Genomic DNA, 59,405 nt, shown 5'->3' on the forward strand with positions numbered 1-59,405 from the left:
AGTTTACAGACTATGTAAAAGTGGGGACTAGGACTGAGACGGCGTTGGTCGAGATGGGACTCAGAACCGAGATGACTGAGATGGTGTTGACCGAGATTGGACTCTGGACCGAGATAGGCGAGATGACATTGGTCGAGACGGGACTCAGGACCGAGATGGCCGAGACGGCATTAGGACCGAGATGACCGAGACGACGTTGGTCGAGACGGGACTCAGGACCAAGATGACCGAGACGGCGTTGATCGAGACGAGACTCAGGATCAAGATGGCTGAAACGGCATTGGGACCGAGATGGTCGAGACGGCATTGGGACCAAGGTGGCCGAGACAATGTTGGCCGAGATAGGACTCGGGATCGAAATGGTCAAAATGACATTGTTTGATATGGGGCTCAGAACCGAGATGGTCAGGACGACATTAGCCAAGATGGGATTTGGGATTGAGATGGTCAAGACTACGTTGCCCAAGATCGCCGAGATGACATTGGTCGAGATGAGACTCAAGATCAAGATGGTGCTGAAACCGAGATAAATTCAAGATCGAGATTGCATTGGAGACAAAGACGAGGTTTGAAATCAAGATAACGTTGAACCCAATGTAAGACCCAAGACTGAGACAGCATCTATCCCGCCCTAGCTAACTCTACTCGGATGAGTTCATGTTGACTCGTATTGTTAGGTCAGCACGAACTTTAACTCTTATTATTTGACTCTTGACTACGTAGAAGAAGAAGTCACGTCACCCCATTGCACTTGCACAGTTTCATGTTTTGAACAAACAAATTAAATTAAGCTTGTTTAAGTTTCTTCGCGGAACAACAAATATACAAAGTAAAGTCCACGACCATGTCACCGGAGTTGAGGACAGCCCTTGGGAATGTAGGCGCCGGCCTCGGTGGGGCATCTAGCGAGGGGGCAGTAGTCGTCGGCGACGCCTCCCCACCAATTGACGGAGTAGATGCTATAGTTCCCGAGGGCGAAGAAGGCGACGACGCCCATGAAGCTCGTGCCGGCGTCGAGGGCGGCGGACAGCACGTAGGCGTAGCGGCCCCACCACTGCTTGTGGTGCTTGAACACCCAGTAGTTGAAGACGAAGCCGACGATGAACCAGCAGTTGAAGTTGATGGCCTTGACCGGGGGAATGAAGCCGGCGGCCGCGAAGATGACGGGGAAGTTGATGAGCCGGATCCATTTCTTCTCCGGGAAGAGGCGGTGGAAGAGGTAGACGACGGCGGGGGCGAGGAGGCCGAGGAGGAAGAAGTAGTTGAGGCCGGAGTAGATGGAGCCGGGGCCGAACATCCGGCGAGGCCCGACCACGCCCCAGATAACCGAGGAGCTGAAGAACACAGCGTCGCCGGGGCACGTCCACGGGGTGTCGTCCGGCAGCAGATCGGTCTCGCAGATGTGGGGGACCTCGGTGAGCAGCCACCACGCCGTGCCGAAGTAGCTCGCGTTGGCGATCACCGCACCCGCCAACTGATCATTCACAAACAAAAATCATCTTAATTTGCTTTCTTTCTCATCTTGATTTAGATTTTTGCCCTTGAATCAATTACCTGGGCGATGAACATGGATCTAGGAGGAATCTTCATGTAGTAACCGAGCTTGAAATCGCAGAGAAAGGTGATGGCTTGGCCCATACTCATGTCGGCGTAGGTTTTGAAGACAACATTGGCCAATGGCTTCCCCGGCAGTATGTAACCAATCACCATCTCTGATATTATGTTGATCCCAGGCATCTGCTCGATCGATCGATCGCGCACAAAATATATCAACGTAACTGATCGATTAGGATCATCGGAATATTCCAAATGGTGACGGCGAATAATATAATTATATACCGTATTGGCTGTGGCGGCGATGATCCCGACGGGCAGGGTGAAGAAGAAGGCCATGGCGATGGCGAGGAGGATGCCCCAGTAAGGCAGCTGCAGGGCGCGGCCGAAGCCCTCGACGGTGTAGATGGAGAGCGCGGTGACGAGGAGGAGGAGGAGGTGGAACCACCACTGAGGCACGGCGGCGTAGTTGGCCTTCATGATCCTCCCGTGCACGTCCAGGAACTTCTCGCTCGCCGTCGACGTCGCCTGCCGCCAGAGCTTCAGCATGTACTGGCCGTCGAAGAGGAGGACGTGGGAGAGGGTGGCGGTGAGCGTGGCGAAGCCGATGCCGTAGGAGATGGCGAAGAAGGTGCTGATGTAGATGTCGCTGTAGTTCTCGTACGCCTCGACGTTGAAGGTGAAGGTCTTGGGGTCGAGGACGCGGTTGAGGTCGTAGGGACGGCCGGAGCCTTCGAAGAGGTGCGACGTGAGGAAGGTGAAGCGGCGGGCGTCGTAGACGTTGGTCCAGTAGCAGAGCGGCCTGACGATGTAGACGAAGATGACGAAGCTGGCGAGGACGTTGAAGAGGACGAAGGTGGGCGCCGCGATGGGGCTGCCGAGCACGGAGGCGGTGGCCCAGTCGAAGGCGATGGAACCGACGCCGAGGCCCCTCAAGCCGGAGCCGATCTGTTGGATGGGGATCGAATCCTTCCAAATGAGGCAGAGGATCGAGATGGAGCTGATGGCCGGGAAGAAGTAGTTGGGGACGACGTAGTAGGAGAAGCTGCAGGCCATGCAAATGAGGAAGAACTGGAGCCGCGTCACGCCGCCCTTCGGCCGCCGTTCTTCCTCGTTCAGCGCTCTGCATTTCGACAGAGAGAGCTCGTTCAATCGATCGATCAATAAACGTATCGATCGAGTTCATATCGAACACACACATACCTGAACAAAGATACTATAACGAGAGTGCCAGGCCACCACATGTAAGGAGAATCCACCAAGTATTTTCTGAACAATCCAGCCCAGCCAAATCCTAACAACTGAAGAAGAAGAAGAAGAACAAGAAGAAGAGGAAGAAATCAAAATTTAATCGAAAATAATTCGTTTTTTATTTATAGATTTGGGTGTAGAATTTTTGTGATTGATTGTTAATTACTTGAGTGGTTTGTGTGAGGAGGACGGCGGCCATGGCGTTGATGCGGCGGTGGTAGAAGGCCTTGACGATGGTGACGATGCTGACGGCGTAATTGCCGCCGGTGCCGGAGCTGGCGATGATGGTGACGAGGACGTGCTCTTTGATGGTGAAAGGGCCGGGGTTGAGGGAGAAGGAGCAGCCGAGGAGGGGGATCCTGACGATCGTCGGAGGGAGGACGCGGGCCATCCAGCGGCCGATGGGCAGCGCCAGGATCTGGACGCAGACGGCGGAGATGGAGAGCTGGTTGGTGCGGTAGCTGAAGAACTGGTTGACGAAGGCGAGGAGGACGCAGCTGACGACGCCGAGGATCCACGTGCGGATCGTCAGGCATGGCTGCGATGGGTCGTCGGTCGTCGGCACCGTCATCCGCACCTGCTCGATCGGGCAGTCGTCTTCTTCTTTGTCTGAGGTCAAATATGTAAAAAAATAGAAATATTGGTCAAATTTATCAATAAAAAAATTAATATTTTAATATACTTTTTAAAATAAAAAAATTATACAAAAAATTTAAGAGATCCAAATTGTTAAACAAATAAGAATTTATTTATATTTATTTAATATATAAATAATTAATAATTATATATATTTATTTATTTGACTTATTAATATTTATAAATAGATATTATAAACTATTGATAAATAATATTTATGAATAAAAAATTTTAAGATGAACAAATAAATTTTTATTAGCAAGTACAATAATCAATCAAATAAATTTAAAATATAAATTTTTTTAAATAATTAAATAAATTTAAAATAAGAATTTGATAATATCTAAATCAATTAAGCTCAAGTTAAGCCAAACAATCATTTTAATTTTGATTATAATTAATCCATATCTCAAAATTAATAGGGAGCTAAGAAAAGAGAAGATTTCAAGAACACAAACCATTGAATTTGGATAGAGGAGATTGGGGCAAACTTGCTGAAGTGGATGGAGGAGGTTCAGGGGCGACTGAAGCCATTGACAATGATGATATTGTGATCGATTAATCGAACAACAATAACGAAAGTTTTATCTCACTAGATGAGATCGATGGATTGAAGGTTAATTAAAATGTAAGAGGAATTAAGATTGAACTTGGAGTGAGATTGAGAGATTTTGCAAGGAGTTGAATTTATAAGGCAGTGTGCCAGTTAAGATTCTCCTAATTAAGATTAATTTCCTATGTAGAGCCATTGAACTTTTGTTACTAATTATGGGTCGAGTCCAACTTATTGTTGTTGTTGTTGTTGTTGTTGTTGTAAGGTTGTAGATTTCGTTCCAACTGTCTTTACTACTCTTCTAGTTAACATTGCTTTCTTTATCTTTCTATGTGGCATGATTTAGGATTTGAACAATGTAGATATTTAGCACTTAATCAAATTTTCTGTAAAATTATTAATTAAATTTTTATATTCAAATTTTGGCATAGGCCATTAAGGCCTATGCCGCCTTGAGCCGACCCTGTTTCAACTTGAGTTGTCGACCTCTTGCCGACCTCCTGACCTATCATCACACCAATTTGGGGTGTAAGAAAGGTAATTCTAAATATTATTTATTTCAATTTTATCCCTGTGTTAACATATTAATTCTTAAATAATTTATTTAACTTTTTTTTTAATTTCTCTAGCTAAGCACAATCTTTTCACTCCTTTTTTACATCAATAAATTTTTATAGAAATATACGTAAAAATAATAATTTATCTTTTGTCGTACCAAAGTAAATAGATTCTATATTTTGCATGTCTACTCATTATTTTTTAATTTTTTTTATTTATTTAAGTCGTAAATATTTATTTTAGTTGGTTTCATAAGGTTATTTTGACAAGAAAAATTTTATATTTATTTAATGAGCTATACATATTTTTTTCATATATAGATTTATTTTAAGAAATAAGGATACTTTTATAATTTTATATATTTAATTTTCATTCTTTTTTCTTTCCACCCAAATAAAGTAACTCACGTTACATTAATAAACCTTCCCTTCATCTCAAACAAGAAGAACGTAAATACTTAGCGTCATCTCGGTCTCAAGTCTCATCTCGACTAATGTCGTCTCAGCCATCTCGATCCTGAGTTTCATCTCGACCAACGTAGTTTTGACAATCTCGGTCTCAAGTTCCATTTCGGACAATGTCGTCTTGACCATCTCGGTCTTGAGTCCCATCTCGACTAATGTCGTCTCAGCCATCTCGGTCCCGAGTCACATATCGACCAATGCCATCTCTGTCCCAATGCTGTCTCAGGCATCTCGGTCCTGAGTCTCATCTCGACTAATACCGTCTCGGCTATTTCGATCTAGAGTCCCATCTCGACCAACACCGTCTCAGTCCTGGACCTTACCTTGTTCTTTTGTAAAAGGTGGAATTTGCTACTCCAATGACTTCACACGGTCAACCTCATGACTATCTGTGAATAGATAAATCAAAAAACTACAATTGGCCACGACAGAAACTTGAATCAGTTTATCTTGTTCTTCTGCAAAAGGTGGAATTTGCTACTCTAACAACTTCACATGGTCGACCCCATGACCATCTGTAAAGAGATAAATTGAAAAATTACAGTTTGCCACGATGGAAACTTGAATCAATTTACTTTGTTTTTTTTTTGTAAAAGGTGGAATTTGCTACTCCAACGACATCACACGATCAGTCCCATGACCATATGTGAAGAGATAAATCGAAAAACTACAGTTAACCACAACGGAAGAGGATATTGTCTCGACTTCGTCGAGATTTAAATCCTTGTCCTCTTCTGCAATTCTGCTCCGTCGTAACTAACTCAGCTATACCCAAAGGTTATAAATCAGTTTATCCTGAACCATTAGTAAAGTTGTCCATGACCAAATTCGCTTATGGTCACGAACAAGACGAAGTTAAGAATTTCATATTAGAGGAATAAAAGATATGTGTTTATATAAAAGGATGATCAAGAGATTGGACCAATGATAGATCAGGAGGTCGACAGATCGGGTCGGATCAGCTCGACTGATCGGAGAATGATGATATTCGTTTTGATTAAGTCCTAGATATCTACATTGTTCAAGTCATGAAGCATGCCACATAGATAAAGAAAGCAATGTTAACCAGAAGAGTAGTAATTAAAGACAGTTGGAGCGAAATCTTTACAACAACAATAACAAGTTGGACTCGACCAATAATTAGTAACAAAAGTTCAATGGCTTTATATAGGAAATTAACCTTAATTAGGAGAATCTTAACTGACACACTGCCTTATAAATTCAACTCCTTGCAAAATCTCTCTCCATCTCACTCCTTCAACTTCAATCTTAATTCCTATTGCATTTTAATTAACCTTCGATCTATCGATCTCATCTAGTTGGATAAAACTTTCGTTATTGTTATTGTTGTTCAATTAATCAATCACAATATCATCATTGTCAATGGCTTCAGTCGCTCCTGAACCTCCTCCATCTACTTCAGCAAGTCTACCCCAACCTCTTCCATCCAAATTCAATGGTTTGTGTTTTTGAAATCTTCTCTTTTCTTTGTTCCTTATTAATTTTGAGATATGGATTAATTATAATCAAAATTAAAATGATTGTTTGAGCTTAATTGATTTAGATATTATTAAATTTTCATTTTAAATTTATTTAATTATTTAAAAATTTTTATATTTTAAATTTATTTGATTGATTATTATACTTATAATAAAAATTTATATATTCATCTTAAAAATTTTTTATTCATAAATATTATTTATCAATAGTTTATAATATCTATTTATGAATATTAATGAGTTAAATAAATAAATAAATAAATATATATATATATATATAATTATTAATTATTTATATATTAAATAAATATAAATAAATTCTTATCTGTTTAACAATTTGGATCTCTTAAATTTTTTGTATAATTTTTTATTTTAAAAAATATATTAAAATATTAATTTATTTATTGATAAATTTGACCAATATTTCTATTTTTTTACATATTTGACCTCAGACAAAGAAGAAGACGACTGCCCGATCGAGCAGGTGCGGATGACGGTGCCGACGACCGACGACCCATCGCAGCCATGCCTGACGATCCGCACGTGGATCCTCGGCGTCGTCAGCTGCGTCCTCCTCGCCTTCGTCAACCAGTTCTTCAGCTACCGCACCAACCAGCTCTCCATCTCCGCCGTCTGCGTCCAGATCCTGGCGCTGCCCATCGGCCGCTGGATGGCCCGCGTCCTCCCTCCGACGATCGTCAGGATCCCCCTCCTCGGCTGCTCCTTCTCCCTCAACCCCGGCCCCTTCACCATCAAAGAGCACGTCCTCGTCACCATCATCGCCAGCTCCGGCACCGGCGGCAATTACGCCGTCAGCATCGTCACCATCGTCAAGGCCTTCTACCACCGCCGCATCAACGCCATGGCCGCCGTCCTCCTCACACAAACCACTCAAGTAATTAACAATCAATCACAAAAACTCTACACCCAAATCTATAAATAAAAAACGAATTATTTTCGATTAAATTTTGATTTCTTCCTCTTTTGATTTCTTCTTCTTCTTCTTCAGTTGTTAGGATTTGGCTGGGCTGGATTGTTCAGAAAATACTTGGTGGATTCTCCTTACATGTGGTGGCCTGGCACTCTCGTTATAGTATCTTTGTTCAGGTATGTGTGTGTTCGATATGAACTCGATCGATACGTTTATTGATCGATCGATTGAACGAGCTCTCTCTGTCGTCGAATGCAGAGCGCTGAACGAGGAAGAACGGCGGCCGAAGGGCGGCGTGACGCGGCTCCAGTTCTTCCTCATTTGCATGGCCTGCAGCTTCTCCTACTACGTCGTCCCCAACTACTTCTTCCCGGCCATCAGCTCCATCTCGATCCTCTGCCTCATTTGGAAGGATTCCATCCCCATCCAACAGATCGGCTCCGGCTTGAGGGGCCTCGGCGTCGGCTCCATCGCCTTCGACTGGGCCACCGCCTCCGTGCTCGGCAGCCCCATCGCGGCGCCCACCTTCGTCCTCTTCAACGTCCTCGCCAGCTTCGTCATCTTCGTCTACATCGTCAGGCCGCTCTGCTACTGGACCAACGTCTACGACGCCCGCCGCTTCACCTTCCTCACGTCGCACCTCTTCGAAGGCTCCGGCCGTCCCTACGACCTCAACCGCGTCCTCGACCCCAAGACCTTCACCTTCAACGTCGAGGCGTACGAGAACTACAGCGACATCTACATCAGCACCTTCTTCGCCATCTCCTACGGCATCGGCTTCGCCACGCTCACCGCCACCCTCTCCCACGTCCTCCTCTTCGACGGCCAGTACATGCTGAAGCTCTGGCGGCAGGCGACGTCGACGGCGAGCGAGAAGTTCCTGGACGTGCACGGGAGGATCATGAAGGCCAACTACGCCGCCGTGCCTCAGTGGTGGTTCCACCTCCTCCTCCTCCTCGTCACCGCGCTCTCCATCTACACCGTCGAGGGCTTCGGCGGCGCCCTGCAGCTGCCTTACTGGGGCATCCTCCTCGCCATCGCCATGGCCTTCTTCTTCACCCTGCCCGTCGGGATCATCGCCGCCACCGCCAATACGGTATATAATTATATTATTCGCTGTTACCATTTGGAATATTCCGATGATCCTAATCGATCAGTTTGATATATTAATTTTGTGCGCGATCGATCGATCGAGCAGATGCCTGGGATCAACATAATATCAGAGATGGTGATTGGTTACATACTGCCGGGGAAGCCATTGGCCAATGTGGTGTTCAAAACCTACGCCGACATGAGTATGGGCCAAGCCATCACCTTTCTCTGCGATTTCAAGCTCGGTTACTACATGAAGATTCCTCCTAGATCCATGTTCATCGCCCAGGGTAATTGATTCAAGGGCAAAAATCTAAATTAAGATGAGAAAGAAAGCAAATTAAGATGATTTTTTTTGTTTGTGAATGATCAGTTGGCGGGTGCGGTGATCGCCAACGCGAGCTACTTCGGTACGGCGTGGTGGCTGCTCACCGAGGTCCCCCACATCTGCGAGACCGATCTGCTGCCGGACGACACCCCGTGGACGTGCCCCGGCGACGCGGTGTTCTTCAGCTCCTCGGTTATCTGGGGCGTGGTGGGGCCTCGCCGGATGTTCGGCCCCGGCTCCATCTACTCCGGCCTCAACTACTTCTTCCTCCTCGGTCTCCTCGCCCCCGCCGTCGTCTACCTCTTCCACCGCCTCTTCCCGGAGAAGAAATGGATCCGGCTCATCAACTTCCCCGTCATCTTCGCGGCCGCCGGCTTCATTCCCCCGGTCAAGGCCATCAACTTCAACTGCTGGTTCATCGTCGGCTTCGTCTTCAACTACTGGGTGTTCAAGCACCACAAGCAGTGGTGGGGCCGCTACGCCTACGTGCTGTCCGCCGCCCTCGACGCCGGCACGAGCTTCATGGGCGTCGTTGCCTTCTTCGCCCTCGGGAACTATAGCATCTACTCCGTCAATTGGTGGGGAGGCGTCGCCGACGACTACTGCCCCCTCGCTAGATGCCCCACCGAGGCCGGCGCCTACATCCCCAAGGGCTGTCCTCAACTCCGGTGACATGGTCGTGTGCTTAACTTTGTATATATGTTGTTCCACAAAGAAACTTAAACAAGCTTAATTTAATTTGTTCGTTCAAACTCTGTCCAAGTGTTCAATGGGTGACGTAGGATAAAGATTAAGAGTCAAATTCACGTTGACCTGATAATACAAGTCCATATAAATCCATCCAAGTAGCGTTAGGGCGAGATAGATGCTGTCTGAGTCACTTACGTAAAAGATAGAATATGTCACTCCAACATTCTTACATGATCGATTCCACGACTATCTGTAAGAAGGTAAATTAAAAAACTACAGTTAATCATGAAGAAGGAGGGTATTGTCTCGACTTCGTTGATATTCAAACCATTGTCTTTTTCTGCAAGTCTGCTCCGTCGTAACCAACTCAGCTATTCCTCGAGGACTGCTGTCTCAGTCTCGAACTTTATCTCGGGTTCAACATTGTCTCGATTCTTAATCTCATTGTAGCCTCCAAAGTAGTCTCAATCTCGAACCTACCTTAGTTTTAGCATCATTTCGGTCTCGAGTCTCATCTCAACTAATGTCGTCTCGGCCATCTCGATCCTGAGTTTCATCTCGGCCAACATAGTTTTGACTATCTCGGTCTCAAGTGTTAGGAACCAGGAGATGGCTAGAGAGGAGGGAGTGAATAGCCTCTCTTCGAATCGATTTTTCTCCTACAATGGATTAATACGCAGTGAAAATAGGAAAAAAACAACTGAAAAACCAGGGAAGGAGCTAACACAGAGATATACGAGGTTCGGGGATAGATGCTGTCTCAGTCTCTTACCCAAAAGATTGGAATCTGTCACTCTAGCAGTCTCACATGATCGATTTCACGACTATCTATGAGAAGATAAATTGAGAAACTACAGTTAATCATGACAAAAGAGGGTATTGTCTCGGCTTTGCTGATATTCGAACCATTGTCCTTTTCTGCAAGTCTGCTCCATCGTAATCAACTCAGCTATTCCCTGAAGCTGCTGTCTCAGTCTCGAACTTTATCTCGAGTTCAACATTGTCTAGATCGATTCTTAATCTCATTTTAGCCTTCAAATTCGTCTCGATCTCGGACCTACCTTAGTTTTATAGTCCTAAAAATATCACAGGCAAATTCGCGAGTCGCGACCATGGACAACTTTGCTAATGGGTAAACTTATTCGAGTTCAAAAGGTTTATACTGCATAGTGAAATTTTAATAAGTTAGAGTTTCCTAAAATAAATATTAAAAAAATATAATGGAAATTTAAAAAAAATGGTTTCAAATTTATTATAGATCAGAGTTAAACCATCGATGGAATTAAAACCATTAACTTAAATTAAAAAAATAAAGGCCAAATATGCATGTCTATTTATAGAAAGCAAAGCCAACGGTCTTAACTGACAGTTGCAGACATTAACGGCCACCTTGATCGGAGCTACCGTTTTCACTGGATTTGAGGGCAGCCGTGGGGGATGTAGGCGCCGGCCTCGGTGGGGCATTTGGCGAGGGGGCAGTAGTCGTCCAAGACGCCGCCCCACCAGTTGACGGCGTAGACGTCGTAGTTTCCGAGGGCGAAGAAGGCGACGACTGCCATGAAGCTCGTGCCGGCGTCGAGGGCCGCCGACAGCACGTAGGCGTAGCGCCCCCACCACTCCTTGTGCCGCTTGAACACCCAGTAGTTGACGACGAATCCGACGAGCGAACCAGGAGTTGTAGTTGACGGCCCTGGCCGGCGGCATCATGCCGGTGGCGCCGAAGATGACCGGGAAGTTGATCAGGCGGATCCATTTCTTCTCCGGGAAGAGGCGGTGGAAGACGTAGACGGGGACGGGGGCGAGGAGCCCGATGAGGAAGAAGTAGTTGAGGCCGGCGTAGACGGAGCCGGGCCCGAACATCCGGCCGGGCCCGACGACGCCCCAGATGATCGAGGCGCTGAAGAAGACGGCGTCGTTGGGGCACGTCCAGGGGGTGTCCGGCGGAAGCTTGTCGGTCTCGCAGATGTTGGGAACAGAGGTGAGCAGCCACCACGCCGTCCCGAAGTAGCAGGCGTTGGCGATCACGGCGCCGGCGAGCTGAGCGACGAACATCGATTTGGGAGGAATCTTCATGTAGTGGCCGAGCTTGAAGTCGCTCAGGAAGGTGATCGCCTGAGTCATGCTTATGTAGCCGTAGGTCTTGAAGACGACGTTCGCCATCGGCTGCCCCGGCAGCATGTAGCCGATCACCATCTCCGTGATGATGTTCAGTCCGGGCGCCGTGTTGGTGGTGGCGACGATGATGCCGATGGGGAGGGTGAAGAAGAGGGCCATGGCGATGGAGAGGAGGATGCCCCAGTAAGGCAGCTGCAGGGCGCCGCCGAAGCCCTCGCAGGCGTAGATGGAGAGGGCGGTGACGGAGACGAGGATGACGTGGAACCACCACTGCGGGACGGCCTCGTAGTTGGCCTTCATCATCCGGCCGTGGACGTCGAGCAGCTTCTCGCTCACCGTCGACCGCGCCTGCCGCCAGAGCTTCAGCATGTACTGGCCGTCGAAGAGGAAGACGTGGGAGAGGGTGGCGGTGAGGGTGGCGAAGCCGATGCCGTAGGAGATGGCGAAGAAGGTGCTCATGTAGATCTTGCTGTAGCTCTCGTACTGGCGGACGTCGAGGGAGAAGGACTCGGCGTCGAGGATGCGGTCGAGGTCGTAGGGGCCGCCGCCGCGCTCGAAGAGGTGGGAGGTGAGGAAGGTGAAGCGGCGGGCGTCGTAGATGTTGGTCCAGTAGCAGAGCGGCATGAGGATGTAGATGAGGATGACGTAGCCGGCGAGGACGTTGAAGAGGACGAAGGGCGGCGCCGCCATGGGGCTGCCGAGCCAGGCGTTGGCGGTGACCCAGTCGACCGCGAAGGCGCCCACGCCGAGACCGCTGACGCCGGAGCCGATCTGCTGGATGGGGATCGACTTCTTCCAGATGAGGCAGAGGATCGAAACAGACCCGATCGCCGGAAACAGGTAGTTGGGGACGATGTAGTAGGCGAAGCTGCACCCCAAGCTGATCAGGAAGAACTGCAGCCTCGACAAGCCGCCCTTCGGCCGCCGCTCTTCTTCATTCAAAGCTCTGCTTCAAACAAGCAAATTAAGGCATCGATTTTTACAGAGAATCTATCAAAAAACGCACCTAAAAAGGGAAACTTGAATGAGATTCGCCGGCCACCACATGAACGGAGAATCCACCAAGTATTTTCTGAACAATCCTGCCCAACCGAATCCCAGCAACTGGAGAGGATCGGAGAAGAAGAAGAAGAAAGATTAAAAATTGTTTTTTTCGTGATTTGAAATAGTAAAAATCGTTACTTGAGTGGTTTGAGTGAGGAGAATTGCGGCGGCGGCGTTGATGCTGCGGTGGTAGAAGGCCTTGACGATGGTGATGATGCCGACGGAGTAATTGCCGCCGGCGCCGGAGCCGGCGATGATGGTGATGAGGACGTGCTCCTTCATGGTGAAGGGGCCGGGGTTGAGGGAGATGGGCAGGTTGAGGAGGGGGATGGTGATGGTCGGCGGGAGGGTTCGCGCCATCCACCGGCCGGCCGGGAGGGCGAGGATCTGGACGCAGACGGAGGAGATGGAGATCCTGTTGGTGCGGTAGTCGAAGAACTGGTTGACGAAGGAGAGGACGACGCAGCCGACGATGCCGAGGATCCACGTGCGGATCGTCAGGCACGGCTGCGACGGGTCGTCGGTCGTCGGCACCGTCAGCCGGACCTCCTCGATCGGGCAGTCATTGTCGTCGTCGTCCTCGTCTGAACAAAATCGACCGTTGGATCAAATAAAAAAAATATTTTTACTATTTTTTTATTTTGAAAAATAGAAGAAAATTACCGAGAGGTTTGGGAGGAGGATCATGATCAAGAACAGCTGAAGCCATGGAGAAATCTCAGTTAATGGAGAATAATTAGAGTGGAATTAAATTTATAAGGTAGTGGGACAGTGAAGATTCAGTAATTTTGTTGCTAATTATTGAGATTAGTGAATCATGAATAATTTTTTGTTAAATGGAAGTTTGGGTGATTAAGGTTAGTAGGGAATAATTATGGGATCGATTAAAGAACAGCTGTGAGAATTAAAAAATGGAGGCTTGATTTGGCATTGAATCGAATACAAATATTTATTTGTTTGGGTTTTTAGAAGGAGAATTATGAAATGGTAATGGAAACAAAATTAATTTTTAATTTGTTTTAATTTTTGAAAAGGAAGGAAAGTAATAGACTTCATTTAAAATGCTTTAAAAAATGAAAGATAATTAATAATAATGAAAGAAAATATTATGAGTGTTTTTAATAAATTTTAAAAATGAAATTTAAGAACAAAAATGAAGATCTGTAAGTTTTGAACAATTAGTATTTGGGCTGAGTAAAATATCGATCAAATTGAATTTAACTAAATCGATTGAAATGATGAGTTAAGTTTTGTTTATTGAAAATTTATTTTTCAAAAAAAAATATATTAATTGGATTAATTTAATTTAAGATATTGATTTAATCGATTAAATAGAATTGAAAATCGTAAGTGACTATCCATTATTAATCGACTGAAATGCTTAACATCGATCGATCAGAAAAATTAATTATTTTAATTTTTAACTAAATTAATCATTTTTTTAAATTTTAATTGAATAAATCCACTTTAATGGAGAATAATTACGGGAATTAAATTTACAAGTCAGTGTACGGCAAGTGAAGATTCTCCTAGTTGAAATTTAATTTGTTAAGATTAGTGATTCATGAATTTTTTTTTTAAAAAAAGCTGATGTTCATGTAATTAAGGTTAGTGGAGAATAATTATGGGATTAATCTAAAAAACAGCCGGTAGTTAACTGTGAGAATTTAAGAATAGAGGCTTATATTTATTTGGGGTTTTAGAAGAAGAATTATGAAAAAGAAATGGAAAGTAAATTTATTTTTAATTTTTTAAAAAAGGTTTTAATTTTTGGAAATGAAGGAAAGTAATAAAGTTCATTCAAAATGATAAGTAATAACTACTGAAAAAAAATATTAGTAGTATTTTTGATAACTTAAAAAAAATCTTTAAAATAAATGATTAAATTGGAAAACAAAGATTAAGATTAGTAAGTTAGCAGAAATCAGTATTATGGCTAAGTAAAATATCGGTCAACCCTAATTAACTAACTGAATTGATCGAAATAGAGAGTTCAAAATTTTATTTTATTTTAAAAAATCAATTAATTTGATTATTTCAATTAAATTTTGAGTTTAGAATTTAAGATATAGATTTAACCAATTAAATTGAACCAATATGTTTTATCAGTCGGACTACGATTGTTATGTGTTAATACTCGATGATGGACTCGACCGTCCATCATCAACAACAGCTTTGTTGCTAATTATTGTTGATTAAGATTAGTGAATCATGAATATATATATATATATAAAAGTAGAAGTTTGGGTAATTAAGATTAGTGAGGAATAATTAGGGGATCAATTAAAGAAGTAATTAACTATGAGAATTTAAGAATGGAAGGATTTGGTTATGAGTGAATAAAAGGTAGGTTTAATCGACCTCAAGGCATGATTATTTGTAAAATATGGGGAGAAGCTATGGTGAGAGAAATTTAATGAAAATAGTTGAATTGATTATTTAATACATTGCACAACATCATTTGGCAAACTAGTCATGGGTTTTCAATTCTCCTGAAGAACATTTCCTCTCTTTTATTCCCAAGATTTCGAGGTTTACCTCACAACAACAGGCGATCACTATATTCCTCCATGAGACCTGCGAATGCAGAGAACATATTTATGATGAGTTATCCTAACAAGATACTTGAAAAATAAGGTGCTAATGTTTATGATAAGTTAAACTTTGATTGTGATAATGGATACGATTTAGTTTGTAGGCAAAAAGAAATGAAAGAAAGAAAGAAATCAGCCTGCAAATTTGATCAATCATTTGTCCCGCAGACCACTAGTTCATGTTGTCTTGAAAGACATGTGTGAGCTCCCGGGAGCATAATTCAGTTGGTGACAATGAGACAGACTTGTTAAAGTGAGCAAGAGTTGAATCTCGACGAAGTCGAGATAATTCCCTCTCCGTAGTGACCAACTGTAGCTTTTCGATTTACCTCCTTACAAATGATCGTGAAACCGACCATATAAGACCGTTGGAGTGGCGGATTCCACTTTTACTGAACTGAAGGGTATATGTGAGATTTACTGCTTCATTCTTGCACACAAAGTAGAGGATAGTGGGTGTGAGACTTATTCCTATTCGAAATGAAACTTTGAACCACATTCCTCAAGACACGTTTCCTCTCCATTCATGTAAAGCTTCCTCTTTTCCTTCTTGTTCCTCCCAATTAGTTCGACCGGCACCACAGGCAAAATAATGGCACACGACGTTCAACTCTTGTTGGGGACACAAACCCAAGCTTAGAACAAATTTTAAGCCTACTTTGTCCCCAGCAAACTTCTTCTCTCGTGTAGGTTGTGCAAGCAACCTTCCCTCCCTCTAGCACACGACTCGATTGGGCCTGTGCCCCCTCCCCCGGACAATTACAACTACAACTACTAAAGGACCATCTCGGCCAGGGAAAAATGTCTTCCCTGAAACACGATTGCTCTGACTTGAGGATTGAGTCAGTCAGGCAAAAGTGAGTTAAAGAGCTATTTAATCTGAATTTTACTTAACATAGATTTGCCTAGATGAAACTTTACTTTTCGGATGAATTCTTCTATTGCTAGGCCTCAAAAATATATATATATTTGAGAGAAGCTGAATCTTACCGAAATTAGAAATGCCTACACAAGCTCTAAGACCAGGGCAGATGCGCCGCCTCCACCATTGCAAACACCAGCAACTCCAACTTTGCCATTTCTGTGTCTCAAAACCTGTTGAGAAAGATAAGCTATTTGAATGCCACACTTCTAGAGACTAGATATATGGACATAAGCTGATGGGAAAACAGACACAACTTAAGCAGCTTAAGGTCAATGATAATATTTTCTGAATCCCAACCCAGTAATTTGGTAGTTTAACTTAGAATATAAAATCAAACAAGCTGCAAACCGTACCCCGAGTAAGGTAACTAGTATACGAGCTCCACTGCAACCTAGAGGGTGTCCCAAGGATACAGCTCCGCCATGCACATTAACTTTCTCCTGCACGAGAAGGTTAACAGAAAGAACGGATAAGTAGCCCAGCAGATTGTTTCTAATCCTTCAATAATACAAGGGTAAATGTACCAAACATAGTAGAAGAGAAGAAATAAAGCTTACGGATGGAAGCGAAAGAAGCTTCTGGTTTGCTAGGGCAACAACCTGTGGAGGGACAAAATTTTTAGCCCTTGCATGATTGAAAAATTGAAGAGGTCCAATTGTAGCAGTAATTTCAAAATCCCAAACTCACAGAGAAAGCTTCATTTATTTCATAGTAGTCAACTTGAGAAGCATCAAATCCAGCATTTGAAATAGCTTTGGGAATTGCAAGTGCTGGTGTCGTCGTAAATAATTCAGGGGCCTAAATGATAAAGACAATGTCATCCATTTGTCACAGGAAAACTGGGAAAGTAAAAGAATACGCTATAAAAGAATCTGCAAATCTGTAATAAAGCGCACATAATTTGAGTTAATGGAAAATAGTCTTCTTTATGCGAAGAAATGAAGATCCTTGTTTCTTGTTTGTTAATACCTGTGCAGAGTCAGCATAACCTCTGATCTTTGCAATCACATGCAATCCTAATTCTAAGGCCTTCTTCCCACTCACAAGCACCAAAGCAGCAGCGCCATCACTGCAAAAAATATATTTGATAAATTTAGATTGAACGTGATATGTTAAAATGTTCCAAGGTTAAACAAAACGAGTTAGACAATGTGTGTATTACAGTGACAATCATACGAAAGAACAGACGAGTGGCATTACTAAAAATGCTTTAAAAAATATAGCAATTAGGTTTAATTTGAACCGAATAAAATGAGAAAATAAATTAAGATGGTGTGAACATATTCCAAGGCTATCAATTGTTTTCGAGGAGTAGAGTCGACTAAAATGGAAGATATAATGAGTGGCGGATGACCAAAGAAAAGTTTACCTAATGCAATAAAAAATGATTTTTAATTGATTTATTTTTGGTGATAGCAACAATCTCAATACAGGGACAAGATCCATATTGCAAGCCAGAACAGGAATAGTTGGGATACCACAGCTTAACCATGATGACAGTAAAGAACCACATAAAAGAACTAGATAATTATAATCAGCAACACAAATTTCTTGTAGTACAATCACCTAGATCATATAGCTGAAGAAAGATGCATATGCCGTCGACCAAAGTTTCAGAAACCAGATTACTCAAAAGCACAGTGAAGATGGGGAACAATAGATTTAGTGTCAAGTGGATTGGATATATTAAAATCATTTACTATTTAGTTAGCTTAAAGAATAATGTTGTTTTATGAGAGTATTCTGAGGAAATCATACATATATAGATATCCAAAAAAAATTTATCATCTTCATGAAAATTTAAATAGAACCTTAAAAAATGAGCAAATATGAACCCTTTAAAAGTACGACATACTTTAGTTTTAAGAGACCATGTAAAGTAAAGCATCACACAAAAAAATACAATGTTTCTTCATGGGTGAGCTCCTGCTACATACAGAGCATTGGTAAAACAGTAGGAGCAAATACTTGTTTAAATTCAAGATGCAAACTAGTCCAATGGTACTACCTAAAACAAAACTTGTTATGCAAATATTAGCTCAAATAATCAAGAAGTTATTTATTTCAATAACAGGACAGAATAGATAATAGATTGTGGAAAATAACATGCCATGTTAAAGTCATCATGATTTAGGATGGTGCTAGCTACACAAATATCTCATCATGAGATCGGTCTTATGAATCAATATGTCAACTGTTATTATGTCCGGAAGGAAGAAATTGCACAACTAAAAAACTACCTTATACTAGATGCATTTCCAGCCGTTACTGTCCCACCGTTCTCCTTAAAACTTGGCCTGAGCTTTCTTAGTTTAACAGGATCAAACTAGCAAAAAGAGAGAGTAGAAAATAGAATTAAATCTGGGCAACAAAAGCATTGAAGAATTTACACATGACAGATCTGACATCCAACTAAAAAGCTTTCCAAGTTGCCAAGCAGAGATAAAGCCAAACGATTAATCTTAGCCCAACTGCTCAAGTAGTAAACCAGAATTGTACTTGAAATTGAAAAAAAAACTCTAATATGCCCTGTCAAGCTTTTCTAAGCGATAATGTAAGGAATTAAATGTATATTCTCTAAACAAGTTGCTTTCAGCACCCGCAGTTCAACAGAAATATTTTGCTCATTTGTGATGTTACTATAATCAATTGCATATAAATTTTGTCAAGCCTTATTTAATAAATCGATGGTCTAGGAGAGCAACTGTGCTTTGAAATTCTAAGCTCTAAGACAATATATGGCGGATATATGTCCAAATAAAGTAACCAAACTAAGAAATACATGTTTTTATACTATTCCAACTCTAATACTTCCTACCGAAGAATAACTACTATATTTCATAAACCAAACATACTATTAATTTTCTTAAATATATAAATTTCCTAGTGCCAAGAGGATGCCTCATTGGAAGCATCCAACTAAACTAACGACTAGATAAATATTATATGTCATGAGTTGCACTAACAAAATTGAAGGGGACTGCAATATGCAAGCAAGCTGGACTCCATAGAGATACTATTTCACTGGAGTTCATTGAATAAAGTAAATGGAGTTGAGTATCATAGCATAAACTCAAAAGCTGTATTGCAATGCAACAGATTGCCCACTTATAAAATTTACTTTTTCAAGGCTTTCATCCTTGTCAATAATCACCGATGGTCTTCCTCTGCCTACACAAACTTCAACCTGCAAAGCATAGGATCAGAGAACTTCAGTGAATTTTTCAAGCAATAGATATCCAGCCTAGTGTACCATATAGAGATAATTCATACTGGAGCAATTTCCCAAGTGAATGCACCAGAGTCACGAGCAGCTATTCCACGTTCATTGCTCTGAATAGCAAAAGCATCCTAAAAGCAAATAATGGAGAAAACAAAGTCAAATTCCTTTGAAATATGAATTCATGCTCAAAGATACAAACCTACTATACAGCAGGAAGTAAACAAACACTACATAAAGTGAATTGAATTGTTCATTTTGCTTCAGTGTCTACTATTTTTGGTAAAATGGTAATATGAGCCAAAATTAGCAGAACATTTTCACTTTGTGTTACAAGAACAATCAACCTTAAGCTGCTGGGATAATAAAGAACTTCTTAGATTGAAAGATAAAAAATGGAAATGGATAGTTCGTACATATGATACTACAAAAACAAAAGCAGTGTATTCTAATTATTTGGGCTTGACATGATTTATGCATAATTTCATTTAAATAATTGACTAAATGATTATTTTTTCAAAGAAACAAAACGATGGATGAGAACATATCTAACATAAAAAATTTGATCCTGATAATTCTTTAAGAACATGACCATTCAAAAATATATAGAAAAAAGGTCAAAGTCAGAAACAATAAATAGACGGTAGGATAACAAGATGGATATTTGGGAGAAACAACAGGAAGCATATCTGTCATTCCTTATCTTGGAGAAACAGATACTAGAATCAAATCCACAATATTGACAATGGAATAGTGTGTCTGCAAGTAAAGATGTGGTACAGTGTTGGACGATAGTTATTGATATTTGGATGAAATTGAAGCACGTAGTGAAGCATGTCCTGTCCCACTAGCCATAGGACCATTATCTTAGTTATTGCCGCTTTGAATTCTGATGTGAGTACTTGTTCCCATTTTATATTACTGCTATGATTGTTTGAATTCCTCCATCACAGCACTTCATAGCAGTGGTCAAGCCTTAACACAAGAGTGCAATTTTTTTTATGAAGTATGATTATGTTTGTGTACAAGCTGCAAGGGAATAACAATCAGCAAAATTTGCATACATTAGTTCCTAACTTTGATTATCATCAGTTAGTACATACAAGCTGCAAGGGTAACCAAATAACAATAAGGAAGGTTTACACACATGACAGTTCAAGCTGCATGGGTTCCTAACTCTGATTATCATCAGTTAGAATATATTATGTGTTCTCTAGAGTTTTATCATTGTAGCTTGTGGAAACTGTGTTTGCAAAGAATCCTATAAAGTTGTCTTGCAACGTAGAAAGTGCAAGAGCAAACTAACTTCGTCAAATCACAAACTTTCTTTTCATATATCAAATGCAAAGTAGAAAGCAAGAACAGAACTATTAATGAAACTAACCAGTTAAAAGGCTTAATTGCATGCAAACTTAACTAGGAATATTGACAAATGTAAAGTACATTATCAGAGCAATTCTAAGTGCTCATTTAGATGCATGATTAGTAATATGCAAAACTTCTGAAATACAGTAGAGTCATCGTGTATATTCACCTGATCTTCTCTTGTTATTGAATAATTATCAGCACATAGTTCAGCACACATTCCCATGGCAAAATCATTATAGACATCCCACAGACCATCTTTAAGCATTCCATCGACGAGTGTGTCATGTCCAAATCGAGATCCTTTTCTGAGAATGGGAAAGAACTGAAGGATTAATGGAACAAATATAATCATTTTGAAGGTAGATTCCATTTGTGACATCAGATTCAATTCACAAAAATAGTTCTACATCTAAAAGAAACTGTCACAGAGCAGAGAATAACTGATATAATATAATATAATAATTGCTTAAATAATTTATAATATTATTATACTACATACCTACTGATTGCAGTTGTCACTATGATGGTATATTTGTGTAATGTAAAATCAATATATGCGTAGAAAAGGATATGTTGTGAGTTAATTGGAGTTGAGAAGAGATATCATTATAGACAAGAGAGACAAACAAGCATATCACTGCCCCCAATCCTAACCTTGCTTCTGCAATATACTTGGGAGCATTTGACATACTTTCCATGCCACCGGCTACAACTACATCATTAACACCCAGCTGGATACTTTGTGCTGCAAGTATTGTAGCTGTAAAGCAGGAAAAAGTTTATGCGATTCCAAAGAGTGACTGAGAAAAGCTGTATCCTCTATATTGATTAATAATACCCTTCATTCCAGATGCACAGACTTTGTTTATGGTGGTGCAAACAACAGAATTTGGTGCTCCAGCACCTAGAGCAGCCTGCCTGGCAGGAGCTTGACCAAGATTTGCACTCAGGACATTGCCAAAAAAGACTTCTTGAACGAGTGAGGGATCTATGTTTGCCCTTTCAAGAGCATCTAAAAAAGCACAAAATAGTTCAAAGTCCAACACAAAGTAGTGCAAAGTCAACAAGTTTGAGAAAGTTAGATATGCTCATACGCTTAATGGCAATAGACCCAAGCTGTGTTGCAGATAGAGATGACAAAGCACCAAGAAATCCACCCATAGGTGTACGTGCAGCACCAACAATACATACATCTGCCAATAACATGGAATTATGTATATATATATGACTTTAAGAAATAAAAACATCAAATTCCCTGCCATATGCACATGTCTGTAATTATGTTCATTCTCAAGGGACTACTTGAAGACAATTGTAGTTAGAATCTTATCAAAGAAAACCAGAACAAAATTCATCATGGAACTTAGTTTGATCTCTTGGACTATATCCAAGTAATGCATGATAATTTAATTGCAGAGGTTCTGAATAACAAAATAGTCTAAGAAGAAGAAACCGAACAATATAAATTGGCAAGTCCTTCTGGTCTCATAATTAGTTTTTTTTATTTAAAAAAGTGCAGAACTTGAGCCATTCTCCTCTGTGTTAAATCCATCTAAATAGTCATAATTTTCAGTCATTTTACCTAAGCAAAAAACTATTGGATAATTTGGCATCTGATCAATAATATTCATATTTTTCAGCTATTTCACCTAAACAAACAACTAGCATGGAAACTGGCATCTGATCAATAATATTCATATTTTTCAGCTATTTCACCTAAACAAACGACTAGCATGGAAATTGACATCTGATCAAACGCCAGAATGTCAAGCGCTCAAGCTGCTAATCATTGTGCGAAAACCACTTATTTGGTTTAGTTCACATCATGTACTTCTGTTACAAACAAATACTCCATCGGCTACACATAAACTATTTGATAAGTACAAAGGGCATAGTCATATCTCATAGTACCGTAACTATATAAATCGGCCGCCTCACTAACATTTTAAGCTTTAGACCGTGATACCTCAACTAAATCTTAACATGGTATTGTAGTCAATTTTTTTAAAAACCTTGCTGAATGTGAAACAAAATATTATGGTACCAGAAAATCTCAGTTCTTCCTTTCGCCTATAACTGATTGGTTTAAGATACGGGCATAAACCACACAAGCTAAATAAATGGGCGAATCAAAGAAACAAATCGATAAGTAAGAGGAGAATAAGGCGAGTTTCTCCAACTACTCAACAAACACAAACAATTATACCTCTTGGGTTTATCTGCTCCGAAGCCATGAGTATTCCCGTGATCAGATCCAAGAAACCCGCAACTAATCAGCCTAACAAAGAGATGAAGCCGCAAACAAACAATGATTTCTCCAATAACAACGGACCTCGTGTGCAAATCATAATACAAAATGCAATTTAAAAATAAATGTAATCATAAACGAATCCTGACACAAAAAATGGGCATAAAGGTCAAACTTCATAGCGACAAAAAAAAACAGGAAAACTAAATGGACCAAATCTACCAATCAGTTGGAGATGTTAAATGAATCTAAACAAAAGAGGCTCTCTTCAAGCGCGACGAGAATACTAAGAATTAGGGCACCCTTCGAGAGACGGAATGAGAGGGCACAAAAAGTAAATCTGCTAATGAAGCGCGTCGGATCGCGTAATTAGAAGACGACGGTAGCGACATCTACAGACAGAATGGAGATCGAGACGCGAGGGAGAAGAGGAGCTCACCTTCCGCGCCACCACCAAGGCCGCTCCGCCGCTTTGGATCGGTGCCTGAGAGAGAGAGAAGAGGAGGGGAGTGACAGAGCGAACTGGAGGAAGGAGCCATGAGAAAGGCGTATTAATAGCAGTTGGAGGCGTGGGAGGAGAGAGAATGCTGGCTATTATGCATTTCGCACCCTGACTGTTTTTGTAAATGCAACATCAGGAAAAAATGACAATAAATAAATAAATAAATATTTATCCATAATTTTTTTTCTTTAAATAATTTATCTTTTAGAGAAAGATATTAAGAGGAAATTATATAAAATATATTTTTAAATTTTTTGAATCAATATATGATTATAATCATTTTGAATTAAATAATTAAGGCGATAATATTTTATTATTAAAAAATAAATTTGTTAAGTAATAGTGAGCTTCATATGTTAAGAAATTATATGTTTATATATTTACTAGAGATATTTGTAAAATTTTATTTTTAAACAAAAAAACTTAATTGAAATTTAATTTCTACTAAAAGGAGAAGAAATAAACAAAAATAAATAATACAAAATACTTATAAAAAATAGATATTTGCTTCTTTATAAATTAGCATGAAGTTTTGATAATTTAATAAATTTATACACATTTCTCTTATCATTGTCACAAATTGAACATATTAAAAATTTAGTATTCTATAGTATATCTTAACTTTGTGCTTTATAAATAATATTTTAATTTGTTAAATTTATAATATCATATATTTTTGGGTAAAAATTAAAAGGGTGCTTTTTGTGTGAACAATCTACCCCCATTTTTTAAAATATCAAAAAAAGAATAATTTTGACTAAATTAAAATATTTTTTAATTAAGTTGATAAAAATTATTTTAATATAATAATTTTACTTTTTAAAAGGGCATTCCATTGTGAAAAATATCAACAACACACTAATACTAATTTTTTATCAAATTTAAAATTTTTAATTAAGTTGATAAAAATATTTTATGTAAATTAATTTTGATTAAAATAAAATATTTTATAATAGTGCTATTTTTAATAAAATAAGAATTTTTTTAGTATTTTTTTAAATGCAGTATTTGACAATAATAAAAATAATTAATACTTTTTTAATTGAGACGTGTGTTGATTGAACATTTTGACTATCTTGAGCAAATAAAAGCTCACGTCTTTTTCTTTGACTCGAATGAAGTTTGAAAGAATGGAGAAAATAGAGAGAAAAATCATTAACTTGTTTACAAATGGAAGAAAATAAAGAGAAAAAAGAAATTCAATGTCATCTAATTGACTCATTCAATGAGAGCTCATCCTAATTCTCTCTTCGAAGTTTCACAATCATGACTTTTTAACATTATATTTGGGATTAATCGAGCAAACACCTATTTTTTTTTAAATATGTGTTTGACTCAATTAATCAGATGATTCGATTAATATTTTAGATTTTTCATCTCATTAAAAATAAATATCATATAATACATTATAGTTGAGATTTAAATCGTAGATAATTAATTAATCATTTGATTGATGCTTAATTTAAAAATCAAATTATATTTGTTTACATTAATTTTAAGATATTTATAGCATCTAGAGGGATTAAGGAATCAAATGAATCATCTATTGTTCCTTCAAAGGCCATGACTAGTGGTGCAAACTAATCAACATGCTCACAAACTTTTCGAATTGATTCAAAAATTATTTAATTGATATTTAAAATATCGAATTCGAGCCAAACTCAGAACATATTTTATCTAATTTCAACTATTCACAAGTCGAATTTGAATTGAACTCTTGTTATTTTTATATAATTTAATAATTTGAATTGAATTTTAATCGTTTTAAATTATAATTTGATTTCATTTGGTTCGAATAATTTAAACTAAAATTGTATTTGAATTTCATTTCGAATCGAGTTCGAATTAAAATTATATATATTTTCAAATTTATATATATATATATTTCAAATTTAAATATTAATATTTTTATATTATTTACAATCTAGTCATTAGACTCACTCTGAGACTGAAGTGATAGATTTAGTTTGTGATTCTTAGTCGGTGTTTACTTTTCCTAACATTCAGATGAAGTATTTGTTTTGTTCTTTTGCTTTGACTAGTTAAACCAAGGGATTTATATTTTCAAGTGCTGATTAGTTAGTCAAATTTGTTTTTTTTGATAAATAATATAGATAGATTAATCCTAAATCTCTTTATCTTCTACGTTCTTTCTCGATCCATGATGGCTTATGCATCAGAGGACCCCACACGAGATGACTCTGGACGAATCTTTTGATGAGCGTTAATCCATGCAATATGTCCTGCCAAGAAGACTAACAAATTAATACATTTTGACCTTGGCACGTATGTCTCAATGTAAGTAATTGTCGTAACAATCTTTCTATTATTTTAATTTTGTTGCGATATTTATTTTATTAGAATACAATCAAAGTTTCATATTAAAAATATATTTAAAAAATCATAAAATTATAAGATGGAGATATCTATATTAATACGAGATCTTTTTGGATAAAGTCCAAAAATAAAACTACGAGAGCTTGAGTTCAAAGTAGATAATATCATATTATTTTGGAGATATATGTGAATTTCATCGGATCTAACAGTGATATTAGAGCAGGTCCCAACGAACCCCTTTCTAGGAGCCCCCAATGATTCCCTAAAGAAATGATTGGAGGGCTTTTAGTAAGAGGTTCGGTTGGGATCGTTAAGGGGACGAGTCTGTTGGGTTGGGATCGGGGTAGATTGTTAGGATACAATCAAATTTTTCACATTAAAAATATATTAAAAAAATCATGAGATTATAAGATGGAGATATCTATATTGATAGGAGGTATTTTGGATAAAGTTCAAAAATAAAATCATCAATATTTGAGTCAAAATTAAATAATATCATATTGTTTTGGATTATTTTTAGAATTAATCAATTTAAAGAGCGGGATACTTAGATTACATTTTTTAAAAAGGTTTAGCCGTGCATTATTAAAGCTTTTGCTAATCTTAATGAAACATTAGTAAGTTTTAAAACTATTTTTAAATCTTGTAAAAAAGAAACGGAAGTGTTTCTTACAACTTTTCGATAATCGGGATCCTAATAATTTGTAAAAAAAATGGTTTTTTTAAAAAGAGGTAAAACAACATTTAACCTTTTTTTAATATTATAATGCTAAATATAGAATAAAATTACTTAAATTTAATCAAGTTATTGTATACGAAATATTATTATATTAAAACATTATTTTTATTAAATTGGTAAAATTTATTTAAAATTTTTGTAACACTTATTTTAGTATAAAAGTGTAGTAATTTTGATTAAATTGAATAAAAAATATTAGGTTAATTTATTTAATATATTGCAATAATTATTGTCACAGTTGGCGTTGGAATAAAAGTATTTTTAAAATAAAAAAAATACCTTTTTAATTTTTTTATCAAATAACAATTAATATTTTTGTTAAATATTTAATGTTCTTTTAGTAGTTTTGAATAAAAGGAACGTTAAGGGGCTTTTTAAATTTTTTTTGCTGAAAAATAATATTATAATATTTGTGAACAATAAAAATTAAGCAACATGTTAAAGCGCCCCCTAAAATGTACCTTTTCTCACTAAAACGCCCTTTCCTTTCCGTGTCTCGCTTCTCCTTCCTCCGATCGATCCACGAAGCCATGGTGACCCTCGTCGTCGCCACCACCGCCGACCCGGCCTCCGTCGGCCCCGCCTCCGCCTTCCTCGCCATGCCTGGATGGAACCCCGGCCCGTCCATCGCGGTACCATCTTTCTCCCGTCGCCATCTCTGTCTTTCTCACACCGTTGTGGTTTGTTTTTCTTGATCCCCGATCGCACGGCGTAAATGCAGGCCGGGATGGAGAGCTTCGCCAACGGGGCTGTGAGGCTGCTGAAGCACGAGAGCAGCATCATCGCCGAGGACGACCTGGATCGGCGGTGGGAGGCGGCCACTGGAGAGACTGTCGACGAGGTCATCTTCCTTAGTCGGCACACCGCGGTGTCCAACCGCCCCGCTCTCACCGTTCACCCCATCGGTACTGAGCTGCTCCGATCAATCCGTCGTAGGAAATTAACTGCTACTTTTTTTTTAAAAAAAAATTATTATATTTGTCTTGAAGGTGTGCCTCACATATGCGAGGGCGAGCATCTTCCGCAGGGAGGGCGCCCCGGTTGGGCGGGGCTGCCGAATCCAAGGATCGGCCCTTGGCTCCGGCTCATGAAGAAGATAGCTGAAGCTAATGGTCTAATCCCCGAATTTGAGGTAAGTTCTACTTCACATAGCTAAATTGTTACTACATCTTAACTCAATTCTGTTATTTTTTTGAAACTGGTATCGAGAAGGGAGAGTTAAGCTAGCTGAAATATATTAACAGCACAAAATTAAGTACGATCTCGAATAAACAAGGAAAAGGGAAGAAAGAAAACTAGGAATGGTACTATCATTGCGTGAACAAATTACAAAGTCACAAATATGATAAAAGGAAAGAGACTTAGGAAATGGGTGAGGTTGAACGAAGTCACACAAATATGTAAAAGAGACTTATGTCAACCAGACAGTTTTATTGTGTGATCAAGGGCACAGTTTGCTTCTTTTTTGCTGTTGGTTTTTGATTATCAGACCGATTGCAGTTTTTAGGTATGAAATATATTGGTGTGGTGTTATAAGACTGGAGCTTCTTGCACCTTGCACAAACACCTGGTTGAATGCCTACAAATTTAAGAGTTGTTATTTAAATTAATAAAGTGCACATATTATCTTATAGGAAATGGTGGATGCTGAAATTTAGTATGATTAAATGAAAGGTAATTTTGCTGTTGAGATGAAGAGTAGACCAGATCGATGTCTAGGTGTTTGACTGATTTGGTGTAATTTTTTTCTCATGTTATCTGGATTCTTTCCTCAAGATGTTTTGTGTTGTTTATTTGTAGATAACATTGGAAGCAACTCATCATGGGCCGGTGGTTAGCACACCAACCATGTTCTTGGAGATTGGTATGTTTTACTCATATTTAATTATTATTATTGTTATCATTATTACTACTATTACTACTACTATTATCTGAAATGATAGCGTACTTGATTACTAAAGAAAGCTAATTCTATTAATATTTAAACCCTAATGCATTTGGAGAGGTTGTCACTGAAAGCGAGTCATATACATTCTATATGAGTAGAGCAATGGATTTATTTAAGAAAAATACGTAATTTCATCAAGGTGTTCCTTAACAATTGACTGTGACAGAGATGTGATTTTATTTATATGGTATTTGTCTTTTCAGTTTTTGACCATGTGTCATCTAGTGGCCATTAGTTATTTGTTTTGTTCCATTCAACAGTCTGTATAGACCCTGTGCGTTAGTGTACTGGCACGTTCAGTGTTCAGGAATCGGGATAAGCTGGAAATGGAATTTAATCACTTTATCTGTTATAACAAATGCAAATATGTGTTAATGAGTTGGTAGAAGGAGACTTTGTAAACATCACATTGATAAAAGTAGCATTATATGTTCCTTGTAACAATTTGTTTTTCTATTAGTTATTTTTTGTCAAATATATAGAGTGATTGAGAAAACTTAAATGTGAGTTATGTTACTCACATTCTAGTTTACTTTCATATAGGGAGTTGTAGTCTATGAGGAGAATTTAGAAACCTTAAACAAGTGGACTACCATTAACTTATATTGAGGCACTTTTGGTCAGTAGTTGGGTCTATTATGTTGATTGGTCATTACTCTTTGGATAGATTGTTCACTTTTTGGTGTCAGAGTAGAGCTAGTCCTAAATTTGTGAGGCTCAGAAGAATAAACTACCAAGGACTTGGCTTAAACAATTCATGTCCTTAGTTGGGCCTATTAAGTTAATGGCTCACTGTTTGGGTTGATTGTTACTGTCAGCTTATCCTGCATCATCACTTGATTATTTTTTGTTTTTGGCATTTGTGTGTTTGTGTCTTTATTGCAGTTCTCAGTCACCTTGTTTTCACCTCCCATGCTATCTATCTTCTAAACCACTTTTTGTGCATTATCAGTACATAATCACATGTATTATCACTACCTACTTGTAGGCACCCACTGCTTCCTTTCAATGCTATCTAATTTCTAGATCACTTTTATAATCACACACATACATAAGTACCCTTTTGGTTTGTGCCTATTCTGCTGTGTTTAGCTTTAGCAGGATATAAATATCCTAGAAAAAGTTAGCCTTTTTTTTCCCAAGGAACCAACTGTTTAAAAATTTACTTATTCGGTCATGGCAATTTCTAAATACATTTATTCATTCTTTTGTTACGAGTGTAGATACATTGAAGGTTTTTTTATAAAAAAAAATTAATTCCTTCTCCTTGCTGCACATCACAATAAAGCACCAGCTGACTTTCTGTTTGCTTGTTTAAATTATCACAGGGAGCACAGAGGAGTACTGGGGGAGGCAAGATGCCGCCCAGGCTATTGCTTTAGTAAGTAAAATTTACTTAAGCCTTCACAAGATCTGCTCAATATTCCCAAAAGAGAGAATAAATCTTAAAACTCTGCTTGATAACTCTCTTTTTAGTTTCTTTAACAAGGATGCTTTTTTCCCCTTTACTTTGCACAGAGTTATTGACTTAATTTAGCATTCTGTCTCTTTTTTTATTGATTTGAATTTAGTTTTAATTGCTTTAGCAATAATTTTGACCTTGTATTTTCAGGTTCTATGGGAAGGACTTGGGCTTCAAGGAAGTGCTTCTATAGGAAACTGGGGCAGGTACCTTGTGTTCATAGTACATGCTACACTTTTGTTAACTATATGCAACCGATATGATCTTCCAATGATGCAGAAACCACAATGGAGAGAAGGTCCTTTTTGGGATAGGAGGTGGTCATTATGTGCCTCGCCATATGGATATTGTTTGGTAGGCAACCATTCTATTCTTGTGAGCCACCTGCTTAACAATGTCATGGTTGTGATTTGCTCAATGAAAGTACAATACTTGATCACAGATCTTTCCAAAGTTCAACCATTCCTTATGTTGAATGAGTACAAATAAGACTTTTTTTTTCTGTTTTATTCCATTACTGTACTAAAGCAGACTTACTGAAACCTTTCTCTGGAGGTTTCACTAATCACATTCATTGTCTTTCAGAAATGTTCAATACTTTAAATAAGTTCCTAGCTAGAAATGCTCACTAATCATATTCCTTTGATGCAAGTTCAGCAATCACATTCATTGTCTAGCAGAAATGTTCTCAATACTCAGTAGTCCTTTTCTTGTCATGTTCAAATCAGAAAAAGAATGCTCCAATTACTTTCATGAGCTTAAGCAATGAAACTTTGATCACGATTTTGGTTATGAGAACTAAATCTTGCAAAATCACTGATCACCTGCACTGAAGATTACATGATTTTTCTATTTGAGCCATTCTTTTGAGTCTCGAATATTGCTAACTGATAGCCATTATTTCCTAAATACAGTTCTTTTGGTGACTTCTCTTTGTAATGGCACTAGAACACTGTTGTTTGCTATGAATTTCAGACTCCATACTAAGAATCAAACTATTCCGATGCATGTTTATTTACAGCACAAGATTTGACTAAATCCTAGGGAAGTTTGGATAGCTGATTCTATGTCTAACTATAGTGTGGCTCACTGATGTCCCAATTATTTGGTGTTGGCTAGACAAACCTTTTCCATCGTCGAGTTTTATGCCTAGTTAAAGGAAGAGCACTTAAATTTTAGGTCTCTTGTTGCTGTTTTATTTGCATACTGCACACTAATGGATCTTTGCATTTTACTGACATACGATACGAAATGAATCAGGAAAGATGGTGTTTGGGTAGGCCACTTGCTATCCGGATATTCTTTACCAATGGAAGATCCTAAGCAGAAAAATGGAGAAAATGGCCAAAACGAAATCGGTGGAGCATGGAAACAGTCAGTTAAAGTTTCATATGAGGCTACAAAGGCAGCTTTTCCTGGAGGAGAAATCATAGCACATCTGGATCAGAAGTAAGTGCCTTTCTTTGATATCTACTATCCTGCTGATTGCTCTCTTTATCCTTTTTCTTTTTCGCTAATGGGAGCTTGTTCTTTATCGGCTCAGCTTTATGCCTTTCGATGGTTAAGTGGTCCGGCCAGGTTTTTGTAAGTTGAGTTCGGTGTGTTCTAGTGTTTGATGATGCTTTGGTTAAGGCTAGTGTTTCTTTTAAAACCCAATGAGATCAGCCGGTTGAGCCAGCTACTCAGGAACTAAATGCCAATCCAATCTGGTTTGCAGCAAAAATCAGGGAGGACAAAACCCTGATGGAAACCTGTAGATTACGAACCCGTGTCGATTAGAATCGGGCCAGGCCCGAGATGGCCCATTCTGTGTCAAGCCGGGTGGCCCAAGTCAGTTGACTCCTCTAGTTTTAGGAAAATAATTGTTGTTGCTTTGCAATGTTTTAGTAATGAGTTCCTTTTGCACCCTTTTTATTGGAAATTTTCATTTATTATCAAGATAGATTCTATCCCACCTCAATTCATTTTTATTTCAAAAATATCTTTATTGTTTGCTAGCTACGGATTCATAGCTACTACATTCTTTTATATTTTTGTCCTTCCTTTTTAATCCTATTGAATTGGATCTAACATCTGAGAACTCCAGGAGTTTCAAAGGCTGGCAGAAGAATGCGATCACAAGCTACTTGACAGAGCAGAATATAAAGATAGGAAAACCGCAGGATTTCTCGACAAAATAACTTCCCAGCCATGTTGTTCTTGCAAAATTTTGCCAATGTTGTGACGATTAGTAACTAATCCCTTTTGTATCATTCATATACATGGTTCAAGATTGTGATTAAGTACGAAAAGTAAGGTAAGATTAAGTTTTGATTAACATTTATTAGAAGACTCCTATTTTGTCATGGACATGCAAATTTGACATTTTGTCAACAATAAAATTTTAAAAGAGCCATTTGTTAGTTTGTGTGTTAATTCTATTTTGATATTCAATTTTCTCATGACAAAAATTTAATTAAGTGATAAGGAGAATATTTTTTTTGAAAAAAATGAGCACTTTTTCATTTCTAGATCATTAATACGATGCATAGTTATTGAAATCACTACTCAATTTCTTCAACAAAAGATGGAACTCGCCATCTGAGTGATTTCATACGGTTGATTTAATTATTTATGAGGAGGTAAATTGAGAAGTTGTAGTTGATTACGATGGAGGGAGATATTATCTCGATTTTATCGAGATTCAATCATTGTTTACTTCAGCAATTCTGTTCCATCGTAATTAATTCAACTATCCCGGGAGCATTGAAATCACCACTCAATGAATCAACTAATGTGATGTCAAACAACTTTCTTAATAATAGTAGAAGTTGCAGTTGATCACGATGGAGGGGGATATTGTCTCAATTTCATCGAGATTCAATCATTGTTTACTTCAACAATTCTGCGCCATCGTAATTAATTTATGTCCCAGGAGCATTGAAATCACCACTCAATGAATCAACTAATGTGATGTCAAACTATTTAAACCTTCCACTTAATAATAGCTTAATCTTCACTTCCACATTTGATTTTCATTCTAAAAATGGTATGTTTTAACCGAGCTTCTTTGATCTGGATTTAGGAAACCCAAAATAGAGCCATCTCTTACCGTCCGATCTCAACAATCGAAAAAGATTCCTTCTATGAACGGTCCAGATGATTCCAAAATAACGAGTATCATATGGAACCGACGCTATATAAAGAAGACCCGACCTCCGATCTTCAAACCCTTGCTTGCTTCTCCTCTCGTCGCCGGTCATTTCTCCTCCTAAACCCTCGATCTGCAGATCTCATCTCTACCACGAACTGATCGATCGCAATGGCGGAGATGTCGAGTCTCTTCGAGATCTTTGCGGAGGGAGACGGTGGCGCCTCTCCGAGGGATCTCGTCCAGAGGCTCCGCTCCGGCTCCGTCAGGCCAGGCGCTCGCGCCTCGTCGTCGCCGCGCTCCGGATCGGCTCAGGTCCGATGCTGGCATCCATTTCTTTTTTTCTTGTTCAGATGGTCTTGTGGTGTCTTTGTTTTCTTTCGTGCGGTGAAAATCACAGTGGATTCGGGGATTTTGAGCAGGTGAGATCGGTGGCGTCGGACATTGTGGCGAGGTCCCCGGAGCGCGGTATCAGTTTCTTGGAGCGATCGAAGTTTGATGGCGACGATTTGAGCTTGGAGGTGCGTGTTGTGTCGAATGTTCTTTCATTTTCTTTGTTAGCATCCTTGGGGCAATTGGTATCTTAAATAGAGAGCTTCCGTTGTTGGATTTAACCTCTATGGCAGCTTTGGTTTGGTTGCTGCTGCTCTTGGTTTTTCTCATAGCTGCGCATCTGTTTTTGATGTAGATAATGTTATCGAGTTCTGATATTTTACCTTATCTAATCAACTTGTTTGGAACCTAAAATTTTATTTTACTATAATTTTTGTTCCTAATATTATATCCCATTCCGCTTATGGCAATCTGAAAGGGAGCTAAAACACTATATCACCAGATGCATGCAGTGTCGAAAGTTGCACTACATCGAAGATCCAACTTGGAACTGTTTCGTGAAAGTCATGGTACGTTCACAGTGCACACATTGTATGCACTTAGAGATGCCTAAAACATTGATTTGAAAGAAATATTACCTTCATCAGCACTTTTTTTACAGGTTGATAACTTTTTGGTGGAATTCATTCATTAGTTTTGTCATTACTCTACAAGGAATAATTATGTTTAAGTCTCAACTCAATTAACATAAACCCCTATAGGCATGTGAATGCATACTGGAGCTTTTTAATTTCATAAATTTTTAACTGCATTTAGCTGTTCTAAATTTCTTGTTAGGACTTTATCCAGTTGTTTCAACTAATTTAAACAGGTCCAGAAGTAATTGATGGATTGATTCAAGTTCTCTGGGCAATTCTGGACTCGATCTGTTGCACCTGCTGTTGCATTACGTAAGAAACTTCTCTTTGCACCTTATGAAGCTGTCCAGACATCCAGCAGATTTGGATTCAGATACATATTGTTTATATTGAAATTTGAACTAATTGTGTGCAGACGACTAGTTATTTTAAGCATGATCCAGGCATCATTCTCATTGTACTGTTATCATCCTTTTCCAGGTTTAGGAAAAAATGAGAAAAAAAGTGTTAAACTTTGCGAGTGTTGGTACCTGGACGATCAGATTGTTAATATAATGCATGAATGATCTCATAGTTTAAAATATATTCACTGATATGCAAGAAAGAGACAGTGCTGTGATTATTTCTCTAGTTTGTTTTGTTTTAGTTTTGTTTGATGTGTCACTATTCTAACCCTTAATTGATGCTTTGTTGACTAATAGTTGTGTTGGTTCTAGTCTTTGCTGAGTAATCTTTTTGCTTTTTCATTAGATTTTGTATATGTACTCTGCTCCTATTTTAACTTCATTTTGGATTTTCTTCACAGCAACTGCATGACGAGGAGTTGAAGTCAACCCAAGAAGACTTGCATTTGATAGTCAACCTTCTCATGTACTGCTGTAAGATAAGAGTAAATAGACAAGCTCTATTAAAATTAGGGGCTTTAGGTTTGCTGCTTGAAACAGCAAGACTCCCCTTTGCTGCTTGAAACTGCAATGATAAGATCTATGAATCAGTAGGTATGTAGCCTTTGCCTTTGCTCATGGTTCGATTTTATAGAACTAGTTCGGTTTTCATGAGGGAAGGAAAAAAAATAGAATAAAATCAGTTAGCACAACATTGTCATCAGCACATTTGTTTTTCTTATTAGTTAAACATCTGCTCCTAAGAGTTAATACAAAGAGAGTGCAAACTTCATGTTGAAGGACATGGATTTTCTCCATTTTGTACCCTTCACACACATAATGTCATAAACATGAAGCAAGAGGGCAACACCCTTTAGATGTGTACATAGTCAAGATTCTAGTGATGAACTTGTATACATTCCTCCTATTTCCTCTTTCTTATCCAGATCACTGAATCCTTTAAGCCATACAACAGCTTGGAAGTCGATCAAATATATGCACAAGGAATTTATTGAACTTGAACTTCTATGTAACCACTTAGCTTTTTATATGGCGAAGCCATCAGCTTTACTATCCATGTTGTGTGGATTGGAAGGATTAGCGCCGTATGCCATTTGCATGATGAGCTCTTCATTCCAAGGGATGTGCATCTGTTGAACCAGAAAAGAAACAGAAGATTCAAATTGCATGAATCTGAAAGGGTTAACTCTGATCATCAAAAACTGCAGAGAACAAGGTTGACATCCTCAACATGTTTGCATTTGCAGCCAGAGGTGAGGATGGGGACAACATATTGATAGACAACTCGCCTTCTTGATGACTAAGGGTTCAGAAAAACATGATTTTTCGATGCATTAAGAGAAGAATCACTCAGAAAACAGAGGTATTCTTAAATTTGATCAGATTTCTTATAGTTCATCTTAGCATTTCCACTTGGGTAGAAGTATAGACTTGATGAGTTGGTGTACCTGCATGGAAGACTCTTTATAACCACTTGTTGTCGATTGAGTATTTATGGCTCTCCTAAATGTGTCTGACTGGCTAGCCATTGCAGAAATTCCTGTGTGTACCAGAGTATGCTGAGATGGATATGCTTGCGGATACATCAACTCCGGTGAGAATCCTGTCGCCGATGAGGAACCACCGTGTGAATGTGGAAGCTGTTTGTGTTATAAAAGTTTTAGAGCCTTCCATAAGTTAGCAAAATAATTCTATGAAATGAAGCCATAGTGTTTTCAAATCACTTTTGCCGAAATGCTATTCATGGAGTAAAAGAAGTTGTTCACATTCACATTTTTAGCAAGAAGCCCTTCTATGCCGAAGTCTAGTTGCGGATTCACAGCTGCAAGCTTCATGGAGAGAAACTTAACAAACGAAACAAGAACAAAGTTCAGTGTATCACACAAGAGAACAAAGTTCATGTGATCGAAAATTCTCGATAGTGCACTTACCTCTACTTGCCTTTGGAGTGATTGAACATAGTTTATGATTTCATCCAGCATAACTGCCTTTCCTGTGACCTACAGATTGTTACAGTTTCATGTCATAGATTTCGAAACAAAGAATCCAGTTTCCATGATTCTTCAACCTACCTTATTGCAACCTGGTACGAGTTCTTGAAGGCACTTCATCCTTTCGCTTATTTTTTCCCTTCTTACCTGCATGGATGCAACTGAACTGTAACTCTTTTCACAGGTAAAGCTTCCAAGAGATTCATCAGAATAACTAGAGCCTTACTCTTTCTGCAAGGCTGTGACTGTTAGTCGCTTGTCCACGCCGTGCTCGAATATGAACATAGCCCTCCTTTGCTACTTCTGAGTTATCTTTCCCATTCTTTCCACTTTGTTTGGAACTGATCTGCTGTACTTTTTGCTCATCCTCAATGTTCTCCTTTGTTGTCTGTGACAGAGATTGTAGGCCTCCTTGCACCTGATCCTCGTCGATATCCTTAAAAAGTAATCAGAAATTTTGAGAGTCAGGATTGACAGAAGCAGAGGATTAGCATAGTAATGATAGTGTGATTAATGTACCAGTGTGGTTTTTCTCCTCTTATGTTCTCCAAGATCACTAGAAGATGAATCTAAAGGCTCCTCAGTTGAACCAGTATTTCCTTCTAGGCCATCTTCAGGAAAATTCACCACCTGTGATTCTCCATTTGAAACGCCGATCTGAGAGTTTCCATCTCCTTGTTTCTTCATTGGGTTTCCATTAAAGGATTCATGATCAACAGGCACCAACACAGCTTTGTTTTCACTCAATTCATTGTTCGACGAAGCCATCGCCGGAGCTGGGCCAAAGAAGTTGATGCCTGTAAAATTACCAGTACTAAAGCATGAGAACCTCGCTGCCCTCTCAATGAAAGTCGAGTCGACAGGGAAGTGAGGCAGGCTGGTGTTGAAAATCCTTGGTCCAGTCGACACTGCTACCGGTTTTCCGACCGGTATGCTGTCGACGGTGGCCGAGCTTTCTCCGAGGCCCAAGTTCAGTGAACTAGCAGCAGTAGAGTGGTTCCAGTGACCAGGGCTGAAAGCCTCCGCCATTGAAGCTGAAAGATAAGGCGATCGACTCATCTGACTCATTGCAGGGGTGTTGAATTGCCATTCACAGCCATCTCCATGGCTATTCAACACAAACTTGTTCTCCTTCATGTCGGTTTTCGAACCTTTACAGCGACTCAACCTTCATCTTCCTCTTCAGATCTGATACAAGTAATTTCGATAATCTCAGCTGTAGAATCACACAAAGGAGAAAAAGAGAGAGAGAAAAAAATAGCCATCAAAATGGTGAAGCTGTTCCCTTTCAGTCCAGAAAAGACTGAGTTCAACTACATTGAAATGAGCATTAGCACAGGGCCAGACAAAACCCTAAGAACAAAGATTCTTCAGAAATCAGCAGTACTACGAAATCAAAGATAAGAATGGCAGCGAATGAAGGTAGGAGGAGGAGAAGAAATAGCAGAGAAAAAGCTCGAGAAACGGACAGAGACGACAAGGTAGTAGAAGAAGAAGAAGAAATCGAGAGGAGCAAGAGGTGGCGAAACAGAACTCAAGGCATCATCACATCAGAGATCGCACCTTTTCCCTCCACACGAATTCACCGAACCAGGAAACCGGAAAGCGATGTTCCCGCGCCTCCAATAGCTCCGCCTCCGTCGAAGATGCAGCCTTTGCGCTCGGAAACTTGGGGGGACGAAGGTGAGCTCGCTCCAATTTGGACCTTTTTCTTCCGACCCTCCTGTCTTCTTCTGTTCTCGAACCCTAATCTCGCGGCTAGGGAGATTCAGGAGCAACAATGGAGGTGGTGACCGTGCGGGAGGAGGAGGAGGAGATGAGGAGAGACGATCGCTGCATTTGCACCTCGACGCCGCTACGGCAGCAGGGACCGAGAGAAGGGGGGTTGAATCATCAACTGAGCACCGGCGAGGGCGAGGGCGAGGGCGAGGGCGACGCGATATCGGAGGGAGTGAAGAAAGGCAGAAGAGCAGCACAGTGCGCCATGGCCACCGTCTCCTTTATTGCCAAGCAAAAGGTGCCCTGTTTTTTTATTGCTTTCTCTGGTTCTTTTAGTAGTTTTTAGGATAATTTTCAAAATGCACCTTCACATTTGACAATTTTTAAAAAATACCTCTTCAATCTTAAAAACAATTTTATAAGATTTTCATTTTAAGCCTTGTCTTGATCTAATCACATGGATAGTCAAAAGGAGGCCATTGTATTGGAAAAGTTATAGTAGAAGTTGTAGGTCCCCCTTTATCCTACTAATTAGATTCGATTACCTACTATAATGGATTCATATATAATATTTGTTTATGTTTTAATGATGTCTGACAATCTAACATGACTTCTTTTGATCATTGTATAAGAAAATTATAGTAAAAGTTGTAGGCCCCTAACAATAATAATAATAATAATAATCAAGGACTTGAGATTACAATCAAAGTCTTATATTAGAAATATATATTTACATTGGTATGAGATGTTTTAAATAAAGTTAAAAAATAAATTGAATGAGGACTTAAGTTGAGTGGACATTAAGGGACCTTCACTAAGACAAATCTTTACTCTTAGTATTTTAAAATCACTTTGAACAAGTCTATTCTTAGCTTTTGTTTTTATGCCAACTTCATATACCAATGGGGTTAGCTTGAAACCCTAGCCGAGATAGCAGTCAACATGAATCACCATCAAAACCGATCAAATTGTCTTCTCTACTCTTAGTTCTCCATCAGTGTCAATCTGAATAGCCCTACTAGCATTGAAATAGTAGAAAGCAACCAAAGTGAATATCAATGATAAAGAGATTTGCAAAATGCAAATGGCACATGGCATATAATGCATGCCCACTATTTTCTAGAGCTTGAAAGCACCATGAGATCGAATTGGAAGAACAAGAAATTGGTTTTAGGATAAGAGAATTGAATGCTAACCTCAATTGGCCTTCCCCAATTCTCCATATACCCCAACAATTTAATTTGTCGACTATACCCTTGAGCCATATGCATGAAATCGAACAAGTTATTTTCATTCTTATATCATTTTCTCCAATATCTCTTTATCTAATTTCAACATGTTAATACAAGTTTAAAACTCTTAGTTTGTAAAAGTTTAAGTTACATCTATGGCCAAACACGGGGATGGAAACCTAATCACTGACAAGATAATGGAAGCGTGTCGTAGCGAGTGGTCATCCACGGGGGTTCCGAATAGAACCAACCATTTGCGACCCCTAACACAATATCCACTTTACTCGTACTACGTAATGTTTGATCCGGAATTCTTTTCATCCAAGCAAAAGTTGTTGGAGCTTGCAAGATGTGCTCAATGTTTGGTTGGTTTCCTTTTGCCTTTTGTGTGAAAGGATCTATCTTTTCAAGGGAAAGTCTGAAGAGGTGCTTCCCTTTAATTGAACATTAAGTGCTTCCATCCCTAAAGTGATGTAGACACTTGCTAACTAAGATGTGGTGTTATGATGTCTTTACAATGGAGAATCTAAGGGAAGAGTTTTGAACTAATGAGGGGGTCATGTTCACATGAGACATGCATTTTTTTTTTTTTAATTTTTGATAATTCAGATAACCAACCCTACATTTGATGTAAAAACATGATTAGGTTCTCATAGCCGATCTCATAATTTAACGAAGGAAAATAAATCAGATAATGAACATCCCTCTAAGTGGGAGGACTTTTTTGATATCCAACCTTACATGAGACATGTTAGGGTTGTGGAGAAGGGATGTAATTAATCATTCCCAATCATGGAGGAGTTTGGTAAGTGTCTAATCAGAGCATTAATGAGACTTTTACACCAACAATTGGTTGTTCTAATAGTAAGCAAGTTGTTCTCGGGGCATAAATGATTGAGTTGATTATTGTAGAGCAGATTTATTAAAGTGGACAAGTATTAAATTTCGACGATGTCAAGACAATATCCTCTTCCGTAGTGGTTAACTGTAGTTTCTCGATTTACCTTCTCACAAATAATCGTGAAACCGATCGTGTGAAGTCATTGGAGTGGCAGATTTCATTTTTTTTTGTTGAAATAGTAAGCAAGTTAGGTTCAAATAGTTTTTGACTAAAGGTTAAGCCTTAAATCTATATAACAACACTATTAAAAAGAGTTTAACTTTGTCACTCCCTCTTTAATGAGGAATACAATCATTAAAGCTAGATTCGAAGGGCATTTTGTCAAAGGTTAAGATTTATCTCACATCTAATATGGTGTCAAAATTCCTTATCATTAATACATAGGAAAAAAAAACTAAGGCTTTGCTTTTAGTTAAGGGTTCAGGGACATTCAATTGTGTCAAAACTCATAAATACTAATAATCTAATTGCATTATTATATTGATAAGGACACAGTAGAAAATCGACCTCGCGATTGAATTGAATGTTTATGAATAAATTTTATATTCACCTTAATAAAAACTCAGTTATGTTCATTCAATACGTAAAATTATAAAATTAAATAAACTTAAACAATTTATTATACTAACAAACAAATTGTTAAGGTGTATATATGGTTCACAAATAACAAACAAATTCGAACATATATGTGTTCGACTCGTTAGTATTCATAAATAAAATTTATTAATAAAATTTGTATTAACATACTATATAAATAAAAATATTTTAAAATAAATAAATAAATTTATATTATCAAATTTAATAATCAACTAAATAAATTTAAAACATAAAAATTTCAAACAATCTTATTTATATTAAATTCTATAATATCTAAACAAACCAAACAAACTCATAAAAAAAAAATTAAACCAAACTTAAATAATCATTTCAATGATTTCATTTTAAATTTAACTCAATTATCTTATCAAACAAATTTGATAAAACTTAACTTGTTTAATGCCCTAATTATTATTGTTGTTAACTATATGTTTAATTAAACTCACATGTTTAATTAAATATTAAGTATCTATTCATGAAAATGAATTAGGAATAAAATAATTATTGCAAACTGAAAAGCACCATAAAAGGTTTCCATATTCCATTCAAAGACCACGTCCGACTTATTGTAAGCCAAAAGCTTTAATTTCTACATCACGAAACTAATTAACAAAACTCTTCACCACCATGAACTATTCACTATTTATTCCTTTTACGTGGAAGGATAACAATTCTTACTAATAAAACTAATTATTCGAAAACACACCTCACAATCGTTTGCCCAAACGAATGATGCTATAGACATCTACTTCGGCCGGCGAAAATGCTGGATCAGTGGCGCCTCTCACTATGACCTTGGCAACTTTGGCGACGTTAACGGGCGGTGTGAAGACGGGACCTACGAGCGGGATCCGACGAAGTGGCTCGGTATACTGAAGAACCTGCGGAGCACATAATCATACATGTCATTTCTAACTTTTAGTCGACGGTGGTTTAGAGTTTAAGGTTTAGGATTTAAAGCTCGTACCAGTTCAAAAGGAGCAAAGATTAGGCCTAATGGAATCTTGATATTCCCATATCGTTTAGTGCCATAGATGTAACCTGGTCTGAGAATTACTCCTGCAAAAAATAAAAAATAAACAATAAAAATAAAAATAAAGTAAAGATTTTTACGGCAATATCGTGGGCATTTGTAGAACATTGCATGAATTCTAATTACAAGTTAAATAGGAAGACTGACCTCCATTGGGGAACTTGGCCGATATTTCTGCTTCAGTGGCTTTCTGCGTCATAAAGATGTTGGAATACAATTAAAATCTCATATTGAAAATACATGAAAAAATTTTGATTATAAGATGAAAGATATTTCATTAATATAAGACCTTTTGAATAAAATCATAAAAACGTAGGACCAAAATGAATAATATCATACCATATGTAGAAATATATATGAATGTCATCGGATCTAATAAAAAAAACCAAAGCTCATAAAATAAAATATATTAATTAACCTTTTTTAAAACTATAATTGTCTAATACACCAACAAGGTATTGAACTTGAACGGATGATCCATCTTTATAATATTATAATCAATCAGTATATCGCCAAACCATTTTATGTAAGTCATTTACATTATATTTTGTAAAATAAATTTAATAATTAAAATGCATTAATAAGTTGATAGACTTTTAGTTTTATTCAGACTGGAAGTTCAGTTGAACCCGTCAGTCCGACTCTCAAATTACTACATGATCGAACTAATCTGCAAGGGAATAAACACTATCATATGAAGGGCATTGATCCATCATGGGAAGATAGATCTCATTGTAGTCTACGGTTCGTCTTCGTGTCGAAGAGAAGTGACCGAAAGAGAAGAGTTCAAGAGAAACAAACCTGTCCATCGTAATATCCTTGTAGAAAGTAATCTATCACACCAAAAGAAGCTGCCGATACATAAGCAAATCTTTGTACACCTGCTCGTAAGAGCCAAGAAAACAGTCAGATCACAAGAAGGAAAATAAAATGTCGTCAAATGTCAAATAGTGTCTGCTAAATTAGGCTAGAACTGAGAATAGAGCAATTTATGTATCGTATCATTTCTTGCTTTTCCTTTAATTACTAGTTCAATAGTGTAGATACATTTGCATAAAAGTTCCAGTATCGTAGGTCGAGATCATATTATCGTAGAGTAAAGAAGAATCAACAAAAAGGCATGATAGGCCAAAATAGTAGTTGTATGCATACTTTTGAAAATTGTTTCGTGCCAATCAGCATGGGTGAAACATGTTGTCCAGCTTGTCAGCCCACACAAGGAATTGCATCGAGAAATCAAAACCAGCAACATGAGCATGCAAGAGAACGATAAATTGACTCCATCTAATGGAATAAGATTTGGTTGTTGTTGTTGAGCAATGAATGAGACATAAGAACTATTCTAGTCTTTAACTCGTTCAATGCAAAGTTGCAAACATTTATAAATGGGTTAGATACCATAAACAAATCAAGTGACATGACCCGCTTAATTAAATCGGTCATAAACCTATAACATGATATAACCCATTTAACAAACTCAAATAAATTTTGAATGAAGATGACATACTATTTTAAATAATTATACACAAACCTAAGATTACATATTCCTAACTTATATAAATGGGTCATTAACAGGTTGACCGACTCCTGAACTTGTTTAGTTTAACCCCCAAAACTACAAAATTGGGTGGCAGTGTGTCATGTACAACTTTTGCCATCCAATAGTTGATACTGTATCCACACTCGACGCTGACACGACTGATACTGAGATTCATACCTAGCTCAGAATGGGATTTTAAACTTATTTCGTGTATAATTGAGCCCAGAACTATAAAGTCAAAAATGTGTTAGATTCCCTTTAATGTGCGATATATATTAGAAAATAGAAATAATAACTGATTATTCTAACAATAAAAGGAAATTCTTATTTTCTCAAGAATAATCATTGTCATTTCAGAGCATTCATACCTGCCTCAACGTCCTGCTATATATCCTAAGAGGATTATTCAGTAGACATTTGGTCCCAAATGTATGACAATTAGGTATCAAAATGCATTATCAGAAACTAATACCAAAAAGCTGAATCCTAAGAATAAAGGCCCAGGAGAAAGATGCAAACCTTGTTCTGAAGCAACTCGTACAGCATTGACATTTGCAGTCCCATTGAGTGTCCGCATATGGGAAGGGGATCCAAAGCCTCCAACACAAGACACCTGTGAAAATTGATCTTCCGGTTACAGTTTACAGGAATCCATCAATTGATGGAGAATAGATATCCAGTTATTTAGAGACAAATTTCTCTACAAACTACTAACATTCGGTTACTTAAATTGAAGATATCTGGTTATTTACAGACGAATACCTCTATTTAACTCAATTTGCGTATTAAAAGAAAAACTACTGACCTTTGCCTACTTTAACTGAAGAAATTATGTTCAAATCTACTATTAAATGCAGCAACAGTACAAAAAAAAAAGACAAAAAATGATCCTCAGAGAGGCCAAAACAAAACTACATTTGGACAATCTGGACAGAGGCATCGGCAATTTAACATTTATTTAGATTTTTATATATCAAGGAAGTCAATAAAACAAAATTTCAAATATTTCTAAAACAATCTTGGAGGAAAATTTGTTTTTATAATACAAAGATTATGAGGTGTAGTGGAAATACCAGCACAGGCACACCCTCATGTCTATCAGTGCACAAAGAAAAGCTTTGGTACTTGGATTCTTCATCCACTTCCTACATACTTGTGTTGGATACCAACACTTGGCGCCGTAACTCTCATTGGACAACCTATATCTCTATTGATCACATACAAAATTTTTAGACATAGCAACGTCAAGCACTTGGATCCACACCCATATTGGATACTTGTTCTTTTGTATGAATGCCATAGGGGAGAAAGAACAGATTATACAGAAATTGCTGAAAGGACCCTTTCTGAAAACATTCAACCGGATGATGCAAACTGCAAGATGTTGGAACAGTCCAGCTTGCTTCTTTTACTTTGAGCAAAAATGTGGAAGTCTAGTATGTAAAATTTATCAACAACGAACACTCTTTCTGAAAGGTGTAAGCAGCTCTACAACATCTATGTAGTATAATCTCACCACAAGTCTTTAGCAAATGCACATGTCCAATAGTATAATCAAGTCTCTAGCTTCTATTTCACTTATTGTGTTCTCATAGATAATTTTTATAAACTAACTTTGATATTGTAGAAATAAATTATTTTAAAATGTGTCAAGCAGCCAAATGCAATTTAATCAGTCAGCGGAACAAAGAATTATACGAGTAATACATACCACAGCAGTTGCATTACTCATAGCATCCTTCAAAGATTCAGGCTCAAGAAGATTCCCTGCCATATAAAAACATAACTATTTGAGAGTTGAACCATATGTGTTTTAAGAGGTTTTATTTTTCTTTCTAACCTCTGTACCACTCAACTTTATCAGCCCAGGATTCACGTATTGAAGGCCTTCCAGACCTGGCTACGAGATCAAATGTCAAAGGCAAGCATAATATTCATTTGTTCTCAGATAATTTTGGAGCAACATAGGACACATCTCAAAAAAAAAAAACATATCTGAGCTAGAAGCAGCTCAAGCTCTCGAATGAGTAAACAAACATTTATCAAAAGTTTGAGGAACACAGCATGCAGAAAGATACTTTAAAGATGTCAAGTAACCTAATAAAACAATTACTTTCTCTATTTTCCTTTTTTATCCTCAGTTCCAGTTTGGCAAGAATTAAGTTTGGAGGAAAAAGGAACGTGCAAACCTTGCCTATCCCTTATTAAGACTTCCAAACAAGGGTTAACCCCTTTTCAACCTCTTCCTCCCTCTCCTCTTCCACCTTGTTCCTCCATTCAAACACACAGTAAGTTTTCATAAGATTCTTAGATGACAGTTAAATAGGGGCAAAATTTGCAAATATATTACTGAATATTAAATCAATGAGTGTTTGGACATCACTTTAGGTCAGAGAATATGAAGCACAAAACAAGAGATAGCTGATCAAATGAACTTTTAATACACTATTCCTAAAAGAAAAAAATGGGCCACCCATTCACTTAGCCATTTTGAAAAAACCTCGACACTCTTCATGCAATGAAAACGATCACATTGTAGAAGAATGACAATGTTTTGCAGTATAGACAAGCTACCCAGAAGCTAAGGCAAACCAAATAATCATAGCATGCATCAAAGAAACCACCTGCTGAGACTAGAAACAGATAATCCTTGTGCCAACGCCTCTTTGCAGACATGCGATCCGACAAAACCATTGCCACCCAGTACAAGTAGCTGTTACAACAAACATAATATCAGGAGGAGAGGAGGAAAAAAAAGGGGGAGGAGGGAAGTTGCAAAAAGCTCGTCTGAGCATGAAATCCATCAACACCTTCGTAGATGATCGCGCACTTTCTGCTTCCTCAGCTTTCAGAGGCTCATCTAACCGATTTGATTCGCTTGACAATGATCTTCCATATCTGGAGAGACCAGCACGACTGTTTTTCACATTCATAAAAAAGAATACTAATAAATAAATCAAATTAAATAAAATCAACTATTATACACAAGAACAATCACGAAGACACTTCCTTAAACCCTTGCATCCTTTCCCAATTTCACACTCCAAATGGAAGACCAAAAATTAGGTCGCGCTTCACCGATAATCGATCGTAAATTGGGCGTAAAGAAACGGGGTGGGGATCGGCGCTTACAGGGAGCGGGAGGCTGAACGCGAGACGACGGAGCTCATTGCCGGAAGCGGAACCCTAGATCTGGCTCTTCTTCTTCTTCTTCTTCTGGGAGTTCAAGAGAGAGTGAGGATCGCACTCCCTTTTATAGACAGGGGATCCTGATCCTTCTAGAAGCGAGCTGGTTGACGAGTCAGCTCCCGTCGTTAACCGGCGGTGAAATGAAAAATAATAATGACGTCATTTTTCATAATTTAGGTTGGATTATTAAATTTCAATAATTATAATTGCTGATCACATGTCTAGCACGTGACGTTGGGTCCGTTGAGCCTTTCTAGGGCGTTCCTTCCCTGTGATCCTGGGCGAGATCTTCCCCACCTCCTCCTTCTCCCGGCGACGCAAGGCGAGCAGCGAGAGTAGCGGAGCTTCCGGTAACTTTCCGGTGCGATCTCTTCTTCCTTGCACCGATTCCACGAGTATTTTGCGGAATCAGCGACGTGCAGCGGCGGTAAGCCCTAGAGCTTCGCTCTCCTTTTTTTTTTTGTTTCTCCGTTACGTACGGACAGTGGTTGTAGCGAGAATCGTTCAGTAGCTAACAACAGCTACGAGTTGGATTATCAGTTTATTGTTGTCATTCTTCGTCTGTGTAGCTTAATTGATGGTGTTTGGCTTCTAATAAGGCTCTATCCTCTAGGTTCATCCTATAGAGGAGAAACCTAACAGAAAAACTCCTTTTTTCTTCACATATAGATAATGACAAAAACACTTCTTCTGATGCTTGGAAACATGTTAGTTTCTTCGATTACACTTTTGTGCTTGTTTATCATGCTATTATGCGATCTATGCTAGTGATTAGTTGTATGTTGCGCCATGTTGCATGCCTTTGGCAATGCATATTGTAAAATACTGAACCCAAATTTCAGCCCATTAGAACCTAAATTGAATAGCCCAAATAGAGCCCATTTAATGGATATTGGTTATTGGGTTTGGATATTGGATCCGGTTAAAACCCGACCCGTTAAGAAACCGATAAAAGCCGAAAGCTTCCCCCATCGCGATCTCATTCCCTGCTTCGTCTCTGTTCGCTCGCCTCCGACGCAACCGCAGCTTGGAGCCTTCGCCGTCGACGCCGAAGGAGTCCAGCCGACGCTGGAGCTTGAGTGAAGGAGAAGCCGGCGACCAGATCTGGAGTTGGGGTCTGATTCCTCGTCGGCAGTGGGCTGATTCGTGAGGCAAAGGCGGATCGGCGGCAGCGAATCGGAAGGGAAGGAGGCCGATTGGTAAGCGTAGTTTGGTTAGATTTCGAGTTTTTGCCTGGTTTGAGCTTACATCCATGGTTTCTTATGGTTCCGGATCCAGATCTTGAGTCGGATCAATTCTTGGGCTTCGATCGTTGAAGAAGAAGAGGCGATCGGCTCGAGGTTGAGGTAAGAGATCGGTAAGATGATTTCTAGGGTTTCTTTAAGCTGTAGTTCGGTAGTTCTGTTGATTCTTCTTCGATCTGGGATCGTTTTCCTCTCTACAGTGGGTTGCTGTGATCCGATCGGGAGTTGAATTGGAGTTGGCCGATTAGTGGGTTAAGCGTCGGCAGCAAGGAAGGATTTAATTCGGATCTAGGGCTTGAATCGGAGTGGATTGAGGTAAGAATCTGGTTGATTCTAATTGGTTTCTTAAATGGAATCATATTATAGTTCCTTGGATGGTTTAGACCCGATCAGCTTGAGGGAAAGGGGAAGAACCTTAGTTGATTTGTGGCAGCAAGGAAGAAGTGAGTTTCGGCTAGGGTACTGTTGGTTGGGAGGTGAGGTTACTGTTTTACTGTTGGAATTGGGTTGAAGTTGATATATAACTAATTGATTAATTAGTTAAGTTGTATTAAAAAGACTCAATTGATTAAGTTTATTATTAAACCTTGGGTTAGGTTTAATGGGGATTAGTTGGATCATAGCTATAGAATTTAATTACTGTAAATTTTATACAGTATCGTTGTAGTCACTGTTGTGTTATTGCTTATTGCAGGACCTTGATTTTATTGGTCCTATTACTTGGAGTATATTTTCTGGGGGTTCTGTTGTCTACGCTTGACTGTTCAGGTGGGTACCCTGTACTTGGTCAATACAGGCGCTTTACAGTGCATGTTATTCCTGTTGTTTCCTTCTACGTTGAAATTGTTGTTGCTTAGCTTATTTATCCATTGACATCTGTTGATACTCTTTGCTTGACATTTCCGGTTGACCTTTATGATGATCTGATATTATGTTGTTGTCACTTGTCATTCATGCTAGTACCGAGTTGATACCTTGTACCTTATTGTTGATATATGCTGGTTGACCTTAGGAGTTCCTACCTATTGTTAGATAACTCTTAACTGTTGAAATCCTGATTGTCGACATCCTTTAGAGATTCCTGTTGAACATGCTAAATGAATGTAGCTATTACATATTAGGATGATCACCATCCATTCATATCATTGTGGTTGTTGTTGTTGGTGGATCTTACCTGCATCATGTTGTGGTGCCACATAGGTAAGAGGTTGCACCACAGTGGGGTGCGACCAGGACTGGCTACATCGCCTCCTGCCACACTGCCCCTCCCTACTTCTCTATAGTGGTGAGTTGTTGGAGCTGGCAGTAGGTCATGTCTGACCCCCAGTTCACTGAGCTCTGGGAGAGTGACTGGGACGACGAGTGCGGACAGTGACGGATATTTTGGTTGCTATGGTTGCTACGGATTTGCATGCACCGTTGGTAGGTTGATAGATATATGTAGTTTACTTACTCATATGTTTTCCGATTGTTGCATTGATATGCCATGATTGTTGCATTGTGTGCCATATCATACATGATACATGTAGATTTCTTATTTAGTTGCACAGTAGGATTATGCCTATTCTATCCAGTTTATATCATGACTTTTACCATGATCCTTGCTGTTCCGGTTATTTGTTGTTATTACCTTCTCAGTCTATACTGGTTGTTTCTTATTTTATTCCTGCTATGTATCTTGACATGCACTTCTTTCTGTACCCACTGAGTATTTAATGCTCACCACCCAGACCCTGGGGTTTTCTGTCTCCCCAGGTAACAGATAGGTACTTGGAGCTTGGAGATTTGGGTCGTCTGCTGCTGTCTCACCTCGGGAGATTTCTGTTAGTTGCATTTGGTCTGTCGTTGTCTCTAGTTATGTTTACTATTTTATGGACTTGTAGTTATGGTTCCGATTTGTTATGATCGTAGTTATGATGGTTCGCATTGTGAGTATTCGTTACTTTGGATTTTCGATGATTTGACTTTATTTACTTTGCATATTCTGGTTATGGTGCATGTGATAGTATTATATGGCCGTGTAGGCCTTATTATTGCATATGTTGTGTGTGTCGTGATGTTGTTGGACGTGTTGTCCTTATTCCAGCCGCCTGTGGCTGAGTATATATGTTTGTATTAGGGGAATTGTCATAGTTACTGGGAAGATGCTACCGAATTTTTCGGACGGCCTTCTCGGGGCGTGACAATTTAGTGGTATCAGAGCTAGGGTTCATTTCTTTGGATTTTCGTTGCATTAGTGGCCTATCTGTTCTCATTTGGCTACCAGGATTCATAAACTCTAGTACTTATCCTGGAGGTCTAGAGTTCGAATCCTGGGGGAGGCAAAAATCCACTGGCCAGGGGTGGAAAGTCCTAGTGAGTAACGGCACGGCCGAGGGTCGTCGATTGACGACATAGGGGTCGCCAAGGGGGCCGCTAGTTGGGCCGCCCAAGGGACCGCCGATTGGGCCGCCAATTGGGCCGCTAGTTGGGCCGCCCAAGGGGCCGAGGGGCCGGGTCGTTACACATATGCCACATTATACAGTGGTTGACACGAGTCTTGTTAGATTTATCACATCAACATATGGATCCTTTCTTTCCTATGGAGAGAATCCTCTTGGAGAGTGACAATTATGACTTCGAATAGCATATCTATGTTTTTAAGTCTAGATCAAAATTATATAAAATTCACTGTTTGTAGCGAGTATCGTTCAGTAGGTAACAAGAGCTACCAGTTGGATTATCAATTTTTTGTTGTCGTTCTCTTCGTCTGTGTAGCCTAATTGATGGTGTTTGGCTTCTAATAAGTCTCTATCCTCTAGGTTCATCCTATGGAGGAGAAACCTAACAGAAAAACTCCTTTTTACATATAGATAATGACAAAAACACTTCTACTGATGCTTGGAAACATGTTAATTTCTTCGATTACACTTTTGTGCTTGTTTATCATGCCATTATGTGATCTATGCTAGTGATTAGTTATATGTTGCGTCATGTTGCATGCCTTTTGTAATGCATATGCCACATGGTACATTGGTTGGCACAAGTCTTGTTGTTAGATTTATCACATTAACAGAGGGATCCTTTCTTGCCTATGGAGAGAATCCTCTTGGAGAGTGACAATTATGACTTTGAATAGCATATCTACATTTTAAAGTCGATAAAAAATTATATAAAATTCACTATTTATGCTCGTTGGACCTTTCATGGATATAATTGAATGTAATGAATTAACATATGAACATAAAAGGGGCCTCTGCAGGAACACTTTCGATGTTTGGCATTTCATTCGGACAGCTATTTCTTGTTATCGGGGCTGCTGCAGTCCTAGTTAGTATGCATCTTTTGCCTTCTCTTTTTAGTCAAGCTTATTTCATTCAGCTGTTATAGTTAAGTTCAATCCTTTCCCTGTCACATAACCAGAACCAAAAGATCTCCCAGTTGTTGCAAAGACAGCAGGGAGATTAGTAGGAAAAGCTGTTGGACATGTCTTGTTGTTTCGTAGCCAGTTGCAACCTTTCATACAGCAATCTGAAGCTACCAAGGTACTATTTTTTTCTTTCTTTTCAATCGGTGTTTTCTGAACTGCTATAAGATGGCAAAGATTAACCAGTATAATGGAATTTCAGCTTCTCCAATGCTATTTTTTGGCTATGTTATCCTATCTGACTTCGTCTGCATTCGTTGTGGTTCACGTTTATATAGGTGCACAAAGAACTCCGAGATGCCATTGCTCAATATGAAGTAATTCGTCATGAAATTAGAAACTTGGGAATTCTGCACCCAGATCCATTTTCGCGTAGGCTGGACATTCCAGAATCACAGCAAAGCGCTAGTATGTTCTTCGACCTCTATCATAAGATCCAGAATTTCCTTTTTCACTTTTTGTTTCTTTGCCCTGCTCCTCTGAGTAATACCGAAGGATGCTTTTCTTAGCTGGTTCTGATGTTGCTGACAAAACCAATGAAGAAAATGCAAAACCCACTACAATCCCTCAGGTTTTTCTTAACTCACTTATGCTATATATTATTTCTGTGCGATTAGACCTGCATATTTTCATGCCATCCTCTTTAGGATCTCAATCGAACAAATTCAGCTTCTTCTAGATTGCACAGCCAAGCAAGCTCATATGCTCAGCTAGTTCAAGATTTAGCCACCAAATCAGAAACTTCTGGCACTCAAGAAGATGCGACAAAACCTAATATTAGTGTGGTTTGTTCCAACCTGCCTCAGAGAATTTGCCAGCAGCATCTATCTCATTTGACTTAACAATTCAATTTACTTATTTCTTCTACTTTCTTTTTACACTTTAGGATTTCGATAAAGAAAATTCAGCTTCTACTCTGCATAGCCAAGCGGTCGCCTATGCCAAGTTAGCTGAAGCTTTAGACAATGAATCGCATCCTGCGACTCATGAGACTGAGGTGAAACCTAATGCTGAGGGTGGTCTTGCCAATGTACTGCCTGTATCTGCTGAAACTTTAGGATTACTTCCCAAGCGTAGCGGTAAAACCTAATCCCTCGCGTGCGGATTGAACTTTACTTTCTTCTTTTTTTTGTTTAAATTGCACTTTGTTTTGAAATCCAAAACTGTTTGATGTGATGACAGAAGAAATAAATGGCTCCGATATTATGCTTGAAGCAATGTTGGAAGAACAGGTCGCACACAAGGCCAAAGACTTCTTCTCACAACCAGAGAATCAACTACCTACTCAGTAAGAGATTTCGGAATCCATAGTATGTTATATTCTGAAATGTAGTTTCCCACTCTATAGCTCTACTTGTTCTAAGGGTTATTCGAGGTCGGCATTGTGAATTTGCGTCTGATTAGTTATCTAATGGGCTTGTTTTTAGGCTTGATTAGGGGGTTTTTGAACTCACATCTTGGATTTAGGGTCTAAGTTCAGTTTGAAATCAAACTAAACTGAATAATTTTACTTAGTATCCAAATCAAAATCAATTTTTTTTTGGGGTTTGGTTTTATCTATTGGATTAGGGTTACAGAAGTTCACCTATGAAATAAATTGAACTAGTTTTGGATTGACATGCACAAAGCTATCCAAAAAAAAAACAAGGACGTTCTTGGCTCGACTATTTAAGAGAAGTGCACAAGGTTATTAACAATGATAAAGGAGCTAAATTAAATCTAAATCTAGATGAATTTTGTAATATTAAATTTTACTTATTTTATTGACTTTACTGAAAAAAAAATTATTGAGTTTTAGCTTTAACCTGTCAAAGTCGGTCAAAGTCGGCCACAAGTTTGGTTGAAAAAAGATGAGGGTCGTGTGTTTTGTTGTCAGTCAGTGTGAACTTTTAGATATATTTAATGAATGGATCCATCAAACTAATTGAGTTTTAGCTTTAACTATCTCAATTAGCAATATAATTATCCTTGTAATAGTTAAATTTAATATATTATAGATAATTTATAATTTATAAAATATTAGAAATGCCCAAGAAAACAAATCATGATAAGACTATCTTTAATGAATTGATGGGCATTGTATATAAAAAAGATAGTCGGTTGCATGAAATTTCTATCAATACAGAGTTCTTGAAAAGAGTTAAATTTCTATCAATACAGGACCATATTAGATCTATTGTATCTAATTTTATCTTGCATTACAAGATTTTGTTTTTGTGATTCGAATAAGATCACACGGTAACAACTTGACCGTTCTTGATGGTTTGTATAATTTCAGAAAATGAAAGGGTAATTATTACAATATTGTGGTTGGAAAACTCCAACAAAATACTCCAAAACTAAAAATGGAATTTAAAAAAAAATAAAAGAAAAAAAAAACATAACAAGAGCAACCCAAGCAACTTCAAGAACAACTATTTGAGAGGAGTTAATTGATAGGAACTGTAATTTAATTAGATAAACAACACAAACACTTCAAGACTGAAATTGAAAATTATAATAGTAATAATAAACCAACAAACAAGACTGAAATTGAAAATTATAATAGTAATAATAAACCAACAAAAAGATAAATCAAGCCACAAGACAAACTGTTTGAGGAAGTTCTCAAGGTTGCTCTAATAATGAATCGATCTGCATTACATGTCCATAACAAAATACTCTTAAATGAAAATTAAAAGATAACTATTATAGATAGGCATTGTATGACTCCAAAACAATAATCTAAATTAAAATTATACAATAATTTAATTACATAAACAACCCCAAACACACCAAAACTAAAAATACAACAAGAACAACCCAACCATAACAATGAGGAATGAGTGCCAATCAACTAGAGCTTTGTTTGCACAAACCACTATTCGGTTAAAGACCGCAGATCATTTTTGTTTGGCCAGGCGAATGATGTTATACACATCAATGATACCTGAAGAGAAAAACCCTGGATCCGTGGCACTTCTCACTACCACCTTTGCGACTTTGGCAACGTTAACTGGAGGAGTGAACAAAGGGCCAATGAGTGGGATCTTGCGAAGCGGCCGTGCGTTTTGGAAAGCCTGTAGAGGGCATAATTATATCATTCCAAGTTTCAATTTGTCACTTTCACTGTGTGGAGATGGAGGGTTTACTGTACCAGCTCGTAAGGTGTCCACATTCGCCCGAACCGTATCTTCAAAGGTCCAATTGGGCGTGTTCCATATATGTAACCTGGTCTGAGTATGACGGCTGCAAAAGCAAGTTTCGATGATTATTTTTGTGACTATGATGTAATTTTGAAGAGAATTAGGAATAAGAAGATTGACCTCCATCAGGGAACCGTTTCTTGAGTTCGGCTTCAGTAGCTTGCTACACGGCAAACAAAACATGGACGATATAAAACACAAAGAAATAGTCTTAAATCCAGTGTTGTTGGTTAACTGTAAGCTTAGATAAGTGAACTATTATTAATAGAAAGGGATGCTTGCTTCTAAATTGTTACTATGTTTCCTACAAGGGGTGAAAAAAGCTGAAAAAACTAACAAGAAAAAGGCTATAAAATATTTTTTTGACAGTTTCGGAAGGAGAGGGAAAAGTTAAAAACTTTATTTGTCCATGATAAAAAAGCATAAATGAAAATTAAATCTGAAATAGTGTTACATTGGTTTGCAATAATCATATCATTTTACATATAAATCAGAATGCATAATATGACAACTAAAGAGGAAAAGAAATCCCACCTGTCCTTCATGATACCCTCGTATAGTGTAGTCGAGTACACCAAAAGAGAGAGATGATATGTATACAAATCGTTTTACATCTGCTCACAAAAAAAAAAACTTGTATGAGAAGAAAAATTAACCGTGAAAAGCATTTAGAATACTGTACTATGTTTTCAGTGCAAATCATAATCTTTCACTCTTATAACTGCTAATTGTAGCTTCCAATTGATTTCCAAGTCTATTGATATGGTATTATGGTGATGATAACATTCTGATCCATGGCCTCAACCGAATCCTATCGGTTGGAGCGAATCGGGAACTTTAATCCCCCTAACCTCCTCTAGATTACATAAGAAAATGTATACAACCATTTATTATCGTTCTTTTCTTCTAGATGAGAAATAAAAAGGGAATGCAAAGATACTGGCTATTGAAAGAACAAGTTCAAGAAAATATGAAGCGAACCATTTTCAGCAGCAACTTGTACAGCATTGATGTTTGCAGTCCCATTAAGTGTGAGCATATGGGCACGAGATCCAAAGCCTCCAACGCAAGACACCTGCAACAATTTATCTCGAAGTTAAGAGGAATCCGGCAACTGATACCATGATACTCAGATGGCATTGATATAGCTCTAACAATGTTGATCTATTAGGTATGACTTTATATTCCAACTTTTGAAGAATGAACGATAGGATCAGTGAACTAGATAATGGAAAAACTTAGTCTGTGTTTAATAACAAAACTTCACCAATATGAATGAAATTTCCCTCTTGAATAATAAATATGAAGCAAATTTTTTATGTTTGTAAAATGAAACTGTGCTCTATATGAAGGGGCGTATGGTCCATCATGTAGAATATTGCTTTCTTCTAGCATTAGAAATCGTAAATTGTTAGTTCTGATGGTGGTGATGTAGTTAAAATAGCATATAAAAGTTCTTTCTAGCTCCAAACTACAATTTAAACAGAGTTATACAAACAACACATACCACTACAGTTGCATCCCTCATAGCATCCTTCAAAGACTCAGGTTCAAGAAGATTTCCTGAAAAATAAAAATATTACTCTCAGAGATCTAAACAGGTTCATTTCAAAAAGGCGGTATTACTCTCTGTATCCCTACCTTTGTACCATTGAACTTCATCAGCCCAAGGTTCGCGTACTGATGACCTTCCAGACCTGAGTGACAAATCAAGTGTCAAAGACATTCTTCTTACAGACAAGATAAGTCTCTAAAGGCTGGAAGTTTGCTAGAATATCAAAATATAATGTATTTAATCTAGAATCACATAAGAACAGGAAAATAAATCAAAAATATTTGTCAGAATAACGCATCTGAGATGAAAGAAATACAAAAATTTACTGGAATTTTCCTTAGTTGCAAATATTTCTGTGGTGATGGTTGTGTTGGATTGTTGTAGACTATAAATAAGGGATTAATTTACTTATTAATAAATTGGATAGTCCATATTCATATCTATTTAATCCAATCTTCTCCTCGAGGTATTGAGCCAGCACAAGGTTGATTCGACATAGAATCAGAGGTCTCCTACTAGAGCATCAGATATTGAAGGCTTAGGTTGATTTAGTCAATTTCTTTGCTCCCACCTCCTTTCCTTCTTTTCTATCACAAACAAAGTGGACATCTTTTTCTCTCTTTACCCCACCTCCTCTCTCTCCTATTTCCCTTCTCTAAATCTCATTACAGCTAAAGTTACAATTGTACTAAAACCACAAATGTAAGATGCCAAGGCTACAAAATGTTTGATGCAAGTGAAGTATGAAGCACCTGCTGAGACTAGCAACAGAAAACCCCTGTGCCAAAGCCTCTTGGCAAACATGTGAACCCACGAATCCACTGCCGCCTAACACAAGTATCTGCAATTAGAAGAACAGAATTAAAGAGAAGAAAAAAAAAGTTTATAAAAGATGGGCAATGGAAAAATTCAGTATGAAATCCAGTGTTACCTTGATCGATGATCGTGGTGCACCTGACTCGCTTGACCCATACCTGAACAAACCAGCAGAAATTTTATTCAGTCATAATAGAAAGACAACATATTGCAGCGTACGAAAAGTTTCTTGTTAAAAGTACCAACTTTTTAGGTCGACTGGCGTAACAAATCAACTACAACTACGTCAGAATTTAGAAGCATTCATGAAGGTTGTCCTGTTCAAGTTATATCCCTCTTCTTCGGTAAAAAAGATGGAATACGTCATCTTAGCGGCCTACACAATCGGCCCCACGACTATTTATGAGGAGGTAAATCTAAAAACTATAGTTGGTCATGATACGCAGGAAAGTATTGTCTAGCTTCGCCAGAATTCGAACCCAACTCAACTATGTCCCAAGAGGCAAGTTATATCCCTCTTCAGTTTATAAGGAGAACGAAATTTCCAATCAAATCACACTCATTGCCTCTATCCTTCCTATTAGATGATTCATCCCTAGTGTTTTCGCTCCATATAAATGCTTAATACCAACAAGATGCTAATTTTGGCAAAAATAAGTTGCTAGACGCTTCTAAGACCATCATGTGGTGCAAATTGGGAAATCTCAAGGCGCCCAAGTCCAACCCCAAATCCTAAGACACTTAGGTAGGGATTTTATATTTGAGCATATTATACCAATATTGTAAGAGATATCACGGATAAATTTGTAGCATAATTTATATACACTCAAAAATTAACCTCCAAAATATCAATCCTATTTTTCGAACCCTGGTCCTTTTAATATTCCTCTACTTATTTTACAATTGCACCACACCTATATGAGTTGTTTAGCTAATGTCTCTCCCGTAGTGGTCAATCTCGGCGAAGAAACTTCTCGATTTATCTCTTTATAAATGATCGTAAAATCGATTGTGTGAGACCACTGAAGTAAGCGGATTCCACCTTTTACTGCAATTTAAACTTCATTCGATTAATCTTAGAAATACGCAGCATTCTCCACAATTCATCTCCCCGTGAAGCATAACTTGCACACTCAGAAGTCTCCACTTGTTCACCTCTAAAATATTGCTTTAGGATTCAAACTCTAATTCTCTTATTGCTCCTTTGAATATTTTACCACACTACACCCGTAGAGGCTGCTACTCTCTTTAACAGCGGCTATTGTGTCTAACCTCATTTGGGATGAGCAATTGCCATATTAAAGGCCAATAGGGAACCCATTCTTTTTTTTTTTTTGAGGAAGAGGAATATCATAGTGTTTAAAGTACAAATGATGAACAAATTATTTAAAGTACAAATGATGAACAAATTATTCTCTCCTCTCTTTCACGTGCTCCCGTGGGCCCAATAATGAGAACTGACCATATACTATGTAAAAAAGCTGAGAAGGATCCCAATTCTATCCAAAATGTCAAGATATTTAGGTTTAGTGTTTAAGATATTACATGAACCCTCATTTAGAGAAGTGTGAACTAAGCCAAAGCTTTATTCTGATTTCATACCCTTTTTAACACAAACAATCAGATCCTCAAGACAAAGCTTACCAGTCTTTTCATTTTATGAGACAAATAAAATTCATTTGGTGGAGAAAAAAAAAGAACAACAATAATTTATGACCAGCAACTTTCATCCAGTTTGAAAAGTCCAACAATCATTTTTAACAAGGAAGAGAGATTTAAGATCGACTTTGATCAAGTTTGTGTAAATCTCGACAGGCAGAACCATAAAAAATCATAAAAGAGATTAGAATGCTGTTCTTCTCTCACAATGGCCTACAGCTACGCCAATCAAGCACCGACAAGAGATCTAGAACTGGCGATCGAGCTTGTATAAAGCTCGACCGCCAATCAAGCACCTACAGCATGCTATGCCAATCATCGATCGTGTCTGCATAAAGCTCGACCACGATCGTAAAAGGAGATCACAATGCTGTTCTTCTCACAGTACGACCTACAGCCTTGCCAATCAACACCAACAACAAATCCAGAACTAGTTTCTACGACCTACAGCTACGCCAATCAAACACCGACAACAGATCTGGAACTAGGGTCGATTCACTCCGTATAAAGCTCGAATATCACCCCCAAAATCATAAAAAGGGATCGGAATGAATTTCTTGTCTGACTACGATCTACAGCTACACGAATCAAGCACTATCGAGAGATCCAAAACCTTGGGGGAAAGATGGTAAGAGAAACGAAACTTACATGGAGCTCATTGTCGCCACTGGCAGCACTCGGATCCGGCTCCTTCCGGTGAGAACTCGGCTCGCGGCGGTGGAGGAGGAGATGAAGAAGCGATCGAATGGCAATGTGAGGAATCAAATCGACCGAA

The 59,405-nt window shown here is 38.4% G+C and overlaps 8 protein-coding genes and 1 pseudogene across 17 annotated transcripts in view; 3 read left to right on the top strand and 6 right to left on the bottom strand.

Moving 5' to 3' along the window:
• Positions 1–847: 847 nt before the first annotated feature.
• On the bottom strand, positions 848–3,409 carry LOC141846916 (oligopeptide transporter 5-like). The gene is made up of 5 exons (XM_074734942.1): positions 2,972–3,409; positions 2,758–2,855; positions 1,840–2,677; positions 1,555–1,737; positions 848–1,474 (listed from the first exon to the last, which is right to left on the bottom strand). The coding sequence occupies exons 1-5, from the start codon at positions 3,374–3,376 to the stop codon at positions 848–850; spliced, it is 2,151 nt and encodes a 716-aa protein (XP_074591043.1). The 5' UTR covers positions 3,377–3,409.
• A 3,563-nt stretch (positions 3,410–6,972) lies between these two features.
• LOC141846885 (oligopeptide transporter 5-like) lies at positions 6,973–9,538 on the top strand. Its single transcript, XM_074734907.1, has 5 exons — positions 6,973–7,410; positions 7,525–7,622; positions 7,705–8,542; positions 8,645–8,823; positions 8,908–9,538. The coding sequence occupies exons 1-5, from the start codon at positions 7,006–7,008 to the stop codon at positions 9,536–9,538; spliced, it is 2,151 nt and encodes a 716-aa protein (XP_074591008.1). The 5' UTR covers positions 6,973–7,005.
• Positions 9,539–10,965: 1,427 nt separating this feature from the next.
• On the bottom strand, positions 10,966–13,285 carry LOC141846884 (oligopeptide transporter 5-like; annotated as a pseudogene).
• Positions 13,286–15,129: 1,844 nt separating this feature from the next.
• On the bottom strand, positions 15,130–23,568 carry LOC141846887 (acetyl-CoA acetyltransferase 2-like). The gene is made up of 15 exons (XM_074734912.1): positions 23,510–23,568; positions 23,029–23,100; positions 21,917–22,015; positions 21,661–21,834; positions 21,477–21,582; positions 20,989–21,127; positions 19,508–19,585; positions 19,356–19,421; positions 18,475–18,560; positions 17,204–17,303; positions 16,922–17,032; positions 16,792–16,833; positions 16,588–16,674; positions 16,300–16,404; positions 15,130–15,292 (listed from the first exon to the last, which is right to left on the bottom strand). Exons 2-14 carry the CDS (start codon positions 23,054–23,056, stop codon positions 16,315–16,317), a joined length of 1,206 nt encoding a protein of 401 aa, XP_074591013.1. The 5' UTR covers positions 23,057–23,100; positions 23,510–23,568; the 3' UTR covers positions 15,130–15,292; positions 16,300–16,314.
• Positions 23,569–27,143: 3,575 nt separating this feature from the next.
• Positions 27,144–32,377, top strand: LOC141846888 (D-aminoacyl-tRNA deacylase). Its single transcript, XM_074734913.1, has 9 exons — positions 27,144–27,280; positions 27,370–27,553; positions 27,638–27,780; positions 28,449–28,512; positions 29,925–29,977; positions 30,209–30,264; positions 30,338–30,412; positions 31,319–31,507; positions 32,145–32,377. The coding sequence occupies exons 1-9, from the start codon at positions 27,179–27,181 to the stop codon at positions 32,236–32,238; spliced, it is 960 nt and encodes a 319-aa protein (XP_074591014.1). The 5' UTR covers positions 27,144–27,178; the 3' UTR covers positions 32,239–32,377.
• Positions 32,378–35,268: 2,891 nt separating this feature from the next.
• Positions 35,269–38,483, bottom strand: LOC141846886 (transcription factor bHLH49-like). Of its 3 annotated transcripts, none has more exons than XM_074734911.1 (8): positions 38,118–38,483; positions 37,074–37,742; positions 36,781–36,990; positions 36,636–36,701; positions 36,495–36,563; positions 36,336–36,407; positions 36,012–36,203; positions 35,269–35,693 (listed from the first exon to the last, which is right to left on the bottom strand). In XM_074734911.1, the coding sequence occupies exons 2-8, from the start codon at positions 37,689–37,691 to the stop codon at positions 35,589–35,591; spliced, it is 1,332 nt and encodes a 443-aa protein (XP_074591012.1). In that variant the 5' UTR covers positions 37,692–37,742; positions 38,118–38,483; the 3' UTR covers positions 35,269–35,588. The 3 variants fall into 3 exon arrangements, with proteins under 3 accessions (XP_074591012.1, XP_074591010.1, XP_074591009.1); XM_074734909.1 differs by having other exon boundaries at positions 36,330–36,407; XM_074734908.1 differs by having other exon boundaries at positions 36,288–36,407.
• Positions 38,484–41,515: 3,032 nt separating this feature from the next.
• LOC141846889 (uncharacterized protein At1g32220, chloroplastic-like) lies at positions 41,516–46,796 on the bottom strand. Of its 2 annotated transcripts, none has more exons than XM_074734915.1 (10): positions 46,709–46,796; positions 46,387–46,474; positions 46,201–46,289; positions 45,417–45,472; positions 45,288–45,343; positions 44,096–44,189; positions 42,838–42,917; positions 42,184–42,226; positions 41,971–42,062; positions 41,516–41,884 (listed from the first exon to the last, which is right to left on the bottom strand). In XM_074734915.1, exons 1-10 carry the CDS (start codon positions 46,744–46,746, stop codon positions 41,711–41,713), a joined length of 810 nt encoding a protein of 269 aa, XP_074591016.1. In that variant the 5' UTR covers positions 46,747–46,796; the 3' UTR covers positions 41,516–41,710. The 2 variants fall into 2 exon arrangements, with proteins under 2 accessions (XP_074591016.1, XP_074591015.1); XM_074734914.1 differs by having other exon boundaries at positions 46,387–46,492.
• Positions 46,797–47,063: 267 nt separating this feature from the next.
• Positions 47,064–55,630, top strand: LOC141846890 (uncharacterized). 7 transcript variants are annotated; one of them, XM_074734918.1, is made up of 15 exons: positions 47,064–47,192; positions 47,792–47,964; positions 48,044–48,122; positions 48,210–48,324; positions 48,393–48,485; positions 48,704–48,777; positions 49,765–49,846; positions 51,251–51,322; positions 51,412–51,533; positions 51,694–51,823; positions 51,925–51,986; positions 52,063–52,200; positions 52,302–52,494; positions 52,598–52,725; positions 55,511–55,630. In XM_074734918.1, exons 8-14 carry the CDS (start codon positions 51,262–51,264, stop codon positions 52,705–52,707), a joined length of 816 nt encoding a protein of 271 aa, XP_074591019.1. In that variant the 5' UTR covers positions 47,064–47,192; positions 47,792–47,964; positions 48,044–48,122; positions 48,210–48,324; positions 48,393–48,485; positions 48,704–48,777; positions 49,765–49,846; positions 51,251–51,261; the 3' UTR covers positions 52,708–52,725; positions 55,511–55,630. The 7 variants fall into 7 exon arrangements, with proteins under 7 accessions (XP_074591019.1, XP_074591020.1, XP_074591017.1 ...); XM_074734919.1 differs by having other exon boundaries at positions 48,044–48,111; positions 51,239–51,322; XM_074734916.1 differs by having other exon boundaries at positions 48,044–48,111.
• The window catches only part of LOC141846892 (uncharacterized protein At1g32220, chloroplastic-like), a 5,345-nt gene continuing 18 nt past the window's right edge, over positions 54,079–59,405 (bottom strand). Inside the window, exons 1-10 of the mRNA XM_074734925.1 lie at positions 59,279–59,405; positions 57,087–57,129; positions 56,908–56,996; positions 56,242–56,297; positions 56,108–56,163; positions 55,582–55,675; positions 55,135–55,214; positions 54,721–54,763; positions 54,552–54,643; positions 54,079–54,474 (exon numbers count right to left, since the gene is read on the bottom strand). The exon at positions 59,279–59,405 is cut by the window's right edge and continues 18 nt beyond it. Of these exons, the coding sequence (XP_074591026.1) occupies positions 54,298–54,474; positions 54,552–54,643; positions 54,721–54,763; positions 55,135–55,214; positions 55,582–55,675; positions 56,108–56,163; positions 56,242–56,297; positions 56,908–56,996; positions 57,087–57,129; positions 59,279–59,289 (741 nt within the window). The 5' untranslated portion in view covers positions 59,290–59,405 and the 3' untranslated portion in view covers positions 54,079–54,297. The remainder of the gene's footprint in view (positions 54,475–54,551; positions 54,644–54,720; positions 54,764–55,134; positions 55,215–55,581; positions 55,676–56,107; positions 56,164–56,241; positions 56,298–56,907; positions 56,997–57,086; positions 57,130–59,278) is intronic.

This window comes from Curcuma longa, chromosome 16, assembly GCF_044706935.1.
Source record: "Curcuma longa cultivar G26 ecotype Majalengka, Jawa Barat chromosome 16, ITB_CL_G26_1.1, whole genome shotgun sequence".
Taxonomy (NCBI): domain Eukaryota; kingdom Viridiplantae; phylum Streptophyta; class Magnoliopsida; order Zingiberales; family Zingiberaceae; genus Curcuma; species Curcuma longa.

What these genes read in the sequence shown, in the direction of transcription:
- LOC141846889 (XM_074734914.1), bottom strand. Translation starts at nt 46,746, where the DNA reads ATGAGCTCCGTCGTCTCGCGTTCAGCCTCCCGCTCCCT. An exon ending in GTGCGCGATCATCTACGAAG is followed by an intron (nt 46,290 to 46,386) that starts GTGTTGATGGAT and finishes TTGTTGTAACAG; the next exon opens with CTACTTGTACTGGGTGGCAA. An exon ending in ACGAGTTGCTTCAGAACAAG is followed by an intron (nt 42,918 to 44,095) that starts GTTTGCATCTTT and finishes TCTTACGAGCAG; the next exon opens with GTGTACAAAGATTTGCTTAT.
- LOC141846885 (XM_074734907.1), top strand. Translation starts at nt 7,006, where the DNA reads ATGACGGTGCCGACGACCGACGACCCATCGCAGCCATGCCTGACGATC. An exon ending in TCCTCACACAAACCACTCAA is followed by an intron (nt 7,411 to 7,524) that starts GTAATTAACAAT and finishes CTTCTTCTTCAG; the next exon opens with TTGTTAGGATTTGGCTGGGC. An exon ending in TCGCCGCCACCGCCAATACG is followed by an intron (nt 8,543 to 8,644) that starts GTATATAATTAT and finishes TCGATCGAGCAG; the next exon opens with ATGCCTGGGATCAACATAAT.
- LOC141846888 (XM_074734913.1), top strand. Translation starts at nt 27,179, where the DNA reads ATGGTGACCCTCGTCGTCGCCACCACCGCCGACCCGGCCTCCGTCGGC. An exon ending in ACCCCGGCCCGTCCATCGCG is followed by an intron (nt 27,281 to 27,369) that starts GTACCATCTTTC and finishes GCGTAAATGCAG; the next exon opens with GCCGGGATGGAGAGCTTCGC. An exon ending in AACCATGTTCTTGGAGATTG is followed by an intron (nt 28,513 to 29,924) that starts GTATGTTTTACT and finishes AAATTATCACAG; the next exon opens with GGAGCACAGAGGAGTACTGG.
- LOC141846916 (XM_074734942.1), bottom strand. Translation starts at nt 3,376, where the DNA reads ATGACGGTGCCGACGACCGACGACCCATCGCAGCCATGCCTGACGATC. An exon ending in GTTATAGTATCTTTGTTCAG is followed by an intron (nt 2,678 to 2,757) that starts GTATGTGTGTGT and finishes GTCGAAATGCAG; the next exon opens with AGCGCTGAACGAGGAAGAAC. An exon ending in TCGCCGCCACAGCCAATACG is followed by an intron (nt 1,738 to 1,839) that starts GTATATAATTAT and finishes TCGATCGAGCAG; the next exon opens with ATGCCTGGGATCAACATAAT.
- LOC141846886 (XM_074734908.1), bottom strand. Translation starts at nt 37,691, where the DNA reads ATGAAGGAGAACAAGTTTGTGTTGAATAGCCATGGAGATGGCTGTGAA. An exon ending in GTCACAGCCTTGCAGAAAGA is followed by an intron (nt 36,702 to 36,780) that starts GTAAGGCTCTAG and finishes GCATCCATGCAG; the next exon opens with GTAAGAAGGGAAAAAATAAG. An exon ending in TCGTACCAGGTTGCAATAAG is followed by an intron (nt 36,564 to 36,635) that starts GTAGGTTGAAGA and finishes AACAATCTGTAG; the next exon opens with GTCACAGGAAAGGCAGTTAT.
- LOC141846890 (XM_074734918.1), top strand. Translation starts at nt 51,262, where the DNA reads ATGTTTGGCATTTCATTCGGACAGCTATTTCTTGTTATCGGGGCTGCT. An exon ending in AACCCACTACAATCCCTCAG is followed by an intron (nt 51,987 to 52,062) that starts GTTTTTCTTAAC and finishes CATCCTCTTTAG; the next exon opens with GATCTCAATCGAACAAATTC. An exon ending in ATTACTTCCCAAGCGTAGCG is followed by an intron (nt 52,495 to 52,597) that starts GTAAAACCTAAT and finishes ATGTGATGACAG; the next exon opens with AAGAAATAAATGGCTCCGAT.
- LOC141846887 (XM_074734912.1), bottom strand. Translation starts at nt 23,056, where the DNA reads ATGGCTTCGGAGCAGATAAACCCAAGAG. An exon ending in TCACTTGGGAAATTGCTCCA is followed by an intron (nt 19,422 to 19,507) that starts GTATGAATTATC and finishes TATGCTTTGCAG; the next exon opens with GTTGAAGTTTGTGTAGGCAG. An exon ending in AAATAAATGAAGCTTTCTCT is followed by an intron (nt 16,834 to 16,921) that starts GTGAGTTTGGGA and finishes GTCCCTCCACAG; the next exon opens with GTTGTTGCCCTAGCAAACCA.